The following is a 52,191-nucleotide window of genomic DNA, read 5'->3' on the forward strand; positions in this document are numbered from 1 at the left end:
TAATCCACTGTTATGTAGTAACCTTTTAATTCAAGGTTACTATATATATAGTAACCTTTTAATTCACTGTTTAAATGTCTCTTCTGGCATTTATTCCTTATATTCCAATTAGTGCATATCAAATCAGATAATGTGTGATATGCATGTGTAAACAGAATAATTCAAAGAACTTGTAATTGACTTTTTTTCTTGTCTTTGTGTGTGTAATCAACTTGTGAATTTTTATAGTGATATCGGAAAGTAAAATTTTGAACCCCTTTCCCCTGTGTGTTAAAAACAGTGTTTTTTGGTAATTTGTGGTCATAAATATGTGATTTTCAAAACTTTCCACCAATGGGATTTCTTGGGACTTTTTTCCCCTCACTCAGGACATACTGAGGATCCAAAATCAGTTGAGTTTGCTTCTCTTGCAATTTGTCCTAGGTTTTTTCATAAAATGACTGGACTATTTATACATAAACCTTTCATACATTTCCAAACATGGCGTATACATGTTCAACAAACATACCGTGACTGTGCATCAAAGTATAAAAAGAATATCTAATGTATAAATAATGTACTACAATATAATTTATAAAAATGAAGTAAGTAATACAACACCTTTAAAAAAAAAAAAGGATGGACAGGAAAGAGAGAGAGAGAAAAGCAAATACAGAAATCAATAAATCAATAATAAACACACTGCTAAACAACTAGGGGGACTTTGAAATGCCTAAATAATGTAGTAGTTTTTGCCAAGTTATAACTTTTTTTTTTTTTTTTTTTAATGTTAAGACTTCAGTAGTGTTTAAATATATAATGAAACAATAAGCCGTTACACCTTAACCACAGTCAACAAAGTCAAAATGTCCAAGATGTGACTGTTGGCTTTAAAAAAGTGAATCATTGAACAAGCTTAATGCCCTATTTGACATTTTCTTTTAATGTGAATGGACTCGGCTAAATGTCAACTAATCCACCAGCAAGACGGAGAATGACGTTGTGATGTCCATGAGAGGAAAATGTCACTCTCCCTTTTACAGAACGTGCAGGTGTTTTGATGAAATCTGAAAAAGTCTTGGTGGGTTCGACAGGTAATGATTTACACTGCCACTGGTCGCGGTGACCTACGTCTAAAGCAGAGGCATCTTACCTTCACACTCCATCCATCATGGCTGGTAATTCTCTAGTGAGCTACATTATGTATGCAGATGATCTTGTGGAACCTGATATCAAATACAATGCCGGTAAGTAAATGTCTAAAATGCTCTGACTCTAAATAGTCTGATAAATGTGTGTCTGTAGTAAAGTAAGAGATCTTGGACATTTGACGACAGAACAAATGATGATGATGATGGTGATGATAATGATGATGATGATGATGATGATGATGATGATGATGTATGCAACATTGTTAGTACAGTGAGTGTGCAGATGGAGTGAGGCTGTGTCTGGTCAGAGCATATTGTACACCATAGTGCCCTCTTGTGGTCAAACTACAGAAAAGCAAGCTTGCAGAGACTTCAGTTATTAAATGCTGTAGTGCAAATGACCTGGCTGTGGCTGCAGAGTCAATACTTTTCCAACTTTTTTTTTTTTATAAATTTATTTGCCAGCTTGATGACTCTGAAAATCAAATTCTTTTTTAAACCATTTTAAACCCTTTATTTGTTATTTTATGCAATGTGCTGTCTTTTATCTGGCCCCTCAGTATGTAATAAAGTTTGAACTGAATTAAATTATTACCATTATTTTTCTTTTTCTGTGTTAAGCACATCGAGTTTACCTGGCGATGAAATGTGCTATGTAAGTACAGTTTGACTTGACTTGAATTTGTCATTAGAATTGTAAAAAAAATGGATTGTAATTCAGTCACAAATTCTTCTATGAAACAGCTATGGATTCATTTATTTGTCAAAAAAGCATAATGACTTATTGGAATTGACAAGAGTGCATCAACAAGTGCACATCATTATTTACCCATCTCCTCTTGTTGAAACACAGTGACAGAAGAGAGCATGAGCTCTAAACAATACACACCAGGTGCACAATACTGCAATGAAAACAAACTACAGACCAGGTGGAGTGCAAAGGTAAGATGCTTCTGTATACAGGTCACCATGATCAGTGACTAAATATTAACTTTTGCAATGACAAACTCTTTAGTTGTTTGATCCTGTTTCAGTCTTTTGATAGATTAGCTCCCCCCACAGTGAAGAGCTTTCCACTTTTTTGTCTAACTGGCTATCGGGTGAGTAAGATCTGGCTGCTGGTGCTTCCCCAATAAGTAAATAATTTAATGCCCCTCCTGGTGGGTTAGCAGTCCCACTCCACACACACACACACACACACACACACACACACAAACACAAACACAGATCTCATAAAGACTTCAGAGATCTGTGTAGTCCAGTCCAGTCTAGTACCAGCACAGTCAAAATGCCCAAATAACTTGGCTGGCTGGCAAATGCCTGGAGACTTAGAGTTAAATAAAACATGAGTTACTCATTACACATTTCCAAGTCCAGAAACATGTTCACAAAACTCCATACATGATGGAAAATGTGATTATATGTTTGCAAATTGTAGTACACCCATATTCAGATCTCACTACATACAGTAGGCCTTATTTACAGATCAGATGTGAAGTTATAGGGGTATACAGGGGTATGTGGGAATATGGTGTTATTATGGGTGTAGTCCCACCATTCCTTATTGGCAGTGGCCTGGATCAAGCATATCTGACCATCTAACCCTTTCCCCAGAGGTCTGTTAATATGTGGGTGGTACAGTGTTTATTCTTAAATGTGATTTTCAAGGTGAACTGCTAAACTGCCCTTGTTGCACACACACATAGTATTATGCTGGAAACTCATGTACACGCATAATTTTACCATATATCAAACCACCATTTGAAGCAACAGGTCATGATTTTTTGGATCAGAAAAATTCAAACAAAATGATATGTCATCACCTGAACAATATACTGTACCCAATAATACCAATTAGAAACTCCATCATACAACTGTTTTCAGAATCAGACATTAAGGAATGAAGAACTAACTATATGACTTATCCTGTAAGCCCCAAGACAAAAGTCCATTTCAACAATTCTGAATAATGTTTATCCACCCAATGAGCTGCTAAGACCGAGATTTAATGCTGATCACAACAACTGCAGCTTTTGTGATGCTGAAACCACTGATCAGTTGTTGTTGTTCCTTTGTATTAACTCTATTTGACGCTCTGGGAGGATTTTGCTGGACCGGTTGTCTCGCAAATCCTACTTGCTCCTTTCACAAAAGAAAATATTGTTTTTGGAATTAACATGAAGAGCATTAAGAGTTTTCTTTTTTCTTTTCTTTTCTTTTCTTTTAAAGAAAGGACCTTGTGGACAATCATCTCAGTCTCTGCTATGAGACTAATGAAAAGCAAACAAGCTGTGTTTCTTCTCGGAGAAAATACTTAAGGATCCTCTAGAGCAAGTTGTCTTTCTTATTATTCAATATAGCATTTATATTTAATTATATCTAATATCTTGTACCTTAAGACGTGTTAATTGTCATTAGGGCTTCCCTGCCTTAGTGTTGGTAAATGGTTCATCTTTTATACAAACAAACAAATAATTTGCCATAGAGGAAATCCCTATCAAGTGTCATTCCATTTATCTGAAAAACAGAGACGTTTATTTGGCGACTCATGCAGTCAAAAACCACGGTCTTCCCAGAGGAATATACATTAACCACAGTGCATTGCAGTTATCCCTTAACTGGTGTGAGTAAACCAAACACACACACACACACACACGCACACACACACACACACACACACACACACACACACACACACACACACACACACACACACACACACACACACACACACACACACACACACCTCTAACTTGGCCAGAGGTTATCAGCCGATAACAAACGGACTTTAGATCTCAGAAACCGGCCGGGATAATTGGCTGAGGGCTGTGTCGTTTGCGAACGATTCGTGCAAAAGGAATTTTTTTTTTCTTTGCATTAATTAATCCGAAAACAATCCCTTTGTTCCTCACTGTATGCGCTGTTTTTAGTGATAGGCTACTATCTTATTTTTGAGCGCTCGCAAATGTTTTACTGAATATAGGCCTATATCTATTGTCATTAACGTTATTGAAAGGTTTATTGTTGCTGACTATTGTTTGTTTGTTTTTAGCAGTTGCTACTTTTTTTGAAATAGGATGTAATATGTTGTGTTATGATGTAATGTGTGAAGAGTAGTGTCTACCTTGATAGTGACAGCCGCCGCCCACAGGAGTGTTTTATTCTCAGAAAACAAAATAAACAAAAACAACTACAAGATCAACTGGAAATGGCGGCTCCACATGAGCAAATTTGATGTAACTTATAGATTAGCTGTTTTTATTTATTTATTTATTTGTTTGTTTGTTTGTCTATTTATTTGGTCATTGACATATTATCAATTACACTACTAGTTTTGTGAGTCTCACTCGGGCAGACACTCGCTGGACGAAATCTTTCATTTGAACTTTCTTTAAGCAGGCAAGTCATTAAGAACAAATTCTTGATATTAGATGCATAAGCTAACATTTAATGTTACTGCGGTCACTGAGATCGAGTGCATAAAAAGTGCTGCATCTGGACTGTATTTGAAATCCCTACACTTGGATTTCAGTTAAATCCTAAATAGGCTGCTAGATAAAAATCTTTCAGCAAATCTTTTCAATGAACTGATTCTAATGATTCAATACCCTGAAAGGAACTGCTTTATCCATGACAATCTGCCAAAGCAAGACTCGTGACACTTGTGGTTTCACGAGTCTCACTTCACGAGTCTCCCAGTTACCCAAAAATGTTTCATGTGGAGCAGCAATTTCAAGTTCCTGATTTTTTTATTTATTTATTTATTTTTATTTTTTTCATTTGTCATGTGGGAGGCTGGTAGAGAAAGGAAATTGTTTCAGGAAGCGATTCAGCTTAGTTCGTTTACCCGCAAAAGGCGTTCTCTCTGAACAAATCGTTCACTAACAACACACACTAGCACGGGGCTGATGCGCTTGACAGGCACATTTAACCGCGGGCTATTGACCAGGAGCCAGGCAGCTCTAATTTAACTGGCTTGCTCAGAGGAAAGAAAATTTGTTGAGAATGGACCTGACAGCCGAGAGTCACTCCATCCTTTTGAGTGATGGGAACAAAATGCCTTTGATTGGACTGGGAACTTACGGGGATCCCCGCACGGTAAGACACATAATCAAACTTAACCTGTTCAGCACAGGTTTTCACAAGCCTGACTCTATTATTGGATACAAACTGGTTCCTTGGTTGCACTGCATGTTTGTTTTTATGGCTATGGGATAAACTCACTAACAGTATGCTTTTGTTAGACTCCCAAAGGAACTGCATGCGAATCAGTGAAAGTGGCTATTGAAGCTGGATACAGACACATTGATGGAGCTTTGGTCTACTTCAACGAACATGAGGTGGGACAGGCCATACGGGAGAAAATTGCTGATGGAACCGTGAAGAGAGAGGATATCTTCTACTGTGGGAAGGTGTGTGTGTGTGTATGTGTGTGGGTGTGTTGGGGTGACTGGCTCAATTAAAAATTTCAGTTTTGTGGTTGTTGCTGTTTTCATTGCTGAGATGACTATGCCTCTTGTGAAACACACAGCTGTGGAATACATTCCATCGACCTGAACTGGTGCGGCCAACTCTGGAGAGGACCCTCAAGACTTTACAACTTGAGTTTGTGGACCTATACATTGTAGAAATGCCTACAGCCTTCAGGGTATAGTTAGTGTTTAATTAATGTCATGTTGAGATTATGTTTTTCTGCATGTTATTCTGCCTCAATGCAAAAAGTGACATTTTAGCTCAGGTGTTTTTATAAAGTTCAAAGACTATACGCTCTGTTGGAGCAATGTGCTAATTCATTGCAACATTTATTCTTATCATGCTGTGAAGCCAGGGGACACATTCTACCCCAAGGACGAGAATGGGAAGTACATATACGATGAGACAGATCTCTGTGCTACATGGGAGGTGAGACACTTTGCATTAGACTCTTCATTCCAGATGAAAACTGAGATCCACCAGATGTAATATTTGCCTTCCCATTTATGGACAAAGTGCGCCATAACTCACAATAAAAGTTCACACACAGCATTACTTTTTGTTTCCTCAGAAAAAAAAAAAAAATATGCCAGAAGATCAAAAAGCTTTTCCACTGACAGCCAGATTGAGTATTTGCCTGCAGGTCAAAGACAAAGTTATGACACAGGACAAAGTCCATTCAGCGTAGTTGTGTTCAAAGTCTTGAGACTGACTTTTAACAGTATATTGTTTGGTTTGAGTGAGTGCTGCTCTCTTATTGTTTTCTTTCCATCCCGGAAAGGCTTTGGAAGCATGCAAAGATGCTGGGCTGACCAAATCTCTCGGAGTATCCAACTTCAACAAGCGACAACTGGAGCTGATTTTAAACAAACCTGGACTGAAGCATAAACCGGTGTCAAATCAGGTAGAGACTGGTTAATAATAGATCCACATACATCATAGCTACTTGTCAGGCTTTAACTTTACAGCAGAGCAGAAAAGAAAGAGCTGAGTGCAAAACCATGCTCCAAATTGGCAACTAAAGACTGTAATGACACAATGGACAAAATGAGCTTTTATGTAAATTCTGACTATTGACAAGACTGCATTCATCATTTATTAGGAAAGAGATGTTTGTTCAATAAAAGTATACACAGCCTACATTCATTCATTCATTCATTTTCCAAGCTGCTTATCCTTGTAAGGCTTGCGGTGGGTGCGTTAGCCTATCCCAGCACTCATTGGACGGAAGGCACACAGGCTACAGCCATGTATTAATTAAATTCATCGTGGATTACACGTAATGTTTTCAAAACTTATCACCAGTGTGGCTCTCTTTTCAAAGAGCAGGGTGGGAAAATGTCGCAGGCTGGCCGACAGTTCAAAAATATAAGCATTAGAGACATCTGCAGTTATTTGCAATACAAACATCTAAACACAGTTCCCATGAGTGGAGTTAGATGGGTAACACTTCCTTTTACAGTCCCCCGAATATTTGGTACATTGTAATATATTACTGTATAATTACACTGGTAAAAGGAAGGCATATTTGTTTTCATGGTATTACTTGGCACTGAGCGTATAATAGATATGGTATTCCCTTTCCCATGCAATCCAAAGTTATACCATATATTATTAAAGCAGTCATAGCTACATGGTGCTTAGTTGAGTTGATAGATAAAGAGAGGTTTTTCTTAGCATTTCAGCGGTAGTTTCTCTGTATTTACCAACTTATTTATGGTGGTAATTATACAATAATATCTTTACCATATATTTACTGGATAAGTACTTCTTGATTAGGGGACTGTATTATTGCCCACATAAGGAAATACACTGTGTGTCCTCAGGTTGCCAGCTTACATTAAGTCACAAAATACACCACATATAACACAACATGTACACCAATTCACGAAAGGGATAATACAATTCATACAATGTTCAAAGGTGCATCCTGGTCCAGTGTGAACAGGACAAGGGATTTCTTGGCCTGACTCCCATTTAGAGGAGGCTCTTTGTCATTTGCTAGCCATTTTCACAATTTTATTAACATTATTTCATTATTTGCCTTGACGATGATGAGAAAAAACAATGAATGAATGAATGAATGAATGATTTATTTACGTGTCCTGCCACAACTGTGGCCCATCCCACAAAGGAATTATAAGACACCAAATAAAAATATATCAACATCCATAACAAAACAAAAAAACACTGCTTGCCACAACAAAACAAAGGGAGCAAACAGGCAATAATACAACAAACTCCAGGCACTCAATGGTACATTGCCATCTTCCTCTTATACCAGGCCTTCTCAATGAAATCCGCGACTGCATGTGTTTTATATTTAAATAGCCATGTTAACATCTCTTTGTCCTGCATTAGGTGGCTTGTTTATCATGGTAAAACAGGCAGTAAAAAAGAAAGTGCATTTCATTTTCTATTTCTCCAAGGTCACACATATCACAGAGCCTATCCTCCTCCCTGGTTCCCACCCAACGGCCCGTTTCAATATGTAGAGGGAGGATACCTGATGGTATTTGGGCACACAAAGACCTCTTTTTCTTTGTGAGATAATGCTTTACATAATTTTCAGTTCCAAATTGTGTTTTTACTTCCCTAAATGTGCGTAGTTTAGGCTTGCTTACTAGTCCACAAAGCCAATTCTCACTGTTAATGAGAGATAACCTTTCTTTAACCATGTTGAGATCAACCTTCATCATATTATCCAGTACATCCTCACAACCTAGTCTATTGCACAACTCACGGAGCTCTCTTGTCCATACCCCATTTTTATCGATATCCCAATAAAACACCCTTTTTGTTAGTCTACTGTCTTCCATTCCTAACAGCCTGTTCCATAGCCTCATCATACAGATATTCCGGCGACCCTCACACGACTCCCACCCCATATCTCCAATAATGGCTAGGGTTGGGCCGAACTTGTGTACCCCCAAAAAATAGCGCATAGCTCTGTTGTGGATGGTTTCTAAGGCTGGGAAATTCTTGAAACCCCAGACCCCTGCCACATAATCCAGTACCGGGCACACACATGCATGGTAGAGTTTGGTGTATGTGGAGAAACCCATATTTCTCAGCATCTTGGTTTTACCAATGACCCCACCAAGAGCCCTACTGGCTGACTCGGAGAGAACTGTTGCGCCTTTTATAAAGTTCATATGTTCGTCAAGGAATAGACCTAGATATTTATAGTATTTTGTGTAATTCAGCTTTTTCCTCATAAAACATGTAACAAAACAATAAGTTAAAACACTCCCTACAAATGAGTGATATAAAAAATGTCATGGACAATAATAGTTTAATTTGCCTCCACAAAAGTCGGTTAAATTGCTGTAAAAATGCCAATATGTTTGTGTTTTCTTTTTCATCACAGGTTGAATGTCATCCCTATTTCACACAGCCAAAGCTGCTCGAGTACTGTCGGCAGAATGACATTGTTATTGTGGGATACAGCCCCATAGGGACCTCTAGAGATGCTTCCTGGTACGCTGTAGCAATACATATTCATAATGTTCATTTCATGTATCACTGATGTAAGAGATTGTTAACATAATGCTCTCAGCAGCAGCGGAATATTTTACATGAGAGAGAAAAGGTGAGAAAAAGTAAGTTTCTGTGTTATAGCAAAGCTTTTTCTTTCATGTCAACAGGGTGAACCTGACATGCCCCCCGCTGCTGGAGGATGAGCTCCTGGCATCCATCGCCAAGAAGTACAACAAGAGCACAGCCCAGGTGGCTCTGCGGTTCAATGTGCAGAGAGGGGTGGTGGTCATACCGAAGAGCTTCAGCCCCCATCGCATCAAGGAGAATTTCCAGATATTCGACTTCTCGCTCTCCGAGGCTGAGATGAAAGCAATCGAGGGGCTGAACAAGAACATTCGCTTTGTGGAGCTTCTTATGTGAGTATGCTGCACACTCAGTACTGCTCACGCCAATGCACCAATAATGAGATTTTCCCTGTAATAAACAGTGTATTGCCTCAACAGGTGGGCTGATCATCCAGAGTATCCCTTTCATGATGACTACTAGAGTCCTCTGACATCAACTCATCACTTTTGCACAAGCAGAAATAACTAACAATGGTTAGTCTTGGCACTACAAGTAAACATCTCTTTTGTCAAAACTGTTTTTTTTGTTTTTTTTTTTTAAATATATGTCTTAATCAGTGATTTTACTTTCAAGGTTTGACTTAGGTGCTGTACTTTGCTATATACTGCAAATCATATCTGCTACATCTCTTTTAAGAATAATGTTCCCTCCAATAAAAAAATGTGTATTGGCTGAGCTAATTCTCTCTGCTTAAGTGAAATTTCAACAATACAACAGTTCTACTGGTGTAATGTGTCATGGTGCTTTTTCCACTACTGCACACTTGTTGTAATGCCTGTGCAACTTTTTATGCAGTAACTTTAACATCCAGCAGAGGTCGCGCTCCATCTAGCCTACATCATAGACAGCGAATGCTCTCCGTATCACTTTTATGATGCGTTTCATCAAATATTTTGCGATACAATGTATAATACAACTTCAAGCATTTTATTTCTCAAAAAATTGGATTATTACAATAAAATTGTGGAATGTCACACCAGAGTATGATCTACTTTGTGAAAAATAAGACAGTGATTCATATGTATTTCTTTTTATTATTATTATGAAAACCAGCCTACGTGATTGATTAAAATTGCACAAAATGGGAAATGACGTCTTAATATTCACTTATTACTAAAGCAACCTCGATCGTGTGTGGCGATCATTTTCAGACAAGGGCACTAGTTGGCTCTAGTTTTCGTCTGAGATGGAAATGGAGGATGGGTACAATGTTATTGTGTGGTTGTAATAAGGTCCTGGGAACATTAGCTACAATTAGCTTTTTAATTATTGTAAAAGGGCTGCTCGTGAATAAGTTTTTTACTAATCTGAGCAGTAACCTTCGGATCACAGCAGGCTCTGCAGAGGACAAAGAGTTTTCTTTTCTTTTTTTTTTTTTTTTTTTTAGACGGACAAGCTCGATGCCTGCAACAAACCCACGGCGGGCTAATGCTGCCTTCAAGTGCCGTGGGAAATACATTACTTCCGACTTAAACGCACAATAATGAGTCGTCATAGTGACACATAGTACTGTTTAAGTCGCATTTTAAGACATCCGCGATGCCTGACCAACATGTGGCCTCTAGATTATGGAGAACGTGGAACTAGTGTCAGCAAAAGATGTCCAACAAAAGTCTGGTTATTGATTATGGCCATAATTAAATAGCTGATGCCTATTTCCTCCTCGTCGTTTCCCTATTAGAGACCCTAACACACATTGATATGGTACTGTTTACTTTCCAGAATATATCATAACAGCTATAAAAACGGTGTCAATTAATGTTTCTGACGAAAAGCACATAAATGGGCGTTGAGACCAATTTAATTTCTGCCCGTTTAACTTTTAATCTGAACTCGGAAGTACTCCACACGTTTACGACGGCACTTCAAGGCATCATAACAGCTATCTCGCAACCTTGCTAGCACTAGCACGTTAGCTAACACTACTAGCGACGTTAAAATACACGAAAAGCGACAAACCGGGGACGAAGAGAAGGGACTACCGTGTGCATTCTTCTGATAACTACATCTCCAATTAAATAAGACCAGCAAAGGCAAATTGTACTGCTTAGCCGACCTTTTTTCCCCGCTAACGCCAATGTTAGCTGCGCAACGACCAGCCCCAGCTAAGCCGATTTTAGCTAGCTAATGTTGGCCAACTCCGCTAACGCTATTTTGTAAACGTATTGCCTCAATGAATGGGGGTCGCCTCAGTGAGTGAACACATCAGTCAAACATGTACGCCTGCTACTGTCGCTATCTTTGGTTATTTTAGCTTCCCGACACCGTTGTCGTCTCGCTTGGCTGCTAACTTACTCACCAGATGCTTTCATAGAGGAACTTGAGGCGAAACCTGGAGATTATTTGGGGGAGGTGGACGGGCTAGCGCGATCGACGGCGAACCGCTGGATAATCTCGGAACAACTTTATCTGAAAATACATCACAGTGCGGGGAACATGCACTACCCAGGGACCTAGTTTCATTACATCGGGACTTGCACGAAGCTGGCCTAACACCACAGCCAACGTCGGATTGGATAACCGGAGTGTTTGTTTTGTGTTTGGAAAAAAAAAAACAATAACATATGGACGGGTGTATTTCTAAATCAGTTTGGGTGAGTGTGCTGAGCCTTCACTGTGGTGCGTTTATCCTGCGAAGGTGTCGGCTGTCCCCATTTTGAAGGGAATGATTTCGTTTTGGAGAGATCCTGCCCTCCGTCCCAGGTAGCTGTGAGCCCTGCGCAGGGGAGTGGTGGGGAGGACTCCCCGGCCTGGCCCTCAGTTTCCGGGTGATGGGCAATAAAAAAAGAAAACCTTGGAAATAACCTGGAGCCCGGTTTTATTTATGCATCTACCTACTTTCAGACGAGCTTGCGATACGCCATTGCGATAAGCATCCCGAGAAATGGCTTTGCAGTTTAACTGAGAATTGCCGGGATCATGATGGACATTGAAGAAGTTCCCCCAAGAGGAAAAATATGCAGTTGTTTTGAGCCTAATCATGGACCAATGAATTCAACTCAGGACGCTTTTTAACAAATATTCTATTTTAGTAAACACTTGACTGATAAAAGTAAGAAAACAAACAAAAAAATGTCTGGATTTGCTGAATTTGTCCCTCCCCCCGAATGTCCAGTTTTTGAGCCGAGTTGGGAGGATTTCTCGGATCCACTTGGATTTATCAACAAGATCCGACCAATTGCAGAGAAAACGGGCATCTGCAAGATCCGACCCCCTGAGGTAAACTCCATGTCATTTTTTAAAAGCACTGGATTTAACATTGGATTTGAATCTGTGTGGATTTACCAGTTTGCTCCTGTTACGTAGTGCAGGGTTATTTGGGGCCTACGTGAATTTTGCGTTAGGCAACGACATGACTAGTTGCCATTACTCTAATAGAGGTCAAATTAGGCTTAATTTTCTTGGACTTAATGTTATTTATTTTGCATTTAGATGACATTTGATTTACTCGGTGGCAAGAAGAAAGTATATGGAGTTGCAAGGGGCTGCTTGATTTCAAAATCTCCCTCTGTAATGTCTTTGTTTATGTTTTCTTCAGGGCTACATTGTAACATGTTAGCTGTGGAGATGCGACATCAGGCCACGCACAGGCCGGTGCTAGTCTCAGCCCTCACCCTCATGTTTATTATGTAATACTGAAATACACAAAACCAATCGACCAAACATTTGTTGTCTTGGGCTTTAAGTGTCTCCATGTAGATGCACATGTATTTGGCATTTTATAACCAGGTAGAATAGGAATCAAAACCACACAGGTGTAACATAGGCTATAAAAAGGTTATTTGGAGCCTGGACAAAAACAGGAGAAAATCGTTTTTGCACATAAATTGCACTTTTCAACCTTGCACTTTTTGGGAAACACTGATTATTACTTTGTTGTAAATATTTGTAGCCATTCACTAATTCAGCTCTACTCATTTCTTTTTCATTTCTGTTGCAAGTTGTGGTGCTGTTGCTGCCATTTCCTTGTTGATCATACTGTTATGTGAGTGGGTTAATATTTGTGTTTTCTTGTCTGTCAGGACTGGCAGCCTCCTTTTGCCTGCGATGTTCGCAACTTCCGCTTCACTCCTCGAGTGCAGAGACTCAATGAACTTGAGGTGAGTTTGCCAAAGGGTAATCATGATTTCCCTGTCAGTAATTATGTGTGAATGTGTGTTTTGGAATTAGGGCTGGGCAGTATACTGATTTATAGTCATATAAGGCTAGATATTAGGTCAGATGCAGGAAGCGATATACAAACAGATTTCTTCTTATTTTTGTTAGTATCCGTGCATTTTTCTTTAGCTGTTAGCACCCATTGATTTCCAGGTTTCACCAGTGTTTTTTCATTTTTTGTTTTTTCCTTAGGTAATAAAAACTTTTGCGAGTGGTCAAGCGTTTTCTTACCAAGATAAGAAAAAGCTTTCACATTGTTCCATAAATTGGTGTCCCACACATGGAAACATCTATCTGTTTTTTACAGTTATTTGTAACTAGTAAATTTCCAGTGAAGTTTCATCACACTTATGTCATTTTGGACAATAAATGTTAGTGTTAAAATGTAAAACATCCTGTCTCCATTACATGTCTTTGTTTGATATACAAACAAAGTGTTTACGTATTTATCAACCAGTATTTTTTATGAGCATCCATGTGTGTAAATGTTTTTGAATGCACAGATTGTCATCCCTACAGTATTGTCAAAATATTGATATCAATGTATTTGGTCAACAATATCTTGATATTTGATTTTGTCCATGTTGCCCAGCCCTAATTATAAATAGTTTTTTCTTGAAGTAGAAGAAAATGCCTCATTCGATTGACAACTATGTGTTTTTGAAACTGTTACAGTAGCATTCACATTTGATAGTGTGCTCAGGGTCCTTACTTGTCATGCAGCCATGTTAACTTTGTACAAATGTAAGAATATGAGCAGCACCAGAGTTAGAGTTCTGAGTGTTTCACCCAGCCAGAGCAATGCAGTCTTGGATTTCAGTGCAGCCACTCGAATACAATCTTGCCTAAGGTGTTAAATGTGTACAGCAGCAGAACATAGTGCTTCTGCATTCAGCATCTGCCCTCTCCCCTTTTTCCCCCTTACCTCTCCAGGCTCTCACTCGGGTTAAACTCAACTTTCTGGATCAAATCGCAAAGTTCTGGGAGCTGCAGGGCTCCAAGATCCGATTCCCTCATGTGGAGAGAAAGATCCTGGACCTCTATCGACTCAGCAAGGTAAAACTAGACCATTTTGGATTATTTTTCTGTATATGATTGTTTGTATACTGAACAATGTTCACTGCATGAATGAGAAGGTTATATTTCTGTGTCTTATTACAGGGTGTTTAGATAGGTCTGGAATGTTTGCAAAACTTTTGCAAAAAGTTACGATTGTTTCCTTATTGATGATTAAATTTTTTCGACTTCGGTCAAAAATGGTCAAGCTACACTCATTCTGCACCTGTGTGTTTTCAGATTGTGTCATCCGAGGGCGGCTTCGAGAGGGTATGTAAGGAGAAGCGGTGGTCCAAGGTGGCCAGCCGGATGGGATTCCCGGCTGGGAAAGGCACTGGCTCGCTGCTGCGCTCTCACTATGAGAGGATCCTTTACCCCTACGAGCTCTTCCAGTCCGGAGCCACGCTAACTGTGAGTGGTGCCGTCCAAACAAACAGGCATCCATACTGACACCTTCTGACCATGTTACACACGGCCTCACAATAACAACAAAGTGACCAGGACAATTGCCCTCAACAGGGCTATTGATGTTACATTGATATTGTGATAAGAGACTGTATATTGTCTTGGATTTAGGATATCATAATATCATGATGTGGCGTAAGTGTTGTATTTTCCTGGCTTTAAAGGATGACTTACAGTAAAGGGATGCAATTTTTCTGAACTTTTATGACTGTTCTAATTATTCTATTCTTTGCTTTTACCTGCCTCTACATTACAAATGATTGTTGTTTATAAATATCTTAAATATATTAGCCTTAGTCCTGATATGATACTGAGATAATGTGCTGTAGATGGGAAACACTGGATATAAGTATTGAAATTATGATATTCAATGCTTAAATTGACTCAGTCCATATTCAGTTAAAGACTGGTGACTGGTGAAGAAAGGTGGTCTCAGTACGCTTCCAAGCAGACTCTGGTGTGGACTATTTCTAGTATGAAAACTATTTCAATCAAGGCTGAAACAAAAAAGCAGGCAGCGGTTTCAGTACCATGACTGTCAATCATTAAGATTTGCTGTCAACTAAACAACAGTTGGCTAATGTTATTTTTATTTCCCAGAGGGGCAAGACTTCTAGGCCGTTTACCCTAGACAAAACTTTTATTTGTTCTGTTAGTCCTACATACCCAGTGGTGAAAGTAGCAGATTCAGCGGTCATGATGTTTCATGATGTTCAGTTTTATTCCAACAACAGGGATAGCAGGCCAAGCAAGTGATACACCTCCATGGATTGTTATGGCTGCCCTTGTCCTTACTTCCTAAACACACACAGCAGTTTTGAAAGGTGTATTTGATTCATTGTTCACATAACAGTCAGTTGTTTTTTTTGTTTTGTTTTTTTACAACCTGACCATTGATTCTATACATGTTGTCTGCATCAAGAAGGAACAGATAAAGACACTACTAAAACAACTATAATAACAATAATAATATACTTTTTGTTTATAATGTAGGACTTCTTAAAACATGGTGTTACAAAGTGCTCTATATATGTAAATATACCAAATAATAATAATATACCAAAAGATGGAGTACTGTACAGCTATATAATAATGTGTTTGTTGCTCTGGTGCTTGATATTTGTTTTTTGTTTTTTGTTTTTTGTTGGTAACCCCACGCAAAAATACATAGCCAAAAGATTCTCCTGCTATTTAGCAGTGTGAAAGCAACTGGACCAAATGACAAAACAATGCATCATTCTTGCATTAGGTTCAAACCAAGGAAGCAAACTATTAGGTGTGAAAGCGCCCTAAATGTCTGGTCCGCTTACTGTCCCTGTCTGAGGCAACGGGACAAAAATGTGGCATCATGAGGATGAGTGGTCGCTTATGACCAAATTCTGTCACTCAGAAATGTTTTCTCATTCATCTAGAACGGTCAGCCGTTTCTCACTACGGGGTAGGCCATAGTTTTGAGTCCATTCTCATTACAATAATCTGCACAGAGCAACAGGCCTGAGTTCCTCTCTGCCACAGCAATGACTAGTCCAGATTCCAGTCGGACTTAGAGAACAGGCTTCTGGGAGCTGAAGCTGTCATCAGCACCTTTCCCTGTTGTGCAATTTTTAAATATTTCTTCAAGTGTTCACACAACCACATATCCACAAACACTTCTGTGTTGGGTCTGGTTATGACTTGAGATTTTATTTGTTTGTGTATTGCCTTGAGTTATGAGGATGTAGTTTTAGCACATATTATGCGACTGGAAAACCTTTGTGAAAGCCTAGCAGCTGCTCTGAAGGTCCTATGGCTCTTTGTTCTCTGACGCTCCAGATGTCATTGTTGTAGGATCGCCTTTTCTCCACAGCCTAGAATAGACACACATCTAGATTTTTCAAGTATCTCATTTCCTCATACCCTTCTCCTGTCTCTCCTCAGGGCATCCAGCGGCTGTACGAGGAGGGAGACGATGGAGAAGAGGCAGATGAGGGAGTAGGGGAGGAGGCGATGGAGGAAGATGATCAGGAGGAGGAGGAAGATAAGGAGAAAGACAGGGATGGCCATGGCGATGCAACGCAGACCAAAGAGCGGCCACTGCCTGAGAGGCGCTCCCGGCGCCTTAGGTCTGAGGTAAAGGAAAATTCACTTGAAAAAAAAATGCATCTGAGGCTTAAAATGACCAAAAGAGTTCTGTGAAAAAGGTCAAGGCTGTAATAGTAGGATAGGCCACGAAATTGGAGTCTGCTCAAAAACAGAAGTCGCCAAAAACCATGGATCATAGGCCCAGTCTTGTGGTAAAAGTACGATGGAAGATATCTATAAATATAAGTGAAACAGCAGAAATGATTTGAGTTCTGATGTCACTTACAGTATGTCAAGTTTTGCCTGTCAAACAACATTTGGTTGCCTCTCAGCAAGAACAAAGTAAATCACTACATTAAAAAAAAATGATTTGATTTTAAGTCTGTTATAGTTTTAAAAAAGAGAGAGTAGGATTTTTTAGGATATTTTTGTAAATAAGTTCTTTTATCATCTTACTTTTGTGTATCTGTCCATATTTCATTGTGCTAGTGAGTCATATTGCAGTGTGTGAAACGAAACACATACTAGGCATAAGTACTACATATACAGCATGTTATTTAATTAGAGTTTGACAAAAAGCTAGTTTATTCCTTTAACATCCACTCCTCTGCTCCAGCACGTCTTTCCCAGATTCCCAGTTACAACAGGCATGTTTCCCGGGGGACTTGTGTGATATTTGGCATTTTAGTAGGATCAGTGTGGTTCTTGGGCATTTGTGCTGTGTCACGATCTGCTTTTGTTGTTGTTGTTTTTCTCAAGAGGGAAAACAAGGAGCCAAAAGGCCTGAAAATCTTTGGCACAAGCCCCAAGATGGTGGGCTTGGAGATTGTACCAGCTGGTAAGAATAATTCTTGTTCAACCTGTGTTTGTACACTTGACAGATGCTCACAGTGACTCAGCAACCGTCATTGAGATTTGTCTGTAGGAAATGGACACAAATGTAGAACTTAAGGGTGGCCTTTGAGTTCCTCTGATAGGAAGACATGTAAACATGTGTTCTGTGGGTTTTTGTGTTCATATGTTGACACTTTTCCAACTAGATGATGGATTCAACAAGAAGCAGCGTCACCTCAAGGCCCAGGCCTTTGCCATAAAAATGCGTCCACGTAAGGAGACTCTGGAGGTCAACTTTGTGAGTACCAGTTCAGTGTATGGCATGACCAAATTTCTATCAAATCACACAGGACAGAATGTACATTTTTGGCTCTTTTCGACGTCTTTTATACGGACCCCAGAAAAATAATATAATAAAAAAAATTGTCTTTCCCTCTAACCATATCATAATCAAAATAACCAATTAATAATTGCAATATGACGTAGAGCATCTTTACATAAATGGCGGTAGAGATGACAATCCTAGCACGGCCAAAATTTACATTATTAATTCCCCATGTGGAAACTCTGGACTTAAACAACATGTTCTGTGACACTGATCCCCCAGATCGACCTGTACCTCTGCCTGATGTGTGGGCGGGGTGATGAGGAGGACCGTCTCCTGCTGTGTGACGGCTGTGACGACAGCTACCACACCTTCTGCCTGATCCCTCCTCTGCAGGATGTGCCCAAGGGGGACTGGCGCTGTCCCAAGTGTGTTGCTGAGGTAAGGCAGGAGTGTTTTCTGAGATGTTAATATCTGCATGATGATAAACTGGATAGAATGTTTAAATGTAAAACGTGTTGAATCTTGATAAGGTGAGAGGCTTTATTTAGATGTATGAATGAAATGATGGATTTCTTCTTTTTTTCCAGTCACGTAACAACCTTTCTTTAGGGTATAGAGTACTTAAGCTAAATATTTTCACCCTAAAAGTTGAGAATCTGCTGTCTACACTAAACCCTCCCACCCCCCACAGGAGTGCAGCAAGCCAAGGGAGGCGTTTGGCTTTGAGCAGGCCGTGAGGGAATACACTCTCCAGAGCTTTGGAGAGATGGCTGACCACTTCAAGTCGGACTACTTCAACATGCCCGTCCATGTATGTAAAATGTGTGCTAGAATGTGTTAACTGCTCCATCTTGGTCACACATTCTGCTACTGCTAGTTTTCTTTCTTTTTTTTTTTCTTGCTCATGTGCTCTTGGGCCACCTCTCATGTTCACTGTCCACTGTTGCATGGCAACAGAGTTCAGGAGTGCTGCCCACACTCACATTGCAAGATACAGTATGTATAGTTTTTGGATTTGTTTTTAGCCCTTAGTTCCCTGTGAAACATTTTCTTATCATTTTCAGCATTACCCTACATTACATGCACACACAGACACCTCAGTGATAGTTGTTGAGAAAGCAGCACCATTAATCATTAATATCCTCTTAGGTTTTTTTGTAGTTGGTGTCGGTATTCAAGCTGACCATCTGGTCACAGGCCCGCTTGCAAACCACACTCCTGCCACTTCCAACAAATTTCTCTCTCAAGTTTTAAGTAATACATCACCCAAAAATTATGAATATTTTGTATCCTTTACCTAACCTGAGTTGTCTTGAATGTCCAACATTAAATACACAGACTGAAGTATCAGTGTAGCCAGTGGGTGAGTGGTATTTTTGGCTTATGAACAAGCCTGGGGCGAATTTTGTATTTGGTTGGCTGCATTGTTTGGAACCTTTATTCTTTGTGAGGCATGCGATTAAAATCTTTGTCGCCAGACTTTGCGCTGTAATATTCCTGCAGGAGCAAAGGTTGCCATTATGAAAAGCCAAAAGTTCACCCTGTCACCTTCTAATCTAGTGGAATGTCAAAATCAATGGCATGTGTCATTTAAGCAATATCACACGAGAGGGAGTGTTGTTATACTGAACACTGATGATATTCAGTGTAACAGCATGACTTCTAGTGTGATTTTGCTTTTATATGACAAATCTGCAAACAATGTTTTCATCAAATAACAGTAACAACACAGCAGATTATGATTTAATTCAATTTTTCAGCTCCGTTAACAGACGTAGTTTGGTCAGAAATCAAGCAGCTGAATTGAATGCTGTAGCTACTGAATCCGGTCCTTCTTATTGGTACAGTGCATGTAGCTTAGTATAACTTTATAAGCAAACAAAAAACAAGACTACCTTTAGCCAACAACGATAACCCTAGCTAACAAGCCTAGGTTTTTCACTGTTTTTTGACTGTGGCTTACTGAGGTGCACATGTTCCCACTAACTGGGCAGAAGGTACAGATCGGGTAACTAAAATGTCATCCTGCTTGTCTTCGATAACTGAGCCCCCTGTCTCTTCCTGTGCGTTCCCCGCAGATGGTTCCCACAGAGCTGGTGGAGAAGGAGTTCTGGCGCCTGGTCAGCAGCATTGAGGAGGATGTGATAGTGGAGTACGGGGCTGATATCAGCTCCAAGGAGGTGGGCAGTGGCTTCCCTGTCAGGGATGGCAAGAGGAGGCTACTGGGAGATGAGGAGGTGAGAGCACTTCTTTATATTTACATGCTGTTGTAAGGTATGATTAGAAATGTATCATAAAGTGAGTGAATCACACACTGTGAAAATGTCTGAGATTGATGATTAATATACATTAATTAAACTTTTAAAAAACATGTATTGTTCATTGTCATTTTGTAATGTTAATGCATTGCCAGCCAGAAATCAATCATCAGAGGCAGAGATGAGAAGATGTGCTCTTGCAGCAAGAAGCAAAGAAGCTGTTCAATTGGAAAATGTGGATAATTCAGTTATTGTTTCGAAGCCTAATAGACAAAATAGTTTCAGTTGTTTGATAGTGACAGACTGTATTTTGTTACTTACGCTCCTTGTTACTATCCACATATGACCCAACACTGTTTTACCCTTTTTTATAACTCACTCCCAGATAGCTGTTACACACTGTGGAACTGCCAGATGGCCTACAAGTGAAACAGTTCTCTATCCTGTGGTTGCATGAGGCAGTTTTTTGCCTATTCAAATGATTAAAATATACATTTTTTAAATACATACTATATAAAAGTGTGCACAATTATGAACGACAAAATCAAATACAGTTTGGTTTAAAAAGACATTCATAGTTTAACACAGATACAAGCATGTTCAGTTATTCAGAAGCCTTGTGTAACCTTACATTGAAATTTGAAATTTTGGCATCATTACTCACAGCAACACAATTCAAAATGTGATTACCAAAATTAATTCAATTAAGTTTTCTTTGTCCATATTGTACTGTAGCCTTGCATTTAAGTAGTTTTGTTCTAACCCCGCCACTTGTTCTATTCCCACTATCAGTTTTTAGTCTGTATTAGGTATGTATTAGTTAATGTTTGGTGAAACATGAAGCTAATGTTTTTTTTTCTTGACATTTTCGCTGTCAGCGGATGCTCAGCAGGGAAATGCTTCAGATGAAGGGAAAGCTCTGTATTTTCTTGGGGTTTCCCTTGTGTCCTAGAAACAAGCCATGAGACATTTCATTCATTAGGTTTCCATCCAGCATGTTCTCTAAAAGCTTTTCTCCTCTCTGAGCTGGCTACAGTCAGCAGAAACCTGACCTGTGCCATGAAGTAAATGAAAAGGAATTTTTGTCTCACTGCCCCCCTCGCTCTGTTTTTAGGAGTATGCCAACTCAGGCTGGAACCTGAACAACATGCCGGTGCTGGAGCAATCAGTGCTCACCCACATCAATGTGGACATCTCAGGCATGAAGGTGCCCTGGCTCTATGTGGGCATGTGCTTCTCCTCCTTCTGCTGGCACATAGAGGACCACTGGAGCTACTCCATCAATTTCTTGCACTGGTGAGACTATATGAAGCAGCGACATATTTTTGTCATAGTACATTAATTTTACTAGCATTGCCTCAGTTATTTGCTAAATATTGGCCCTTTTCCATTAGTATCTACTCGGCTCGACTCAGCTCGACTCGGCTCGACTCTACTCGCCTCGACACGGTTTAGGTGGTTTTCCATTACAGTTGAGTAGCACCTCGCCGTGGGTGGAGTCGTCACAGCAAGGCGGCGCACCGTCCAGCTCCCTCTGGATTCTTTGGGCCGCCACCGAGCTCAGAAAAGTCTCCACGTCTTTATTTGACCGCGGTCGCGGTTTGCTTGCCACTTTCCGACTTTGACAACTTCACTGACGATCAATGCGCACGGCCGCTGTTGCCGTTTTTTTTTTTTTTTTTAAATGTCGGGTTTTGTTTTCGTGCGGGAGTCGCTCTCGTCACTCCCTGTCCAATCAGTGGCCTGCACGGCGTTAACGTCACATTTTCAGCTCGACTCAGCTCGACTCAGCTCGCTTGGAACCCCGGCTGAGTAGGTGCTAAAATGGGACCTGCTAGCAGGTACTACGACCTAATGGAAAAGCTCTTAAACCGAGTAGAGTCGAGCCGAGTCGAGCTGAGTCGAGCTGAGTAGGTACTAGTGGAAAAGGGGCATATGTTTACTGATATCTTTCTAGATCTCAGGATTTCATTTTATACACTTAAGTTCTTAGATCATTATACAGTTTGAGTTTTCTATTTTCCTCCAGAAAATTATTGCTTATTTTATCTATGTCATCTCTTATCTGGGTCCACCCATCATGTAAAAGCTAAGGTTTGAATTATATTTTGTTTAGAACTCAGTCGATTTTATTTGTACAGGACCTCTGGATTTGTACAATGAAAAGCATAAGCAGAGATGTTTATATTCCTGTTCACATGTTGACTGGTATCACTCTAACTCTTGGTCAACATTTCACTTGATATTTTATGCACTTCTTTTCCATAGTAAGTATTATTAGTAGTAGTAGTGGTAATTTATTTTTCAAGTATCATGCACCAAAAGATGCCCTGCCCTCATGGGCTTACAAAACACTACAGACACTACAGACAGTACTGTAAATGAAAAACACATACAAAGTAGGGCACTTTGGCCTTGACCCACTGTTGCGTTATGAATCACTCTGGATAACAGCGTGAGATAAACTCCTAAACTGTAAATGTATTTCAGCTCCTCCTTCCTCCCCCTCTTTCTCCTCCAGGGGCGAGCCAAAAACGTGGTATGGAGTGCCGGCCTCAGCGGCAGAGCAGCTGGAGGCGGTGATGAAGAAGTTGGCTCCTGAACTGTTTGACTCTCAGCCGGACCTCCTGCACCAGCTGGTCACCATCATGAACCCCAACGTCCTCATGGAGCACGGAGTCCCTGTACGTAGGCTTGACCTGGGTGTTGTTATCAGAACAATTTCACCCAAGCATTTGTTTTCTTTTTTTGGTTGTTTTTTTCCCTTATTAAAACAGGAAGTTTACATTGCAATACCACAATAAATGTAGATCAAATGTAGCCCGTTTCTGGCAAGGCACACTTTTATGATCACAGTTACAAATACCAACATGTAGTCGTGGACAGAGTGAGAACTTTATTTAACCAGACATACCTGTGTGTTGTTTCATTACTCCGTCTCATTTCTATGATATTTTTTTGCATGGTGATTAAAATTGGCCAGCAGTTAAAATCTTTATTCAGCTGGCTTAGATATGAAATGCTCAAACATGTCTGTATGTTTGATTATGAGTGTTTGCTTTGATGGAAATTGTCGTCAAGTTTTTCTTGTGTTTTTCTTTTTGCTCTTACCTTGCCTTTTTATATGTTGATGTTTCTTTTCATATGTAATTTCCTTGATGTTTAACAGTATCACATATATACTTAACACATATCACTTGTTTTTCGACTCAGGTGTACAGGACAAATCAGTGTGCAGGGGAGTTTGTGGTGACCTTCCCCAGGGCTTACCACAGCGGCTTCAACCAGGGCTACAACTTTGCAGAGGCTGTCAACTTCTGCACCGCCGACTGGGTGAGGGCACAACAGCATTCTCTTTTTGTTTATGCATTTCACGTGGAGGCAGGAGGTACTAAAGTAAAACCAACAAAGGGCAAAGTGTGGTGGAATAAAAAGTTGAAATGACAGAAGAATAGACAAAGATTTGGAAAATAAATAAACGGTGTTGCACTTAAACATTTATAATGTTTCATGAGGCTTTTCAATGCCTTACTCCATTTTTATATCAAAGGAATATAACCTATTTTTGTGCTCTCTCTTATTTTAAGCTTGTTGGAATGTATTAAGAGGACATCTGGTTTGTACCAGCAGTCAGGACTAATCTTTTCGTGTCCTGTCTCTGAATGTGTCTACGTTCATCCTTCAGTTACCTATGGGCCGCCAGTGTGTGGCCCACTACCGACGCCTCCACCGCTACTGTGTCTTCTCCCATGAAGAACTGCTGTGCAAGATGGCCGCTGATCCAGAGAGCCTGGACGTGGAACTGGCTGCCGCCGTGTTTAAGGAAATGGGAGAGATGATGGAGGAGGAGACACGCCTCAGACAGGCCGTCCAAGAAATGGTGAGAAGAATTTCCTTTTGTTTTGTTTTGTCTCTTTAATTATGAGGAGTGCCTGTGATTAAAAGAAGTGCATTTCAACTCAGTTTTAGATACTCATGGATGACACATGGTTAGCCTCATCGTAGAGTAGAAAACGAGACCCTAACCTTTAGTCTAATAGACCATTTAACACTTTTTACGTGTCCTTATCTTTTGCGCATTTCAAATAAAAAATCATGTATGTCTTATAGTATATGTAGTAGGGCCATATAGTAATATTATACCAGTATCATGGAAAGAGACTAGAGATCGTCTTGAATTTTGCATTTTGTAATATTGCAATATGGCAGAAGTGTGCTGCATTACAGTAAAGAAATGCAGTTTTCTGAACATAGGAGCTAGCTATTCTGTTATTTACCCTTACCTGCCTGGTCAACATGTCCACATTGCTAATGATTGTTTATTAAAAATCTCTATGTGGTAACATGCTTTTTCCTCCTCCTTACCTACAGGGGGTGCTGTCCTCAGAGCAGGAGGTGTTTGAGCTGGTCCCTGATGACGAGCGCCAGTGCCACAAATGTAAGACGACCTGTTTCCTGTCGGCGCTGACCTGTTCCTGCAGCCCCGATCGTCTGGTTTGTCTCCACCATGCAGCAGATCTGTGCGACTGTCCCCTTGGCAACAAGTGTCTCCGGTGAGAGGCCTTGTGTTTTGGCACTACCCATAATTCTTTTACAGTATGGTGCTTTTACTGTTTAGTTGCTGTGTTGCAAATGAACTTTACACTTTAGTTACAGTAACATACTAATCCAATTGATCCTCTTTCAGTCTTTTCACACAGCAGAATGGTTTGATCCAGCTCAGGTTTTAAATTTTTTGTCACTGGTACAAGTTATTTAATATTGTGCATTTTAAAAGGTATGAAATATCAAATCTGATCATATCAGACAATATTGCTAAGCCTCTATTGTGGCATAGAACCATCTGTCTATGTGAAAGCAGTACAGCCTAAGATATAGACACATATGTTCTCATTTATGTCATCTCAAATTTCCCATTTTCTGCAGATGCACATTCACTTGATGCACATTTCTGTGCATATCTCAGGTCAACATAAAACATATTCTAACGAGGGATTAATAGTTTTCAGAGTCATTCTACTAAACTGAGACAAATTCCATGTTCTGTTAGTGTTCAAAGGCTGATGGTATGAGTCATCTGTAATAGCCAAGCAATGTTAATTGTGGTAATAAAGTCAATTGTCACTCATTGTTAACAGAAGATAATTACTTCAGCGTTTCAAACATTGTGCAATTGTTCAAACAGAGCCTGCCGTGTGCTAACCCGCTGTATGTGTCAACAAACAGTGAAAACCAAGAGCTGGGTGTTTAAACTCCACTCTATAATTTCTTTCTCTATATTCACATGCATGCACATTTGCACACACATATTCTTTCGCTTACATGACACATAGGCTACTCCTCTTTCTACTGCTGCGATGTATACACATACAGACATGCAAAGTCAATGTCACTCACACATGCATATGAACTTGTTCTCATTCACACGCCAGCTTCTTGTGATAGTATGCCGATATTCACACATGCACAGACCTTTTCTCTCACATGCAACGCATAAAGCCCCTTCTGCTACTATATAGAAACATGTACAGACAAGGACACACACACTTTATTTCTCACACCACACATAGCTATTTTGAAGACTATTCACTTGCCTGTAAAGTGTATAGTGCTTTGTGTTTAACTACAGTAAACCTTCAGTTTGTTCCACCAACACACATACACACAGCTGTTGCATGTGTTTTAAGAAAAAAATATAGGCCTATTCCAATATGTTCTAAATGTTTAAATAATTATATTTCTCAGAAAACAGAAATGGTCTGGATGGATATTCACAGGAACTGCATTTCCCAGGATTAAACCCTGATATATACCCTGTATATTGTTTATGTAAATGGCATTGTGTGACTGAAATAAAATACTACTACTACAATATAGATCTTCCCATGATACATTGCAGGTACCGTTATGATCTGGAGGAGTTCCCGTCCATGCTTTATGGGGTCAAGACGAGGGCTCAGTCCTACGACACCTGGGCCAAGAGGGTCACTGAGGCTTTGGCTGCAGACCAGAAGAATAAGAAAGGCATGAATACTGTATTACCCACCACCTTATCATCTTTATGGAATACTTAAACTGTATGTGCCATGTTGGACTTTTTAATGTTTTCCTCACTGTTGTCCTTTCTTGCCTCTTTGTGTGTGTCTCTCTCACAGACCTGATAGAGCTGAAGGTTTTGCTGGAGGACGCCGAGGACAGGAAGTATCCGGAGAACGCTCTGTTCCGGCGCCTTAGGGAAATGGTCAAAGAGGCTGAGACCTGCTCCTCTGTAGCCCAGCTGCTGCTCAGCCGCAAGCAGAGGCACAGGTCAGCTGACATGGATACACACAGAGATAAATTCATCTGTTGCCCTTCTAGCATACACACACACCTGAAAATATTTATCTTTTTGAAAGTCAGCATTTGACTGCTTAAGTTTTGGAGCGAGGTCAAAAGTGGTTTGTTTCCCTTGGTGTCTACAGCAGCCGTCTGCGTTCAGAGAGTAGCCGGGGTCGTAACAAGCTGACAGTGGACGAGCTCAAAGCCTTTGTGGAGCAGCTCTTCAGGTTGCCCTGCATCATCAGCCAGGCCCGACAAGTCAAGGTCAGCCCCCTCTATAATACCCACAGTTATCCAGCTAACTTGGCTGGCTCATCTCTCTGCCCCTCCTCCACTACTGCCTTACCCCTTGCTCCCTCTCGTCTCACTCCCACTCTCCTGCCCCTGTCTTTAGGAGTTATTGGAGAATGTGGAGGACTTCCATGAGCGAGCTCAGGTGGCACTGGCAGACGAGATGCCTGACTCCTCCAAACTGCAGGCCTTGTTAGACCTGGGCAGTGGCCTGGACGTAGAGCTACCTGAGCTGCCCCGACTCAAACAGGAGCTCCAGCAGGCCCGCTGGCTTGATGAGGTGGGTCCCTATCAGTGTAAATGGTTTAAGGTTTCTGTTAACAATTGCTCAAGGTCTTAGATTTAAGCTTTGCAAGACTATCCTAATGAGGGGTGTCAGGTTTTTATTTTTGTTATTGTTTCATTTGGTGAGCTGAGTGACCCGCATTATGCTTCTACAGCTTCTTCAAAGTAGTGGTTTGAGAAATGTGACTGTTTCATCACATCCCAGGTGCGTGTCACCCTGGCCGAGCCCCATCGGGTCACCCTGGAGCTGATGAAGAGGCTGATAGACTCTGGGGTGGGCCTGGCCCCCCACCACGCCGTGGAGAAGGCCATGGCTGAACTGCAGGAGATCCTCACTGTCTCAGAGAGATGGGAGGACAAGGCCCGCGCCTGCCTGCAGGCCAGGTTAGGTTGGGTACATACAGACATGCAGCCACATAGATCAGATTGGGATGTTTACACTTAACACTTTCTTACAGTGCAGGATGTGTGATAGAAAACCCACAATATAGATAAAACAGGCATCCAGAAAGCTTTGCCCAGGGTGTCTGCCTGTCCTCAAAGTTCTTAAAATGTCTTAAATTACATTTTCTAAATGTTATGCCTTTAAAGTCATTAAATTATCTAAATTTGATTTTTATGCAGTCTTAATTTTAATAAACATTTTATTTAATTTCATTTGTCCATGCATTGCTTTTAATCCTAGTTAAAGTAGTAGTTAATAATTGAGCATATTTCTACCTAAAACACACAACTAAGTATTTTACACTTACCTTTATAGTGTACTTTCCTATGATGCTGATTTGGAAAAAGTCAGTATTAACCCTAACCCTAACCCTAACCCTTTTCTTAAAAGGGTCTTTTAAGAAAAGGGTTAAAAAGGTCTTTAAAAACTTAAATTTAACTCTGATACCTGTAGACACCCTGTTCTTACATTTCAAAAAACAGATTCAGTAAAGTCCCACATGGGGAAAATATTATTTTATTAATATTGATATGGTTCAAATGTGGTTCATTGTTGAAAGAACTGTGTTAGACTTTTATGTCCAACACATTTCAGTCTCAACAGGTGCTACTGCCTAAAGAAAATATGAAGGTCTTTATTAATTGAACCATCTCTGCCCCCGCCCTCTCCTACAGGCCTCGCCACAGCATGGTGACGTTGGAGAGCATTGTGTTGGAGGCCAGGAACATCCCAGCCTACCTACCCAACGTCTTGGCCTTGAGGGAAGCCCTGCACAAAGCTAAGGAGTGGACTGCCAAGGTGGAAGCCATCCAGGTACTGGCTATACATACAAATTTTACAATAGTCTGTCTGTGTGCAAGAGAATAGAGCAGTATGTGTGCACACAGCCACTACCTGTGTATTTAACTTTATTCTAAATAAGACTCTGAGCCTGTGCTTGCTGCTTCATCAGCATCAGCTAAAATGCCTTTAAGCCTTTTCCCACTGTGTACCTGACCCACAGAATGGCAGTAGCTACGCCTACCTGGAGCAGCTGGAGAGCCTGCTGGCCAGGGGTCGCTCCATCCCTGTCCGACTGGACCCACTGGCCCAGGTGGAGTCTCAGGTGGCCTCAGCCCGAGCCTGGAGGGAGAGGACCGCCCGCACCTTCCTCAAGAAGAACTCCACGTACACACTTCTCCAGGTGGGACATCATCATGTCCATATTGTCAATTATTAGTAGGTGTTTTGGTGCAGATATTTCACTTCTCCTGTTCAGTCATTGTCTTTCCTGTGAGGGTAAATTAGACTTACAGACTTGGCTCTAAATGGAAGAAACAAATTAAAATTAAAAAACACAACACAAAAACACATAGTCATTATATGTGGACATACAGCAGTGGATAACACTACACAAACTGAGGCAGGGAGTCAATGGCTTGCAAGAGTGCAAAAAGATTGCTCATCAGTGAAAATACAGCTCTTTACAGTTGTAAGATGCTCATTTTATGAACAAATAATGCTATGAAAATGCAGCCCAGTTTTCAAGTTAGGTCAGGTGATTAATTCATGTACACACAGGACAGATTAATACTTACCTGGAGGCTGAATGAATATTTTTTGTTTTTATATTCTAATTACATTCCCAACATGTTTCAAGTAGCTTTTAATCTGTTGTAACCTGTTATATATCCTGTCTCTCTGCCTTAGGTTCTTAGTCCACGTGTTGACATTGGTGTCTATAGCAACAGCAAGAGTAAAAGGAAGCGTGTCAAGGAGCTCCTTGAGAAGGAGAGGGGAGGTTTTGACCCTGACACTCTAAGCGACCTTGAGGAGAGCCTGGAGGAGGTGCGAGACCCCGCCACTGTCGTAGCAGCTTTCAAGGCGAAGGAGCAGAAAGAAGTGGAGGCCATCCACTCACTCCGGGCCGCCAACTTAGCCAAGATGGCCATGGCCGACCGCATCGAGGAGGTCAAGTTCTGCCTGTGTCGCAAGACGGCCAGCGGCTTCATGCTGCAGTGTGAGCTGTGTAAGGACTGGTTCCATGGAGCCTGTGTGCCCCTGCCCAAGACGGGATCTCAAAAGAAGTTGGGTGTCGGCTGGCAGAGCAACAGCAAAGATTCCAAGTTCTTGTGCCCGCTGTGCCAGCGTTCGAGGCGGCCGAGACTAGAGACTATCCTGTCACTGCTGGTGTCACTGCAGAAGCTGCCGGTGCGTCTGCCAGAAGGAGAAGCCCTGCAGTGTCTGACAGAGAGGGCCATGGGATGGCAGGTATGCAAGGATATGATATTAATCATTATGGGTCCTTGATTTATACCTAAGACTATCACTGGCTTTAAGAACTGTTAAACTTAATAGAATACTGACTAAATTGTATTTCACAACACTGAAGGCACTGAAGAACGGTCTAAGTTCAGAACTTTCGTTGATTTCCTTTTTTTTTTTTTTTTTTGATACCTACCGAGTACTTAATCTTCCACTGGACTGTCTGTCCCACCAGGACAGAGCGCGTCAGGCCCTGGCCACCGAGGAGCTCTCTTCAGCCCTGGCAAAGCTGTCAGTGCTTAGCCAACGCATGGTGGAGCAGGCTGCGAGGGAGAAAACTGAGAAGATCATCAACGCTGAGCTGCAAAAAGCTGCTGCTAACCCTGACCTGCAGGTACTACAGATGACCAACCTAAATGATGAATATTAGGAATAATCAATAGCACCTGTAAGAACCTGGGAATCAAGACCTGGAACACATGCTGGAATTGTGTTATATCTCTTTTATTTAGTTGGTGGACCAAGCAAAGAGGAAAAACGCCTGGAGATGAATTTTTACTCTTTTACATTGGCCTGGTTTTCCAGCAGCAGGGAGGCCAGTGGAGCATGAAAATGAAAGAAATGCTGAACACATTGCATGATAGTGTTTATCTGTCCCCTCCTCAGGGTCACATCCAGACGTTCCAGCAGTCAGGTTTCAGCAGGGCCACATCGCCTCGTCAGTCTCTGGACTACGATGACGAGGAGACAGACTCAGATGAGGATATCAGAGAGACCTACGGCTACGACATGAAGGTACAAGAGGCAGAAGAAAACCATCCTTACTGAAATAAACTATTATGCCAACCTGCACAAAAGAAAGAGATGTTATTTTATTGGTAGTATAACTGGGATTCTTCTATGTTGTTGTGTATCTCTCTATATATTGTCTGTCTATATGTATTTTTTCATCTAGGATCCAGGTGAGGTTAAGCCATACCTTTTCTGTGATGAGGAGATCCCTGTTAAGTCAGAAGAGGTGGTCAGTCACATGTGGCCGGCTGCCACGCCCTCCTTCTGTGCTGAGCACGCCTACTCCTCCGCCTCAAAGTCCTGTGTTCAGAGTAAGAACACATTCATTGTTTCTCTCTCCTATAAATACACTTTTATCATGACTCTGTGGACACATCAACTAGAATTTGTTGATGTGTATGCCGCCTCATACACCCTCTTTATTGCTTTATGGTATCGTCTCTGCGCAGCATTCAGTCATTCAGTGATGACTTGCATTTTCTTTACATCTACAAGTTTGCATTTTTTTTTTAATCTCATCCACAGTGATAACATGCATCATCCTGGACTCTAAATATTTAAAAATGTGTATTTCAGACCTGGGTACGCCCAGGAAGCAGCCCAGGAAGACGCCCTTGGTACCGCGCAGCCTGGAGCCCCCAGTGCTGGAGCTTTCCCCCCAGGCCAAGGCTCAGCTAGAGGAGCTGATGATGGTAGGGGACCTGCTGGAGGTGTCCCTGGATGAGACCCAGCACATCTGGAGGATCCTTCAGGCCACGCACCCCCCCTCTGAGGAGAGATTCCTGCAGGTCATGGAGGTAAGGAGGTCATCTATTACACAACTTGATCGCATAGCTGGACCCCATGGCAAATGTTGGACAGTGATTGAATGTTGGGTTGGAATAAGGTGTTGTGGTCGATTTGAATGAGAGAGAAAGAGGTCATACACAGAGAAAAGAGACTCTCCACAGCTCTTCCCTTCCCAACTAATACATTTTTAGTTTGTCATTCAGCCAAATCTAATCATTAATTTTGTGTTTTTTTTCTCAGCATTTCATGATCTAAGTTTTGTTGACATATTTGGCTGTTTCTGCCAGCAACAGGCTTTTAATCAGCCTTTTGTCCTTGAGAAGCTGCTCATTTCACTTTGTAGCTCTTTTTAAGAGTGTCAGCTAAATGACCAAATTGGATTTATAAACTTTCCTCATTTTCTTTTCCTCCACCTCTCTTGTTCTCTCTCCACTTACCCTCCTGCCATCAAGCCTGATGACTCTCTGATGGAGAAACCTCTTAGGATCAAGCTGAAGGACTCGGAGAAGAAGAGGAAGAGGAAGTTGGAGCGAGCTGAACACCACCACATGCTGATGGCCGCTGCTGCCACTGGTGGGGCCTCAGGAATTGGAGACATCCGGCCAGCCAAGTCCAAAGAGCTGAAGAGGGTGGGCCTAGAGCTCGGTCTTGGGGGTAAACCCAAGAAGAAGAAGCTCAAACTCAACCTGGAGAAGAACCGCGAGATGAAACAGCTGGCCAAAAGATTGGCCAAGGAGGAGAAAGAGAGGAAAAGGAAGGAGAAGGCAGCTGCCAAGGCCGAGGCCATCAGGGAGGGGCTGGAGAAGAGGAAGGAGAAGAAGATTCTGGACATCCCCTCCAAATATGACTGGTCTGGGGCTGAGGACTCCAACGATGAGAATGCTGTATGCGCGGCCAAGAACTGCCAGAGGCCGTGCAAGGATAAGGTGAGAGCTTGGCTGTAGGCCTGCACAATATCAAGAAAAAATAAATTGTAATTCTTTCACTGAATGTAGTAATTGTGAAATGAATTGCTATGCATCTGTGGGCACATCTTGGTTCACAAATACAAACTTTAACTTAAGTTATTAAGATTATTTAAGATTATATAATTAGTTTAGATTAGCTTTTAAATTAGTTGGCCATGAACCTAACCATTTGGCCATGGACATAACCTTTTTCAAAATGGACATACAGAGGTTTGAATAAAACTTTTCATATGCACGCGGTGTTTATTCTATATCGCTGCCACAATTTAAAACATTGCTCAGTGTGTAGAAACTAATATAAATTGAATTGTAATGCTTTTCCCCAATGTGTACATCACATCAAGTCTGTCATTTGGCGATGCACAGACCAGTAGACGGTGGCACTGCATTCAGTTTGACAGAGCTTTCAAGATTTAAAATTCCTACCAGCTGTCCTGTAACTGAGACATTTCCATGGATGATGATAATCAAAAAAATTTAAACATATTGCTCGGATGGTACTGGCCATAGTTGCAGTCTCACCGCCCCTGAATGACAAACAACCCCAACAAGATGCCATCTAAATTAAGTTGTCCTTGGTAAGCAAAAGATGAATATGGAGGATAACATAACCAACATGCTGTCTGGATCAGTGTCAGATTTGCAAGTCATAATCAGTTTTGCCTTACGCCAGTAGAGGGCAGGATTCTGCTCTGAAGCTTCACCTTGAACACCTGCTGAGGAGTTCAAAGATGAAACGTCTTCATTAAAAACAACAAAAGGAGTAGAAGGCAGTGTCCCAAGGAGCGAGATACCAGTGCTATGTTTTAGTTAATCTCAATGACAAGGATTAACCAGAAAGTGTTTTGTCAGGCATGTGTCACACTGTTCTCCCCTCTTCCTCGCCCTAAACCTGGGGATGCTCTTATACTGCTATCAGATACTGGGCCAACAGGAGAATGAAACAGGGCATCGGCCATCACTAAACTCTTATACTATGAGTCAGTGTGTGACATAACAGAAGCCAAAGCAAAGAGATATATTATTTTTTGTCTTTTGACTTCTTTTATGCAAAATGTCATTAGATTTTTCTCATTTTCTCAAAAATTAATTATATCTAAAACTTAACCATTTGAGTTGCAAATTCAAACTAACCGTCAGCCAAATACCAGTCTGTTTTGGATGTGTTTGCTATTCATCAGTTAGCATATACCCAACTGTTGTGCCAAAGCACTTCTATTTTAAATATCTGTCTAAATAGTTGTAAAGCAGCTCGTGAATTATGGAGTGTGGCCGCAGCTGTGGCAGTTGTACAGAAATGTTATATTACTTTCACCCGAAGAATAGTGGAAGAAAGTGAGAAATATACAAGTTGACTGATGTGAAGAAAATAAACCCGGCAAAGTTGACTCCACAGAGTGACCATGGTGTCAAACTCTGCTCTGATTGGTTTGAGAGTTGGGTCCATAGCTCTCTTTGTGGAACCACATGTGTTCAGGTACAAGTAAAAGGTGCACCAAGCATAGGCAGTGTTAACAAAGTTGAGTCAGTGCATTGGCACCAACAAAGAAGCTGACGATAATGACTGTAACATAATCAACTGAGTTCAAAGAGCAGTATCTGGAGCATTGTGTTGCCAGCTGTGCTCAACATAGCATATCAGCACATCTGCTTTAGAGATGACAACAGATAGAGAAATGATGATTAAGGAAGCACACTGGTGTACACGTGGCATGGGACATTCCAATTTGGATGGACCCAGATTGTTGGCTCTAAAACCTAATACAAAGCCTAAAGGTCAGTGCTCAAAATCTACATTTATGGCAAAACGTGATTAAAAGGGTCATTGAAAGCCCATTGCGCTTGAGTTCCGTATAGAGATGTGTGTTGTGAGGAGAGATTGTGCTGCAGTAGAAAAGACATGACAGGTGACCTATAGATGATTGATAGACACAGCTACGGTTTAGCAGTTAACAGAGGTCAGAGGTGGTCTTTGAGGGCCCTGCAGATGTGCATCCGTTTAAAACTCAAAGCTCTCCGTTTTGTCGCAATTCATCCTAATTTAGATGTCTCACGTGTTGGAGATAAACATAAACTGACAAGACACTAATCAATACTAGTCCCCTGTGTCCTCAGGGGACAGGATCCATACCCTGTAGCATCCGGCAGAGCTCATCTCCTTCTACAGGGTGACACAAAAAAACGGGAACTTTTTAACAATCCAATAAAACCAAGAGGGATGGACGAAAAATATTTTATTCATAGTAATTGAAACCTTAAAACATGCCATTTAAGAAACAATGATGGAATATTCATTTTTTAAAAATTGTGCTGCCACTTGCTCATGTCTGCCAATACGCACTTCAAAGATTCCCGTTTTTTTGGGTCACCCTGTACTTCCATGTTACCATCAGAGGATTAGGGTATCATTGCTGGCTATGGATAGTTTTTACTTGGATTTTTTCTTTCATTTGTTGCCTTCTCATGCTGCCTTTGCAATGCGTAGAACTTCTAACAGTTCATCAGAGGTCACACAGGCTTCATCTGGATTGCGAAGAGTCACGATAATGTTACATCATGACTTGTGAAGTCCACATAAAAAACAGTCTTAAAGGCAAAACGGCATAAAATCATAAAATCACGGCTGAATGTCGTGTTCTGAAACACAACTGGCTCTTTGATTGGATGCCATCTGTTGAACAGGAGTGCCACGATGTCCCTAGTCTAACTTGTTCAGACATCTCACGATCCTCCTCAGTATCTTTTCCTGCCACATCAAGAGAGGCACTGTGAGTGACGCAGAGCTTTTTCTTTGCTGAGTACGGAGTTAATAACGAACAGTTGTTGAAATAAACATCATGGAACTTTATTGAATATCAACAGCTGATAACAGCACTGGAACACCTTAAAGAGAGTTACACATAACGTATTAACAGGGCTGGCTGATGTGGTCCTTTTTGGAGATGGCACTGTGAATTGGCCAACAAGTTAACCAGTGGCCAGTCTCCTTCCCGTACATATCCATGGGACAACCAATCAGAGCTGTGAAATTGGTAGGCTTGCAACAATGTGGGTGGAGTAGAGATGATGAAATCACAAAAAATACACACAGTTGTCATCACAATCCCATGTCAGTTTTGTTTTTTACCAAAGCTTAAACACAAATTTTCATTAGCAGACCTGCCAAGATGTACTCACTTTGTTTACGTTTTGTATATGAGAGAGGTTCCTACTGTACAGTGCACGAGAAGAAATATGTTTTGTTTTAACCTGTTAAAAACTTCTGTGTTTACCTATTCCCCCCCAGTTATGGGAGAAGGTTGCCTTCGTGGCTTTCTGCCAGAAAAATGTCTGCCAGAAAGCCTCTCTATTTCCGTCAGAAGGGTTAGGGTTAGGCTAGAAAGCCTCTCTGGCAGAAAGCCCTGAAGGCAGACTTCTGCCACGTGCTTTCCTCCCTCCTCACATTCAGTCCTCCTTTAACTCCTGTGCTAAGGTAAATTTTTGATGTGGACATTGTGGAGTCTTTAAATCAGCTTTCAAGTTAACATGTCATAAACCAAGGTCTCAAATGTTAAATGCTTAATCAGTGACATGTCGCAATAGTTAGCATCTCAGTACTGATAAATGAACTTGTTAACTAGATAAACTTAAGTTAGTAAACACTAAATGTACCAGATATTTGGGATGTTGAACTTTTCTTATGAAGTACATAAGGCAAAAAGCCATTGTCCCTTATTGGTCTTTTAATCGCAAAAGAGGAGATGCCAATAAAAATCAAGGAGATATCTCAGAGTTTTTTTTTTTTTTTTTTTTTTACCTTGAAAGTTGAGATGTATATTGTGCAAAAGGGGCTGCATCCCTGTATCTCAAAGATGTTCCCTGTTGGTGCAGCCAACTAGCTGCAGTTGAGAGTAGAAAGCAGATAAGATCAAATAAAACCGAATAAACTGAAAGAACCTAAAAACCAGGATTTAGAGCCAAGTCTGCCACTTTGGCTGCTCATGTGAGTTGTGTTTATCAAACCTTTGCGTGTGCGTTGGAAGCAGGGGAAAGTCCAAATGGTTGAACAGAATGTAATTTTGCAGCGCACATGTATATGAATACAAAAAATGTTAATGGGTGCTTAAGGTAGTACTTCAAAACTCAATCTTAGGTTGATGAGTTCATATTCAGTCTCTGTTGAGTTAACCCTCAGGATGCAGGTTTTCAGTAGGGGTGGTTAATCTGTGTGATTTCACGATTCGATTCGATTACGATTACTGAGGTCCCGATTCGATTAACAACCGATTTTCGATTATTAGCGATTCTCGATTACCGCGCTCCTTCTCGTCTGTGTCTTTCCTCTGCTGTCTCGCGGTGTTTGTCTAACCTCTCGCGAGGGGATCGAGCGCGAATCGCTGATCGGCTTGGTGAAGCGCGAAGAACAGTGTCACCAAATAATCGATTCTTAAAAATTTAATAATCGATTCATAATCATCCACAACATAATCGTGATTAATCGATCATCGATTTTTTTCACCACCCCTAGTTTTCAGTAATTTTTTTTAGGAATTTTCTTTATCAAGCCGCTCCTATACCAGTTATTCTGGAGTTTCCATTTCATCTGGCTCCTACTAATCATCCAGAAGTTTAGAGGAGCACCTCAAGGAGCTTCGTTAACCAAAAGTTTTCTTAAGTGTTCATACAGGTATCTATGAGCACTCAAAGTATCCTACATTTTCAAAGAGTACCCATTCAGGCTACTTTTGTGTACATTTGGGTGATTTAGCACTTTTTGGTTCTTAGGCGTGCTTTTTGGAACTGATTCAGAACTTTGAGGTATTTTGGGGTACCAGTGGGTGATTAGTGTTAATCATCCCTGCTATTCAGTGTTACCTCTTTGCTTAATGCTCATTTGTGTGTCTGTGTCTGTGCATGTGTCCCCAGGTGGACTGGGTGCAGTGCGACGGCGGCTGTGACGAGTGGTTCCACCAGGTGTGTGTGGGCGTGTCGTGCGAAATGGCCGAGAACGAGGACTACATCTGCATGGACTGCTCCCGTAAAGCCGCGGGATCGAGCGCGGGAGGCGGCGGAGGGATGCTGGCAGAGGTGAAGGTGGAGAAGGTGGTGGAGGAGAACGTGGTGGTGCTGGCAGCGTCCGTGTGCAGTGTGCCCTCGGCGTTGCACGTGTCCTCTGTCTCTCACGTAAACCCTGTAACTACACACCAGCAGCAGCAAGAGCCTCAGCAGGGCAGCTAGCGCTAAGAAGGACCCAAGACTGAGGATGAATATATTTAGGCATATGACTGTACCTCAACACAACGAACTTAACACAGAACCCCGGTATCCACACGCACTGGGTGTCTCCAGGCAAGCATTTAACCTCTCAACCTGGGAGAGTGGAGAGCATCTAAGTGCGGAAAAGAAAAGATTGTCCCTTTATGGAAAAGCTTGGCGGTGGACGGACAAACCAGGAGCACTTCTGTAGTAAGCCTGGATTATACAGCACATGAAAAAAATTACCTACAGTTGGAGAGAGAGAGAGAGAGAGAAACGTCCTACCTTCACAAACAAAAACTCAGTGATTTTTCTCTTTGTGGCTCCATGTTCCGGGGATGTCACGTGGGCCCGTAAGCCACAAATCAGGCGCGTCCTCTCCTCTCACGTGACTGCGTCCAGGATTTAAACGTGACCGCGAGCTGCCTAGCGTCAGTGTGCCGACAAGGTTATCACCGCACAGACAAGACTTAGTGCTTCTCCACAGTCTTTAGGTCTAGGAACATCAACCAGCTACTTCGCCTGTTCTCTTACAATAAACAAATCAGTGGTACAGCCCAAAAAGCACCCACTTACCCCAGCTGTTGTATTCAGTGCAAATAGGCAAATAAATATGTTTACGGTTGTGTCACTATTTAGACTCGGTCCATCCCTAGGTTTACAGTTTTCCCGGCCACCCTGAACCGCTCCCGTCTGCCTGGCCCTTCAGACAATAACATCACAATATGTAGGACTCGACTAGGAAAAACAAATGGTTGTAATGTAGTGGAATTATTTATAATGTACATAGGTTTTGAGCAATTAAACAAATGGATTGTGGCTTTTTTTGTTTTGTTTTCTCACCTTTAATAAACTATTCCTAGTCAAACGAGTTAGAATTATGTGATTTTTTTTTTTGTTTTTTTGTTTGTTTGTTTTCAGATTGTTTTCTTTGACCGGGTTCTGGTTTTATTTCTAAAACGGTGTCACTGTGTAAATTGCCTCTGGTACATCGTCTCTCGAGGGACTTCCTTGGGTCACCCTCAACCCCAAAGTCTGAAGTAGCTATTCCCTGTGTTGTTTTAGGGTGAATGCCAATGTTGTGAATCACTTTGGGTGTTTGAGGAAAAGAAGGGTGGGCGAAAGCAAGTACGTTGGGGGTAAACAAGTCGACGCCTCTCATTCTGACTCATTCTGGATGTCCATCAATCTCAACCCATTGGAAGGAGGTGGGACACAGCTGGTTGGAAATGTCTTGCTCAGAAGATGTAATTAATGAACCAAAATACAGTGTTTATTTTCTAGATTTGTGAACACAGCTGCGTTATTGAGATGTTATAAATACATGTTATAAATTAAGCTTCATATTTGATATTTTCGTTTGGTCATTACATTCATTATGAGAAAGACGTGGCCAGAAATCCCCAACAGCAAACTGGGGATTTCTGGCATATGGGTTCAAACCAGGGCATTAGGCAATGTTTAAAGGCTTAATCGATTAATTAAATTAGTCACGTTAAGTTCTGTTTCTGTGGTTCAGATCCTTGATTTGAGTTTTTAGCACTTTCCAAGCATGCTCTTTGCCCATAAAATAACCTTGTGTAGTTGAAACAGCAGCAAAAAAATTTGAGAGGATTCACAGGCTGACATTTGACACTGAATCAATATGGAAAAGTGATGGCAATAACAGTTGATATCCACCAGGAATCACATGAAATGAAATATCCAAATAGCAGCTGGAAGGTGCTCTTTGGCAATCAGGCTTTTCTATGGCATCGAGGGGAAAAATCCTTTTTTCGTTTAAAGTGATGTCCCTTACTCAGGAGGAGGAGGAGGAGGAGAAGGGTGGGACTAGTCATAGGGGTGGGGGATGTTGTGGTGCTGACAGCTTTAACACAGCTGAGTCGAATCTGGTGCAAACTGACCTCAGCCACTTTGCCCTTCAGCTAGGCCGCTCACCTCTTATCACCACGCTGACTCACTGAGCAAGTCAGAAACTTGCAGTCATGGAGGGGAGGAGGGGTGGGGGGGTTACTTCACTGTTCCCTGCTGTATCATTAACAAAGCTAAGCTGTAATAATACATGACCAATTGCATAATTTCTGCTGTTTTATCATCACTTCACACATGCCATTACATCTTCTCACCTGCTGCTTGTTGTTTCCGCAGTCCTCCTGTTGATCTGAAATGTAGTTTGGTGTCTTAATCATCACAAAAACCACTGCAATCCAGCAAAGAACCTCAGTCAGGTTGATATTAACCTGACTGGCACTCTGTTCCAGGTTGTTGCACCTTTTTAGGGACATGCTTCTTATGTGTAAAGTCAAGGCATTTACAGTAACCCTTTTTCTATTCTCATAACCTTTCCCCCGCTCAACCCTCAGCAAGATACAGGCACTGCTGTGTTTAATCAGCAACAACAATTACACAGCAATTTTCCTTTGTCAGACTTCATTATGTACACAGTTGATGTCTCCACAGGATGGAAGGCTAGTCTGTGTTGGGAACCCCAGCAGTTCACTGTGATATTCCTCACTTTGAGTTCTGTTGCAGGATGGTTTCTGGATCTGCCTTTCATACACCATGTCAACAAAATATTTGCCCCTGCTTTCAACCACAAACTAGCCGCATCAGGTGAAGCCGGGTGAACGCTTTGATCCCGCGTTGATTTCCGCTATGAAGTCGGCTTCAGTCGTGAATCGAGGATGCAGATGAAGGGGAGGAGAGAGATGAAAGGATTTTTAAGCTGTGACACAAATAAGACATAGACCGGGGGGATCAAACTCGGTATTAGAAAGACGCTGCTGATGTGGTGCTATTCATAACAATTATAAAGCAGGAAATATTGACATCAGTGCCTCACAAACAGTTTTGTCCCTTTTTATGTGATTTCTTAGCAGGCTATTGGTAAGCAAGCCAGTAGCTCCGTCCTAACAAGAAATGCTGACATTTACTTGCTTTATAAATTCATTCATACATTCATTAGATGTACAAAATCTTGCTTTAAGTAGTCAAGATAGTTGGGAATAATTTTCTTTCAGAGGCAAGAATGTCCAAGTTCGGTTGGGACACTAAATCCATCATAACGAACGTTATTATAACTTAATAATAACATCATTTCTGAATTTTGATCTGTATATGCTGTGTAGGACAGTATTGCAATGGCATACATCACATTTTATTTTACATTTTCTCTAACAAAGGTGCACATTTTCTTGCTTGCACCACAGCCAAATGAATCCAGAGGACATGCTCGTCCACTGTCATCCCATTGGACTTATTTTAGCCCTAGAGTCGTAGAAGGTACTGTACTTTGCTCAGAAGGGGGCAGATGAAGGGAAAGTGGAGGCTGGCCTAAGTTTAGCATTACAAACTCCCGCCCCTGAATGCAGTCATGTTAAATACCAAAACCTGAGCATTTACCGATAAATCTTCAGCCAGCACTGAGACGAGAGTTGTACCAAGCAAAGAAGCTGACATTGCAATGAATGGTAAGACACAGATGGCACTGTCATTGCTCCATTTGATGTTCTTCAGCAGGACTGTTGTGATTTTATCTTGAATTAAATCTTTTTTTCAGTTCAAATTTAATTGACTAAAGTTCATTGGAAGATTGTATTGCTTGTTTTAGTTTATTTTAAGAAATTGTATTGCACTAGGAAGCAAAAGAGTGCAGTAGTTTTACCCATTTTTAATTAAGATGACAGTAAGTCTAAGTAAGCGTTTTGTCTATATTCAGTTCTTCAGACTTCCAGCTGTGAAAATGTTTTGTCATATATGACTCCAAAGAATAAAACAAAGCAAAAATTTCAGTTTAAATCTTTTTAATTTATTGTGTTTTTTTGGTTTTACGTTTTTGTGTTTGTATCAAAAGTATTTGTAGGACTGAAACATTTTATGCAGGGAGGGTTGACTGAGCACGCACGCTCCTACTTAAAGCCCCTGCTTCAAATTCATCACACTGGTGCATTGATTATAAATTCTTCTGATTCAACAGCATTGATCTGCTAAACGAAATAAATAGCATGAATCACTCTGACAGCTGGCCTGAACTGAAATGCTTTGAATCAATTCACTAATGACTCTCTCTCAAAAAAAGATACACAGAAAAAAATTATAAAATAAAATAGTGATGTGGTGATCTAACACACCACTATAAACTGCAACTTTTTTTTTTTTTTTTAGCAATATAATTTTTATTTACAGGATAAATACTGTTAAAGTAACTATTGGAAAAAGGCTTGTTTGAAAGGAAAGTTCGAAATAAATGGTTGCACTAAGGAAAATAATAAATCGAATTTCCAATGCAGTTGAATTGAAAGATTGACACCTCTAATTTAAATACATCCACAACTTGGAGCTGAAGAACACAACCACAGTCCTCCACTGGAACAGGTGTTGTTTTTCCACTTTGGGATTCAACCCAGCAGCCCACCAGGCCTAATCTGGCTTTTTTACCCTCCAGGCTTCTGAAATATCTCTGTCCGTGTGTCTGTTCTGCAGGAGACGCTGGCAAAGCAGGCCTCTCCAACGGCAGCAGCCGGGCCAAGGAGCTGCTGCCTCCCTCCGAGGAGAAGATGGAGGAGAGGGGCCAGTGGAGCAACAAGGTGGAGTTTATCCTGTCGGTAGCTGGCTCCATCATCGGCCTGGGCAACATGTGGCGCTTCCCTTACCTCTGCTACAAGAACGGAGGAGGTGAGTGGGACACGTGGACGGAAGGACAACCGAATGAATACATGAATGCTCCCCTCCTCCACTATTTCCCAAATGAATAAATGAATATATATACCAGGTTTGTGTCTAAAGATTTAGTCCAGTTTACCTGCTATTCAGTGATTTCTTGGTACTATTTTCCACACAAATGACTGATTCTGTCAGTAAGGGCAAATTATTCTCAAGTAATGCATCACAGCAAATCCAGGCAAAAATGACACGTGGACATGCAGAGTATTTGAGGACTGGTGTTAGAGGCAAAGTTCAACCTTAGCTTTTCACAAATTTCTGAGATTTCCCATGATAAAAAAAAAAAAGCGGAGTGATTCACTTGAGCTTTCTGACATGGCGTTGTGTGAGGCCATGCTTGTGTAGCTGCTAAATCAGATGCCCCCCTCTCTTTGCCTCCGCGGGGTGGCTGGGTCAGGGGTCAGCGGGGTCAGACAGCTGTTGTTGCTCCTTGCTCGCAGGCCTGCAGCAGCTGTCCCTGCAGAGAGGCGGAAATCTGAGCACTGCAAACATCCTCGGCCACCCGAAGGGACATCGGCACAAAAGCTGAAAGAGAGTGCCAGTTTCTCAGGTTAAAATGTGACACATTTAAAAAGATGAAGTATGAAAGAGAAACCATTTTCTGCCATTTTCCTGACCTTGTGGCCTTTTGTTACAGCCACTCCAAGTAAAGGTCACATTTCAACTTTAAACTGAATTCAGTTCATATTCAGGCACATACTCATATCCATGCAGACAGTAGAATGATCCATTCTTGAAATAACCACCTTCATTTTAACATGCATTTTGTCAGATTTTAACATCATCAAAAAGGTTTATTTATGTATTTATTTATTTATTTATTGAGGTTAATCCTATCCAAATTGAAAAGCCCAATTTTAACCCTATAGATGCAGAACATCAAAATGACCCAAACAAATCATTTTGTTACATAATTTTATTAATGAAATACACCATACAAATGCATCATCCACCAATACAATGATCGTATCGTAAAATGCTCAGGAAAGATGTTTGGAACCTGTACTGGAGAAAAATCTGATTTTATGTCCTTACAAATACTTAACATGATGTGTGAAAATGACACACTGGTTTTTGATGAAATGACATGTGCACAGTGTCTTTGCCTGATAATATATAATATATATATATATATATATATTTTAACATGAAGTCCATTGTATGAGCCAAAGCCAACACTTTTGTCATGGCTGTAAAGCAAAAACCTGAAAATCACCTGAAAATGTTAGACTTATTTAACTAATTTCTCTTGTAGTCAATATGAAGCGAAAAGTCTACAGGCTGATGTGGCGCAACAGATTTCCTCAATTCTTGGGTCATATTAGAATTTACAGGATTTTTTCCAGCATTTAAAATGACAGAGGATGAAATTTAGATCACTAAGTCAAATTTCATCATATGCCAATGTATTGTAAGCAGCAGTACTGTAAAGTACAAACTGTCTGTAGGTGGCGCTGTAGGGGCCAGCCATGACTCGAGGTGTGTATACAGTGCAAAGACCTGTTCAGTGCAAAAATACAGGAACAATTCATGATTTTGTTAGTCTCTGCTGTGAAGTATATATGAGAGAGAACAGATAGTATTTGTTAAATAGTATAAAATCACAGTCTTTCCAAAGCAATTAAAGATTTGACCCTGGTTATGTGAAAGAAGGAAGTTGGTATTTTATGCTTTCCAGGGTTAAAACTCACCAAGACTAACTCACTTCCTCACGTTATCAGTCTTGCTGCAGGTTATTTCATACAGAGTAGACAGATCGTGGCTTTTTTGGGGGCATTTCTGAACTTTAATGACCATCAGTTGAAATGACTATGAGGAGAGACGTTCAACCGGCCATTTGACCTCATTTTTCAGTCTTTTGTGCAAACGTCAACTCCTCTGCCCAATCCCACTTCAGGTGCCTTCCTCATCCCCTACCTGATCTTCCTGTTCACCTGTGGCGTTCCCGTCTTCTTCCTGGAGACGGCTCTGGGACAGTACACCAGCCAGGGAGGCATTACCTGCTGGAGGAAAATCAGCCCTTTGTTTGAAGGTATGGAGGATGGCAGTGGAAAAATACTTTCTCCTTGAACAAAATGTCCCCACTGTTTTTTTTTTTTTTTTTTTTTTTTTTTTTTGATTACACTGAATATACAAAATGTTAGGGACATAATCCTAATATTTTGTGCATTCAGTGCATGCTGTCAGAAAAACTTTCCATTTCCAAGCAGCCAGACTCGATCTTGCTTGATTAAATAGACCTTGAGTAACAAAGACAAACCATGCATGAAGTGCAAGATCGATATTATTTATCATTTATAGTATAAAACTTAGAGGTTTTGAGGATATTTGGGTTTTGGAGTCCCCATTTGGTCTTGCAGTTGGCTGCCCTGTTCATCTTGAGCTGAGACACAATGCATGTCACTCCAAGAGCTTTTTCCTAATTTTTTTTAAATTCATGCAGGTCTAGGTTATGGCACCCAGGTGATAGTGATGCTACTGAACTTCTACTACATCATTGTTCTGGCTTGGGGGATTTTCTACCTGTCGTTCTCCTTCTCCTGGGACCTGGCCTGGTCGTCCTGCAACAACACATGGAACACAGGTAGTCAACACACACAACGTGTCCTGGGTCTGATTCCCACTGGGGCTGGGGCCACCCATGCTTAAAATGTATATTCTCCCTATATGACAAGGCATTTCGGACAAAAATGGCCACAAAGGACACATGCTTAAAAAACAACTGGCTGGTTGCCGGGACCTTCTGTGTGCCATTTTCGGAACGAAATCCTTTGTGCTTCCCTTAGAGCTAAGTATTAAGTATATCAGTTGGAACTATGCAAAAAGTAAATAGGCTGTTGAGAAAAACTTTTCAGAAAATTATCCTCTGTTGATTGAGATAAGGAAAAAAAAAGCAAATGGTTACTTTTGCAGTGAGCATTTTGAAACCAAGTCCAGTCTTTGATGTATGCATTTTTAATCGGCTTGAAGTTGATCAAATGCTAAACTCAGGCTCTTTATTCATTATCAAAATATCAACAATCAAAAATCACAGGTTCCTGCTGATGTATTTTTTCTTGTGATATGTAGAAGGCAAGAAAATGAAAGGAAGTAAGATTAACCTGCCACATGCATATGATAATAAGAACAACAATGATGATGATGATGATGATAATAATAATAATAATAATAATAATAATAATAATAATAATAATAATAATAACAATAATGATAATTTCTGTATTCTTTTTTTCTTGTCTCTCTCAGAAAATTGCGTAGAGTTTCAGAGGAGAAACAACTCTGTGAACTACACAGTCAACCTGAATGCAACCTCACCTGTCATCGAGTTCTGGGAGTGAGTTTTCACGCTGTGCAAAACACTCCTAATGCTAAATTACTGCCGAGACTGTGATGATGAAGTTATTATATGTCACTGAATTCCCTGTCCGTGCCTCTGCCGCTGTCCAGGAGAAGAGCGCTGAGGATTTCCCCTGGCTTAGACCACATGGGCTCTCTGAACTGGGACCTGGCCCTGTGTCTGCTCATCGCCTGGGTCATGTGCTACTTCTGCATCTGGAAGGGGGTCAAATCCACAGGAAAGGTGGGTCAGAGTCTGATCCTAATCTGCACATCTGTGGACGTGTAAATGAAAATATACTGCGACTTCCTCCGCGCTTTTCTGCACTCGTTTGTTTTTGCTTTAAACAATCGGACACTGTAGGATGCCCAGAATTGACTAAATTAATAGATGTGAACAGATTATTAGACATAAAACACATTTCCCGCTTGGACAGTCAAACCAAGACACTTCTGGGACACCACTTAATTTCAGAACCTGGTGTTATCATTGTTACTACTATTATTACAGTTATCTTTCCTTTTGCCTATTCATCACGGTTGTGTGTGTCCGTGCAGGTGGTCTACTTCACAGCCACCTTCCCATACCTGATGCTGATTGTGCTGCTGATTAGAGGGCTCACCCTGCCAGGTGCGGGGATAGGCATCCAGTTTTACCTTTACCCCGACCTGGGACGTCTGTCAGACCCACAGGTATACACACACACACACATGCTGTCCTTGGTGTATGTGAACAGTCACACACTCCCTCTGGAAATTACAGCAACCCTACTGACTGATGTCTACCACGTGTATCAAGCATTTTGGTGCGATTTCAGCTATCTTACCATCAGGAAAGTACAGTCTCAAAACACTTAAAAAAAAAAGACGCATCACAACATCACAAATATTATATAATATAGGCCGCATTAGGCGCAGGTATCCCATGGTTCTCTGCTGGGGGGGGCTTGTTTCTGCTGGGTCCATCTGCGCTCCATGAAAGAGGCAGGGACAGCAGGGTTCACACGCAGGGCCAGGACACTGTTGGGACTGAAAACAAAAGCCCTACCAGGACCGAGCGGCAGACGCTCAGCTAACTAGGGAACCTTAACTGGCTCGCCCCGGCTCAGACCAGCCGCAGAGGTCCAATCAGTAGAGCTCGGCCCGAGGGGCGGGCGAGGGCTTTGAGGGGAACTGGGAAGTGGCGGGACCTTGTTTAACTCAAAACATTTCATGCGTCATCCTTGTTTGGTTTTGTTGTCATTTTGCCTCTATTATCCAGTCGAGAGGTGTCCTAGTTTTCTACATTAATATTTGTTCCATTCTTGTTTACTTGGAGGCTTTTTTGCCACCAAACTAAGCTAAAATAAACAATAGCAATTTTCCCTCTCAACAAGCCCAATTAGAATGATCTCTTTTTTTCCTATATGTGGCACCTGATTACTTCTAGCTCTTTATTCCTTCACCTATCTTGTGGTTAATGATTTGTCCCTTTTAAATCCACATATTTTCCAAAATGACCCTCCTGATTCCATCCGTTAGATACTGTGCATTACCAAAACATACAATTTCCTGTGGTGGTGAGGGCTTGGTCTGTTAATTTGTGTCGAGACCACAAGACAAATCACACACTAGTTCAGCAGAGCATTACCACCTTAGTCAATGATTGTGTGAACATAAGAGAAGAATGCAAATACCCGGCATGTGAATTCCTCTGGATTCTCCAGCGCACTCTACAGCACTTTTGTGTGTGTTTTCAGCCACCTGATGTGTGTGTGTGCCATCACCCTGGCTTTTTATGATTCATTATTGAGTGGAGAGCCTCATTCACGGCCTTAACGAGCTCTTCGATGTCTCTCCTGTGTGTGTGTGTCAGGTGTGGATGGATGCCGGCACTCAGATCTTCTTCTCCTACGCCATCTGTTTGGGGTCTCTCACTGCCCTGGGCAGCTATAACAAATACAACAATAACTGCTACAGGTATGCAAGCAGCATTCTGATAACATGCTTACTGACATGAGGCAAAAACTGGAGATAATTTACAATCCACCATATCCATTTTGGAAGAAAAAAACAACATTACTTTAAAGGTGCACTATGCAAAACTTCAGCACATTATTTACCAGTGAGGACGGATGATGAGAACCATGTAAAGCATCAAATTACTGCTTATTCCATATTTTTTTCTGTCTATTGAGTCTACTGATCTCTATAAAATTAATGGCTGAGACTAAATGGTCTTTGCTTCAATTGGCCTGTGGCAGTTTTGCATCATCCACCTTCAAGTCCATCATTCCATCTCCTCAAGATATAGGTGATCCACTATGTCAAAAGCTGATCGCTAAAGGCTGAAGTCATCTCCTATCCTGTAAAAAGTCATCTAGTGTGTTTTAATGTGGTGCAAGCTTTTATTTTGTGTCAATAGGTGTCGCTTTTTTTTTCTTTTGTCAAATGGCAGCTTTGTCCTTTTGAAACAACATTCTTCATTCGGCGTGTGACATTTCAGTTATAGCAATCGTCATCTTCAGGTGTGATTAAGTGTGACTGTGTGAATCATATTAAGGCAGGATGTTGCTGGGAAAAGTGTATGAATACTCCACACACCCCGCCTGCATAAATAAAGGATTAAGAAATGATCAGTTGCCTCTGCTGTGGTTTACATTTGTTTGACTGCTGGGAATCATCTATTATTTATTGCAGAGACTGCCTGTCGCTGTGCTTCCTGAACAGCGGGACCAGTTTTGTTGCGGGCTTTGCCATCTTCTCCATCCTGGGTTTTATGTCCTATGAGCAAAACGTCCCAATTTCAGAGGTAGCAGAATCTGGTGAGTCTCGCAGAACCACAGCAAACCTTGATTATGGACAAGCTGGAATAGAGATATGGTACATCACAAGAACACATCTCCCGAATACCATCCTCTCCTCACGTTTTTGATTCCTTTAAAACGTCCCCTTACCCTCAGCAACATTAATTTGAATTTTGTCCTTGAGCTAATATTCATTCTCACTAATTGAAATGTGCTGCTTCGCCTCGGCACAGGTCCTGGCCTGGCCTTCATAGCCTACCCCCGTGCTGTGAGCATGATGCCCTTCTCCCCTCTGTGGGCGGCCCTCTTTTTCATCATGATCGTTTTCCTGGGGCTGGACAGCCAGGTACAAAGTACTGCTCTACATTAAATTAATGAATGCTGCTTTGGAGGGCTTGTACTGGGCCGTTTTCATAATTAATCTGACTACTGACGTTTTACACTCCTTTCATTATCTCCTTAACTGCTTATTTTTGCTCTCATGCTGTAGTAGTCTTTTTAAGTTGATTATTGGGAGTGCAACATGATTTTTAAATTGAATAAGTCAGTCTATAGGTGTTAATAGAACAGTGCAAGTCAATAATTTATTAAAGCTGATGCTTGATATGCTTATTGCACTTTATTCCACATAAAGAGTGTTACACAAAAATAATATTTACTGCTGTTATTATGGTTAGTTTCAAAGATTTTTTTGTGTTTATCTCTGCGCTCTTGTTTTTCTTCCCTCTCTGCTGTCCTCTCCTTCAGTTTGTGTGTGTAGAGAGCCTGGTGACGGCGATAGTCGACATGTACCCCGCTGTGTTCCGCCGTAAAAACCGCAGGGAGCTCTTCCTGTTAGCTGTGGTCCTCTTGTCCTTCTTTATGGGCCTCATCATGCTGATGGAGGTGGGTGGTGGTGGGGGGGGGATCACACATTGAGGCCACACACATTTACACACACACACACAGTGCTGCAATGCACATAGGCAGACACCTGCAGATTTAAAGCAGGGTTTGACGGAGATGAGTTTTTGATGGCAGATACGACTGTTTTTGCAGTAAAACTGCCACTATCTGGTGGTGAAAGTCGATGTCTTTTAATTTTTTACATTTTCATGCCAAGTTTTCAGGGCTTCCTGCCCAAGTTTTTATTGGTAACAGGGTGGGAAAAGTGTCTGGAACAGCATCTACACAATTATATGACACTAAAATTTCCAGTGAATAATAAAATTTCCAATAATAATAAAATTTGTCTGGGTTATAAGCTCTTTATGGCAGGGTGGCCCACTGCACCTATTCAGTGGCAGGGAAACAGGGATAAATTACTCATTAAATAAATAATTAGACAAAAATTTATAATAAAAAACATTATTATACAATAAAATGAATACTGATAATATGCACAGAAAATCTAATTTCATTGCAGGTTTAACTGGCTCACAACTGGCTGTTATTATAGATTTAATTAAGGGCCAAATTCACCATCCAGTATATCAGTATGAAACTCATATAATCATCCATGCACAGTTACGCCCACTGAACACACAACCACAACAGATACACACAGATGCAGCCACACAGACACTGCAGATGATGTTGGAGGTCACACATGGGTGGCTGCTCATAAATAAACTACATCAGGATTCCTTTTTTTTTTTTTTTTTATTGAAATAAACTCTGGTGCCACCTTTTCACGGCTGCAAACATTAACAAGATCTGCAGACGCTGTCTTGAGCATTAAGGGGGTGATTTCAGTTTAATAACTCTTTATTATTTATCCATCCTGGTACATGTGTGAGTGGGGACAGATTCATTTATAATGTGGATTTTATGCTTTGTGTCTCCCTGTAGGGCGGCATGTATGTCTTCCAGCTCTTTGATTACTACGCTGCCAGTGGCATGTGTCTTTTGTTCATGTCCATCTTTGAGACAGTCTGCATTGCATGGGTCTATGGTAAGCTGGCCTCTCTGCATCTGCATCTTATCAAACCATGTTTTAGGAGTGTGTTCGGGTGATAATGACTCTACTTTTCACATCAAGCACACAGTTTTTGTCTTGGTAGTTGACAGCCATCATTATTCTGCAATTTGTTGACTCAGCATCGGGAGATATGTCTTTATTTGTTTTCCCAGGTGCAGATCGCTTTTATGATAACATTGAGGACATGATTGGCTACCGCCCAGGACCTTACATCAAGTACTGTTGGTTGTTCTTCACCCCAGCCACATGCATCGTGAGTATCAACAAACTAATTAAGTGATATCGCGGCTTTCCAAAAATGACAGAGGCGGACCGAGCAACACAGAGGAAACTCTTCTCTTCTCTTCTCTTCTCTTCTCTTCTCTTCTCTTCTCTTCTCTTCTCTTCTCTTCTCTTCTCTTCTCTTCTCTTCTCTTCTCTCAGTCAATCAGTAGCTTGTAACCTCACCAGTAAGGTAACCTATCTACCTTTCCCCAGGGTACCTTTGCCTTCTCCCTGATCAAGTACACTCCTCTGAAGTATAACAACGAGTATGTGTACCCATGGTGGGGCTACTTCATCGGCTGGCTGCTGGCTCTCTCCTCCATGGTCTGCATCCCCCTCTGGATGATCTACAAGATCAGCACCACACAGGGGACACTCAGAGAGGTGAAACGTTGATTTAATAAAGGACAACACAGAGCACTGGTGCCAAAATCAAATTATTCTGCTTTTGCTGTGGCTGTCAAACCACTTTTTAACTGCCTGTACTTGATTTTAATCTTTCCACAGCGCATCCAGCTGCTGATCAGGCCCTCCGATGACTTACCCAAAACCAAGAGGGAGCAGGAGAGGTTACTGGCCATCTTTGCCCCTGAGGGCGACGCCGCAGTGAATGAGAATGGATACTTTCCTGTCTCAGAGAAGGACTCCAACCTATGAGGCCCCAGAGATGAGGAAACTGACACGAGTTTGGGTTTAGCTCCAAATTAATTGTCAATCGACTGTGACTCGATGCAGCCTTGCCTCCTTCCAGAAAACATCACTGCAGGAAAAGGTCCACCAAACTGTCGAGATCCTCTCCTCAAATGCATTTGTTTTATTGTGGAGGAAACAAGAGACAATACAGTGTGTAGGGTTAGATAGTGCTCAGATACATGCAAAGGGATTACAGCAATCTGATGAAAAGAAAGAAGTAACTTTAATCTGTTGCAATGACTGAAAGAAATCAGTGTTTGCAGATTACAGATACTTTTGAAATGAACAGCATTGGATTCATTGTATTACATAAAAAATTAGAGGAGATAAAAGCTGTTTTTGCAAGGACAAAAGACATTCAGACTATTCAAATTACAGTTCGCAAACTGTTATAAACCTCATTTGTTATGGATTATGTAGAGGAAGAAATCAAATTTTATTTTTGTTTTGAGTAACCCAGTGGATTGTATCACTGGTTACAGTTTTATGAGGTAATTGGTGTTATGCAACAATATGGAGGATTGTGAAATTCATGAATTTCGTGACTCAATCCCATTCTCAAAAATGTCTAAATTTTATTTTAAAAAATCTAAAAAGAACATAGGTTCCACAGTAATTTCATTTTATGATGTCACTTAGAAAAATTTTTTAAAATAGTTTCTCATGAATGGCAGACACTGATTCCAGCTAAAGA

General features: G+C 41.1%; 3 protein-coding genes across 4 annotated transcripts; all 3 read left to right on the forward strand.

Annotated features, from left to right (window-relative positions):
* Nucleotides 1-4,983: 4,983 nt before the first annotated feature.
* LOC115354999 (aldo-keto reductase family 1 member D1-like) lies at nucleotides 4,984-10,194 on the forward strand. Its single transcript, XM_030045611.1, has 8 exons — nucleotides 4,984-5,228; nucleotides 5,375-5,542; nucleotides 5,662-5,778; nucleotides 5,955-6,032; nucleotides 6,385-6,507; nucleotides 8,974-9,083; nucleotides 9,251-9,499; nucleotides 9,587-10,194. The coding sequence occupies exons 1-8, from the start codon at nucleotides 5,136-5,138 to the stop codon at nucleotides 9,627-9,629; spliced, it is 981 nt and encodes a 326-aa protein (XP_029901471.1). The 5' UTR covers nucleotides 4,984-5,135; the 3' UTR covers nucleotides 9,630-10,194.
* Nucleotides 10,195-11,094: 900 nt separating this feature from the next.
* Nucleotides 11,095-38,611, forward strand: kdm5a (lysine demethylase 5A). Of its 2 annotated transcripts, none has more exons than XM_030045602.1 (29): nucleotides 11,095-12,428; nucleotides 13,232-13,309; nucleotides 14,301-14,423; nucleotides 14,664-14,834; nucleotides 16,806-16,997; nucleotides 17,709-17,787; nucleotides 17,990-18,081; nucleotides 18,391-18,549; nucleotides 18,803-18,922; nucleotides 20,190-20,348; nucleotides 21,484-21,665; nucleotides 22,891-23,053; nucleotides 23,583-23,702; nucleotides 24,055-24,249; nucleotides 24,741-24,922; nucleotides 26,269-26,393; nucleotides 26,525-26,675; nucleotides 26,831-26,951; nucleotides 27,082-27,258; nucleotides 27,469-27,647; nucleotides 28,383-28,521; nucleotides 28,712-28,891; nucleotides 29,398-29,958; nucleotides 30,188-30,346; nucleotides 30,619-30,747; nucleotides 30,908-31,055; nucleotides 31,321-31,541; nucleotides 31,986-32,459; nucleotides 37,407-38,611. In XM_030045602.1, the coding sequence occupies exons 1-29, from the start codon at nucleotides 12,282-12,284 to the stop codon at nucleotides 37,716-37,718; spliced, it is 5,238 nt and encodes a 1,745-aa protein (XP_029901462.1). In that variant the 5' UTR covers nucleotides 11,095-12,281; the 3' UTR covers nucleotides 37,719-38,611. The 2 variants fall into 2 exon arrangements, with proteins under 2 accessions (XP_029901462.1, XP_029901463.1); XM_030045603.1 differs by having other exon boundaries at nucleotides 26,834-26,951.
* A 2,581-nt stretch (nucleotides 38,612-41,192) lies between these two features.
* LOC115354997 (sodium- and chloride-dependent GABA transporter 2-like) lies at nucleotides 41,193-51,644 on the forward strand. The gene is made up of 15 exons (XM_030045609.1): nucleotides 41,193-41,206; nucleotides 42,219-42,410; nucleotides 44,356-44,490; nucleotides 44,902-45,042; nucleotides 45,705-45,792; nucleotides 45,906-46,038; nucleotides 46,353-46,487; nucleotides 47,650-47,753; nucleotides 48,474-48,598; nucleotides 48,814-48,926; nucleotides 49,328-49,465; nucleotides 50,411-50,513; nucleotides 50,693-50,793; nucleotides 51,018-51,188; nucleotides 51,312-51,644. The coding sequence occupies exons 1-15, from the start codon at nucleotides 41,200-41,202 to the stop codon at nucleotides 51,459-51,461; spliced, it is 1,836 nt and encodes a 611-aa protein (XP_029901469.1). The 5' UTR covers nucleotides 41,193-41,199; the 3' UTR covers nucleotides 51,462-51,644.
* Nucleotides 51,645-52,191: the final 547 nt, after the last annotated feature.

Source organism: Myripristis murdjan, chromosome 23 (genome assembly GCF_902150065.1).
Source record: "Myripristis murdjan chromosome 23, fMyrMur1.1, whole genome shotgun sequence".
Lineage (NCBI taxonomy): Eukaryota > Metazoa > Chordata > Actinopteri > Holocentriformes > Holocentridae > Myripristis > Myripristis murdjan.

Bases quoted from the DNA above. Each gene is read 5' to 3' on its own strand.
- kdm5a (XM_030045602.1), top strand. From the start codon at position 12,282: ATGTCTGGATTTGCTGAATTTGTCCCTCCCCCCGAATGTCCAGTTTTT. The intron at 21,666-22,890 runs GTGAGACTATAT...TTTCTCCTCCAG, and splicing joins TCCATCAATTTCTTGCACTG to GGGCGAGCCAAAAACGTGGT. The intron at 27,259-27,468 runs GTGGGTCCCTAT...ATCACATCCCAG, and splicing joins AGGCCCGCTGGCTTGATGAG to GTGCGTGTCACCCTGGCCGA.
- LOC115354997 (XM_030045609.1), top strand. The intron at 48,927-49,327 runs GTACAAAGTACT...CCTCTCCTTCAG, and splicing joins TCCTGGGGCTGGACAGCCAG to TTTGTGTGTGTAGAGAGCCT. The intron at 50,514-50,692 runs GTAAGCTGGCCT...TTGTTTTCCCAG, and splicing joins CTGCATTGCATGGGTCTATG to GTGCAGATCGCTTTTATGAT.
- LOC115354999 (XM_030045611.1), top strand. From the start codon at position 5,136: ATGGACCTGACAGCCGAGAGTCACTCCATCCTTTTGAGTGATGGGAAC. The intron at 5,229-5,374 runs GTAAGACACATA...TGCTTTTGTTAG, and splicing joins CTTACGGGGATCCCCGCACG to ACTCCCAAAGGAACTGCATG. The intron at 5,543-5,661 runs GTGTGTGTGTGT...TGAAACACACAG, and splicing joins ATATCTTCTACTGTGGGAAG to CTGTGGAATACATTCCATCG.